The 72089-nt window shown below is 32.7% G+C and overlaps 2 protein-coding genes across 2 annotated transcripts; both read right to left on the bottom strand.

Annotated features, from left to right (window-relative positions):
- Nucleotides 1–18041: 18041 nt before the first annotated feature.
- Nucleotides 18042–25457, bottom strand: LOC127113357 (cytochrome P450 CYP736A12). The gene is made up of 3 exons (XM_051046486.1): nt 24735–25457; nt 23265–24083; nt 18042–18881 (listed from the first exon to the last, which is right to left on the bottom strand). The coding sequence occupies exons 1-3, from the start codon at nt 25428–25430 to the stop codon at nt 18042–18044; spliced, it is 2355 nt and encodes a 784-aa protein (XP_050902443.1). The 5' UTR covers nt 25431–25457.
- Nucleotides 25458–38080: 12623 nt separating this feature from the next.
- On the bottom strand, nt 38081–69093 carry LOC127113356 (cytochrome P450 CYP736A12-like; the record flags this gene model as incomplete). Its single annotated transcript, XM_051046485.1, has 2 exons — nt 38081–38450; nt 68454–69093. Coding segments are annotated over 2 exons (843 nt in total), but the record flags the coding sequence as incomplete, so codon positions are not given.
- Between the last annotated feature and the right edge of the window lie 2996 nt (nt 69094–72089).

Raw genomic sequence — 72089 nt, 5'->3', positions numbered from 1 at the left:
CGCGCTTGAGGAACTATGAGGCCGTTTCACAAAGCTTGAGAAAAAATATACGAGAAAGTTTCAATAGCAGGCATTGAATTCATTTTTATAGGGATTTGAAATATATCCTTAGGGCAATAAATTACCTCTTACTAGATATCCTAACAATTGAAAAGATCTCAGCGTCCTTAACATGGGAAGGATAAAACAAATTTGTCTTCCGATGTTTAAATAATCATTGAGTACATTTAATATTGTACATGCACCTCAACTGGCGTTAAGGTTTTTATCTCAAATGAATTTAATGGATTTAGTTCATTGATATTGGAGGTTGACTCCAGGCCACACTTGAGGGATTCACCTCTAGGTATGCCTAAGGGACTCTTCCCCAAAACACCTGAGGGACTTTCCCCCAAATGCACATCAGAGGCTCATCCAAATAAGAGGTGGTGATTAAACTAAATCACTTTTTCTTTTACAATCCCTCGTACTTGAGGAACCGTGTATTGGTATATTTGCAAAGGGCAATAGGAGACAGTGCAGGGGGTTCCTAAGGACAGACGCACACCTGTTTATACTGATATTGCTTGTTTCCTAGATTAACCACTCGTCTAGGAAATATGTGAAGTGATGTGTCCTTATACATAATATTATGGTAGAAGAGTCAAAAGGGGAAGTCAGGTTCTCCCGAGAAATAGGGCAAGTAACTACCTACTTCTCACGCTCCGGAAGGGGGAAGTATAGATATTCCCTTTTGGGTCCTAAAACTCAGTCCCAAGAGACTCCTACAAATATATCAACCAAGAGATTGACAGACACATTATATACTCTCTAAAACACCCTATATAGATCTTCTCACCTTCCCAGCATGAGCTTGCTTTAACATCACAACAACCTTCAAAACCTATGACATCCATTAACCATTAAAGAGTTGTTACTTATTGTACTTTTATCAAGTACGTGTTGCTATACTATTCTGATATGTGTGTAAATCAAGATAACAATGTTCTCTAGAAAATCTTATAAGTTATAAAGGTTGTAAGTTGAACCTGATGTAAACGTTAGGTACGAAAAATTGAGGGTTGTTCATTTGTGAAAATATCTATTGTAATGGATATTTTAAGAAGAAATTCTCAAGGATAAGAGCAGTCCACGTTGTTTTGGATTGAAGTGATATAATTCAGGAGTGTTCCTTCTTTTTCCTTTATCTTTTTTACTTTATTATCTTGTATCTTTTTGGTAGTATTCTCTTCTTTTATCCTTTCTTAAAATCAATTTAAATTTATTTGAGTTTCGAAAAATATTTTATCATAATTCATTTCCTTCTTATATTTTAAGTCAATTAGGTAACAACTGGCCAAACGTACAAATGTTTTGGTTAGAATACTAAATTACTTCCTCAAAAATCATTGTTAGTTGAATTTATTTTGTTCTTGATGTTTGATATGCATAGCACATTCCAATGGAGCATACAAGGGATTATTTCCCTAAAGAACATACTCAATAAGCTAAAATTACCAAAGAGAAGTGTGAGTTGATGAGAACCAAAATAGAGGTAATTGATGGAATGTATTTTGGGGGAAATGGTATGAGTTTTCTCATGCCAACAAACTCAAAGTTGGTGACAAGTTAATCTTCAAAGTTGAAGCAAACTTAAAGTTAGCGACAAGTTAATCTTCAATGTCGAAGATCCTCATATTTTTCTACCTTAATGTGAAGTTGATACTGTTATGATTGTAGATATGTCTCTCCTTATATAGAGGTTTGGTAAATAGTTTTCTTGATATTCATAAAAAATCATTTTGGTATTAAGGTTGATCATTCACTTAGAAAATAAGCAACATGTTAATTTTGAATATCAAGATAGAATTCTAAATTTTGTAGATTACAATGATAGAATTAGTATTATATTCTTGTGGGTATCAGATATCTTTATTACAATAGGATATTATTGATTGTATAATGTGGATGTGTGAGTTTTGAAAATATAAAAATGGTTAATGACAAAGTACATGATAGTTTTCAAGACAATCCATACTTTTTATTTGAGTTTTGAAAAGCTGGAATGTTTGGTTCTCATGAGAGGAGCAGAACTCTTTGATCTCACATTTCGATTATTCAATAGAAAGTTTAACTCTTGCTTTTTTATATTAGCTATTTGTTGGTCTCTTTGGACGAGTAGGAATATAATTCTTTTTGAGTCTGGTATGCTGAAAATTCAGGATATTGTTGGATCCTCTAATTTTTTGCTTGGGGGTGGTGGTCGGTTAGGAACCAAGAGCACTCTCACATCGATTGGCATGTATGGCAATCGAACTTGAGCGGTTTGTTTGTGATTGCATCCTAATATTTAATCCTATTTGCTTATAAAAAAACATTTTCTCAAATGTCCTCAATAGTTTGAAAAAGGTTCTCTAGTAAAGGCAACTTTTATAAATATTGTATAAATAGAATCATAAAAATGTTGTCTTAGGTAATAGATAACGCTAGCAGAATACATTTGAAAAGTGTTGCATATATTTCTCTTTTGTACAATCTTATTCATAATTATGATAACATATTTCAAGTGTTATTAAAGAGAATAAATATTATAATAAGAACTCAAATAATTTTATACACTCAGATGATAGACCATTAATATTTATAAAGATAAATTATATATTAACTTATTTATATAAACATAAATAATAGACCAACTATACTTAACATACTTCTCAGTAATCAACTTGTTGAATATCTTTAGATTTAGTCATGTTTGACATCAACCATACGATGTGTGTCGTAGAGAGAATAAGCATTATATAACAACGGAAGCTCTAGTAGGATTGGATGAAGGAGATTTGTGTTGAGGAAGAGATCAAGTAATTTGGATTCGAGGAATTCTAGTAGAATGGTTCTATTATTGGAGTTAATGGACTTACTGTAGAAAAGAAGCAAACATAGAGTTTAGGAGCAGTGTAAACCTTACATTACAATCATCGTAATGGAATGAACTTTAGATAAGGAGACTATGGAGTCATAAGGATTTTATTGAGGCTAAGATAGGGGTGTATGGTTGATGATCGTTCACATAAGGAGATTTATAGAGGAGGGAGTGTAGTGGAAAAAGTTAAACCTTGATATTAAGAGAAGTATGTGATAGAGGCATTATGGTCACAAGTGTGTGTAATGCATTCCTTGTCTTGAGATGGATGCGAAGTAATACACACTTTATTGATTAAAGAGTCTTGTGTTTCGAGAAATTGAGTTTATGATAGACAACGAAAGACAAGCCAAGCTTGAGTATGGGGACTAAGTGTAGGATGTGAAATATGTTATGTTGTAAGAGCTTATGGGGAGACAATGAGGATTATCCGTAGCAAGTCATCTAGACAAGTAACCCCAGTATGATGAAGTGTGTAGTAGGTATTGGTTTAGAAGAAAATTCCAGTCATAAGTGTGTGGCAATGTTAAGGTTCATCTTAAGTGCATCTTGTTTGAATTGCAAGAGTAATAATGGCTTATTGGGAGTCCAATTGTTATTTATCTTCTTGAGTAGTGTTTGGTTGGTTGATCACAGAGTATAAACATTCACACATTGTTAGAGCTAAGGGTGTCCTAAATCTCATTGGTGTACCGTTGTGGATGTACAAATTGAGGATGGAGTTACAAGTCACCACAAGTCATATTCATAGTTTTGAAATTGGGATTTTTGAAGGTGTAATGCGTAGTTGGTCATCTGTAGAGATATCATAGAAGTTAGATGTTTGGGGAACCAACTGTCATACCCTAAATTTTACCCTGAGTTTTCACTTGCATCCTTATAGTAAAATTGATCCATTTTTTGTCGTGCATTTCATAAGTTAAAAGCATTTATCAGAGTTTAGATGAAAAGTCATGAATTCTGGCATTTTATCTAATCTTGATGATATTCATTTAGTCATCTGTTGATTGAGAAGTCGAAAGACTTGATTTCTCGATCTCAGTGCATCATTTATTCTATTGCATCTTGTTTCAGAGATTTGGAAGGTGATAATCAAGAGAGTTGTCTTCGTCTGAATATGTATAGGTTTTGTTTGTGCTTGAGAATGAGAAGCAAATGGTCCAAGGGTGATTCAATTACATCTGATTGTCTGTTCGCGGTTATTCAGTCAGCAATTCAACTCATTTATAAGACGTTTGCATTTTATACTTGTCACAACATACATTATTTTGCATTGTGCTTGAAATTTCAGCCAGGTTAATTTTTCTGATCTACAGACAGACCGGTCGCACAGTTTCTCAATTGTACATCGAATTAGCAGATGAAAAATTTCAAAATTAAGCTTGCAAACGTTAATTTTATTAATATATGGTTCATGTAATTTAACCTGGTGTGCTCATTTTATTTTTTGATTACTTTCTCTGTCGCATTTTTATCCGCCTGAGCCTTTTAACCTGTCGATTTTTATTTCAAAATTTGATCAAAGCCTGTATGTTTCCGGGAATTTTATTTCGCATTGATAATTTTGGTGCAGTCAGTTTAATTTTTCAAGCATCTTTTCGCCCGTTTTTTTTTTCATTTTTTATGTGATTATTTTCGTTTTTTAACCAAAATAATTGTTGGAATTAAATAGTTTTTTTCATGTTTTTATTTTTATTTTATTTTTGTATTTTCGATTTTTATTTTAATGGCTAACATTTTAATTTTTTTAGTTTATTTTAAAAATTAATAAAAAATAAAATAATATCATGAACCCTCCACTCAAAGTGGGACACGTATCCCCCATTTTACATTGTCCAAGTGCATCCATGTCTCACATTTTACACCACAAAAATATTTCACCACTCTCTCTTTCCACATATACATAAACTCTCTCTTCACTCTGCTACTAGAGATCCATACACCATTTTTCTTCAAAGACCACATACTTCATTCTTCCATTAAACAACATCTTTGTCAAGAAGAATCAATAACTTCATAATTAAACTCGCTTCAACACACCATTAATCTCCTTCACATGTCCACCATAGCCACACACCAACACACTTGAGATTTTGGTTTCATGTTCATGTAATTTATCTCTCTATTTCCAAACTCACATAACCATCATTCACCAACAAACAACCATCTAAGTAATAGCCAAAATCATTTTCCGCCAGATCCAAACGCAATAGTACTACCGGTAACCATATATTTCTCACCAACTCAACTTTACAACCCCTGCTTATTGCATCTTCTCCTCACTATATTTCCATAAAACAAATCAATACCTCATGCACATGAGCTATTCCGCACCAATGCCACCAAATGACACATCCCTCACCACCATGAACTTCCGCATTTCATCCCGTAGCCGCCACGATGTCCGGTAGCTTTTCTTTTTTTCTTTCTTATTACCATTTGTTTTGCTCGGATTGTTTGTTTTGAATGTGTTTGGTATTTATGATTGTGTTATATTGAATTTTCCTTGTGTTTATAAACATGGGATTTGGATACTGAACATGACTAGAGAGAATGTGTTGCTTTTCTTCTTTTCTTGTTTATGTTTACTGCATAATTAATGTGAGAGAGGAAGGTAATAGTTATTGTATATTATTAATTCTTTTTTATGTTAAAAGAAATACAATATGTCATGATGCTATTGGTAGATTTGTATGGTGGAAAAGTCAGCAAACATTTTCTATTATCCTCATTTTAACGTTCCATGCAATGAGAATATAGTAGAAACAAACACTTGGTTTTATTTAATTTTTATATTCGCTTGCCATGTGTCTTGGAATTATTGGATATGGTTCAAATTTTGAAGAAAAAAAAACTCCATCTTCTGCAAGTGTCTACTGCCCCATGTGCTTGTTCTTTCTATTTACTTTTCTTTTTTTAATTATTATTATTATTATTATTATTATTATTATTATTATTATTATTATTATTATTATTATTATTATTATTATTATTATCACTAAGTTAGGTTAGTTTATTAGGACATTCGGCCTTAGATTTTTTTAATTACACCCACATGTTCATATTTATACCTCTGTAGTATTTTATTCATCTAGCTATTTTATTAATTTTTATCTTTTAATCTTATTATTTATTCTATTATATTTTTTGATTAAATTATTTAGAGTAATAATTATTTAATTGATTAATTGATTGTCATTTAATTAATTGATGTTGTAGTTAAGTGGATTTTACTTGATCGATTATTTTACTTGATCTCAATGTATGATGTCGGACGGTTAAATAATTCATATATTGTATCCCCATTTGATAAATTGTACCCACATTCCCGTAAATGTGTAATAAATTTACCGATTTCATTTACTTTACCGTGTCTGTTGATTGTTAACAAAAGATTAAAATCAACCATTTCAGAAAAGAGAAAAAAAAATACTTGATCCAACGTCGAGTGCCGTTTCCCTAATCAATCCAAAATACCTAATCATACTTAAACATTGTTTCAAAAAAGGGTGAAAAGGGAGATGATCTCGAGCCTTCAATTCCTCTCCTCAATTACTTGGATACGAGTAGCCTTACTCGGTCATTCAAGCAATTGTCAGCCATTAAAAACCTTTTAACCCCCGCCACATCCAAATTATTTTTCATAAGTCAACTTCTGACACTTGATCCAATGTCAAGTCGTCCCCCTGTTTTTAAAAGCTTTTCACAATAAAAATGGAAGAAACTGATTAAGTTTAGACTTTCTCTGTTTCGAATGTTAGGATACTGCTGTAGAGCTCAATGTTCAAACATTCGTCTTCCATATTAACATACAGTAATTACCAGAATTAGGTCATTTCTCTTATAGAAGAAAAAGATTGATTGGGTATCGACCTTCTCTTTCCCGATTATTTGGACACTGCTGTAGAGCTCTCTGTCTGACTAATCGTCTTCCGTTAATGAACTTTAACCTAATTTTCCACACATTTTCATAATAAACTTTTGGATGAAAAGAGAGTGATTGGGCCTAGGCCTCTTCCTTTTCGGGCATTCGAGTACTGCAGTAGAGCTCCCTACTTGGATGCTTGTCTCCGCTTAAAATCAACTCAAAACTCATCAAACTTGTTTTCTGCCCTTGTGCGACTCCGAAAACATTTTCAGAAAAGAGTATGCAACATCCATTTTGATGCGAAACAAACAAAGACTTCAGCCTCCAAGAGTGAGCAGCAAGTAAAGGTTTAATCGCTCAAATATGATCCAAGCATCGCTCTCTTTAAAAGCAATCCATCCAGTAGTTCTCTTTGGGTAGAACTACGTATGCCTTGAGTTTTTCATAGCACCTTGAGATACGTAGGAGCAGGATTGCGAAATCTTGTCAGGCACATTAATATTAAAAAACCTTAAGTCCTCCCTTTCTTTCTTTCTCTTTTCTCACTCTATAAGTAGAAGTTCGCAAACGATATCACATTAACACTCTAACACGAAACTAACTAAATGGGTCCCATCGAGTACGATGGATGTGAGGGGTGCTAATACCTTCCCCTTGCATAACCGACTCCCGAACCCGATTTGGTTGCGATGACCATTTCTTTTTGTTTTTCATGGGTTTTATCGATATTTTCCCTTTCCCTCTTTGGGAATAAATAAAGTTCGGTGGCGACTCTATTTTGTGTATATTTCGAGCGTTCCTTACGCTTGGGTATTTTTCGCGCCGCGACACCAACCTGGTGAACCATGCTCAGTTTAAGTAAGTCTTGGAAGTACCATTGTTATGACTACGAATAACTATAAGGAACAGAGTTGGAAGAGACTTACCGAGTGGTGATCTTGAGGAGGTTAGTTATGTATTTTACATATGCATTAGTAAGATGTAAATTGGTTAGTCAGAATATGGCATTCGATAATTTCTTGGATTCATGGCTTCAGATGTGGACCCCAGGAGAGTAGTATTTTTGTATACAATGATACTCTACCCTATTGGAAGGATTCATGAGTTATACTTCCGAGGAGGAACAAGAATCAAATATTCCTGAAGTTAACCATGTAACTCACGCTGTATATTAGTAAGAGCTTAAACTATGATTCTTGAAGATAAATCAGGACGTTAAGATGAAGGGTTCTAAATAAGAAGTGAATTGTTATTTCTAAAGGTGTGAAGCGTTGTGTGACTTTGAGACTAGTATGGAGACTCACAGTTGCCTTCTAGATTGCTTAAGGTTTCTTGGAAGTGGTGTCTCGTTGATGACTCGAAGATCCTTGATAGTGTTATTTTGTTATTGGTCGAGATCATGTGTCGACACCAACCTTGAAGGAATTAGAACCCTATAAGAGGATTTGATATGGAGTATAGTAACAAGAATCAGATATTGTCAAACTAATTTGGATTAGTTCATTCAAGCACATGATAAATCTGAATGTCGTACACCTTTATGGTTATAATCACGTGGCTCCTGTAACACCCTTCTAAAATACCCCAAATATTTAATTAAAATAACAATATGTCAATCAGAGTAATATGCAATCAAGGGTGTCACACAGTTACTTCACACCAATCACCAATATAACGGTCATGCTCTTTTATTAATTCAAAACATAAGCATTTGCATAAAACGCAGCGGATAGAAATCTCATCAATCATGTAAAACATGTAACATATTACATGTGAAATTATTCAAAAATTAAAAACATCCCGTCCCGATGTTACATCTATCAGAGCACGACCCACTAAGGAGACTACACTAGACTCCAAGCATTAGCTTCTACTCAACTCATTGCTCGTTACCTGAAAAATAGTTGTAAGGGTGAGTTCCTCAATCGATATAATAAGTATTATAAATTATCATGTCATGTTAAGTAAATAACACATTTCATCACCCAAATCAGATTACACATTCAGCAACGGCAATATCAACTCAATCGTACTCATACCCAATGCCAACACAACCACACGTATAATATTGGAATACATCCATTCATATTATACGCCATACATACATTATGCAATGAGACTCCACACATGCGGTACCGACTATTCTTGAACATATAGTTCAAGCTCACCGATCAAATCCAGATACGGCTACTAAGCTCACTAGTCCCACTCATTTGAGATCTAGTGACTCACTCACTAATTCCTCACCATGGGAATTAGCTACAGCCCCAAAGGCTATGCTATGCACACTAATCACCTAGCATGCAAACATCAACAACGAATCCACAATGATTCACTCACTAATTCCTCACCATGGGAATTAGCTACAACCCCAAGGGCTATGCTATGCACGCTAATCATCTAGCAATGCAACACCAACAACAATCCACAATGGACATATGCTCACACTCTAAGCCATACAACAGTCCATTCACAAATACATGCATAATATATACATTCACAACATTATGCATATCATCGTACATCATCAACACATGTATCAAACACCATATCATGTCAAATAATTAATCACAGTATTAGCACACTCTACTAATACCCTTACTACTCAAAACAACAGGAACTAATCCCTATTACATCATCCGCCAACATATGCCAACCATCAATTAAGTACACAACATTTAAAACACCAATTTTCCACTCTGCAACAATGTTAACCGGTTAACGCCCTGGGTTAACCGGTTAACGCAGCACAAACACGCTTCCTGCCCAAAACTTAACAGTGTTAACCGGTTAACGCCCTGGGTTAACCGGTTAACGCAGACAGAACAGCAATATCTCAGCAATCCCAACAGTGTTAACCGGTTAACACCCTGGGTTAACCGGTTAACGCAGACAAAACAGCAATTTTACACAATACAACACAGTGTTAACCGGTTAACACCCTGGGTTAACCGGTTAACGCAAGACAGAAAGCTGTTCCTGCGCTAACACAAGGCAGAATGCAGAATTCTCCGCATTTTCCGCCGTTGGAGGACTTCCGGACCTCCGATTCCAATTCCGTAACAAGCTATACGTCCAGTAAATTACGACTCACACGACTATCGATTCAATTACAGTTTTTAACACAGTTTATCCAACGTAATTTTCAGCATTCACAATCCCAATTAGGGTCAATTCAACGGTTTATCACTACCCATTACATGCTAATCCATAATACCCATTAAACGACGATAACCCCCCTTACCTGAGTTAATCCGGCAATCTCTAAGCTCCAAGCTCTTCTCTTCTCCAATCTTCTTCCTCTTGCTCTGCCTCTTTGCCCTTTCTCCTCTTTCTCAATCGCTTCTCTGTTTCACGTGAAAACCTTTTCTTTACCAATTGGGCTATTTTTCTTTATTTCACACTTATATATTTTCCAATTTATTTTATTATCCCAATAAAAATAATAATTCAATAATTCCAAAATAATAATAATAATAATAATCCAATTATCTAATTAAATTAATAAATATATTATTAACTTAATTTAAATAATTACCATATTATTATCGGGGTGTTACAGCTCCTGGATGTCTATCTTATGGAGGGTGTTGGTCATATTCTAAACCTTTGTGTGCCAACAAGAAATTTATTCTACTAATGAATGTCAGTGAGGTCTTAGTATTGTTTTGGGTGGTGGGCACTCTAGAGGATATGTGTGATCTTCTATGTAGACTGTTAGCTAACCAGTAGTGCCTAGGAATCCCAGGTGTTTCACTGTTGGAATCAGAGTAGCATAATGAAAGGTGATGGATGAAAGAGCTCAATCATGATGATGGGGATTAGAGAGTTAGTTATTCATAAGAATGGGAGTAAGATAATCTCGTGTTAAGGATGTTATCTTATTGTTGTAGTATGAGAGAAGTGAAACAGTAGGAGTAAAGGCTTGCATCATATAGTATCAAATCAAGTGAAATTGATGAGATTATCGATAGATGGATTCCAAAGTTTGTGGAAATTGTTGAAGGAATAATAAGAGGAAAGTAGTCAATATTGTTTGTGGTCAAGGAATCAATAAGTTTTCTTATGAAAATTTAATGAGTATTGATTATCCAAATCAAGATAAGATGTCATGGGTATGTTTTGTGTGACTCAATACAAAAAGGGTAGTCGTGGTTTTCGGGAGGAAAGTGACCAAATGATTTAGAGCGGTGTATCAGATGAATTAAGCGAGAGTAAGGTTAAACATTAATCCAATATTAGAATAAAAATATGGTTAAGACCATGAAGTATTGAGAGTTCATACAAGAAAGAAGTTTGCCAAGGAAAATAAGTTGGAAGAATGAACATGTCGGAGGTTTGAAATCGAAGAGAAGTCAAGTGTTAGTCTAAGACGTTGATGCAAGAATTGTTTATTAGTTGAGTGGAGGAAATTCGGGGGGAGGGGGGATTTCAATTTAATAGGGGGAGAATGTAATATCTCATATCCCCTTAAATGCTCAATTAGTTGTCAGTTGAGACCAATTGAGTTCCTATGTACTATATCTTTTGTCAGTTGGAACAGTTAGAGCTCCTATGTGCTCTAAATGTTGTCAGTTGGAACCAATAGAGTAACCAGTGAACTCTGAAGAGATTAATTATTAATAAAAGAGACAAAACAATATTAATGAGTACAAGAGAGAGCATTTTGGTAATATTAATAATTGAACAATTAGTACTAGAAGATAAAATATCAATTGAGATATTTTGTATTACTATCTAATATTACAATATATATTAATTATATGTTATATATATTTGTGTGGTATAGAAAGAAAGAAGGAAAATAATAGATAAGAAGAAGTACAAAGAGATAAGAATGAAAGAGAGAGTTATCAGAAAGAGAAAAAAAAAGAGAAAGAAAGGAAGGGAAGAAAGAAAGAGGAAAAGAGAATGGTGGATACCTAAGTGGGTTAAAGGAAGGCCCATACGGCGAAAGATATCCTAAGTGGGTTAGAGGCCCATATGGGTGACGGTCGCTTGAACTGGGGTATTAAGTCTCATAGAGGATCCAATATCCACCATGAAAGTCGAATCATACGAGCATGCATGAACCGAGCCTGACTTAGACGTAAGTCCGTTCGGTGATTGATGTTTCGTGAATCCAAATAGTTATTTGTTGAGTGAATGCACTTAAGTGACATGTTTCCGTACATTGCGATTATCCCTTAGTTACTCAAGTCCTAGTTACAAGGTGCGAGTGATGCACAAGTAACAGAAGGTGAATACTTGAGTTAGAATCGAGTAGAAACCCTGTAGAGCCGAGTGGATCCATAGGATAAGAGAATTCACTGAGATTATTATCTCATCCCATTATTGTTGTTATTTTTCAAGTATTCCTTGCAGGTTGAATTCAAGAGAAGTTGTCTATTGATGTTTCAAGGGATGTAGTTATTCTGATCTTCCGCTGTGGAGTTGTGTATAATGAAGATATTGTACAAAGTTCTTAGATTTTTATTTTTAGGCACTATTGTATAACATGTCACATTGGTGTTTTAAGTTGGACACATGTATATAATGATACCATTAGACACTTATGTTGTATCAGTACCAATTAATAACACTTGTATGATATTATTCTAGATATATATTATATGGGTTGCTACAGTTTCAATTACTAATGACTTTCTAACTTCTTTTTTCAACAAAAAAATTTATTTTAACTTGTTATGAATGATATTAAAAAATATTTATGTGATATTATTGTTGATGTTAGTAAAAATATGAGAATAATTATTTAGAAAATACTATATTTGTTTTTATTATACTCACTATGTTTTTTATTATAAAAATGAACAATCTATAAACTTTATATCCTTATATGTGAAAAATCAAATATTTGTTGTTTATATTTAGTTTATTTGTTTGACATGATATGGAGAAGGTAGAATAGAAATAATTTAAAGCTATTTTAGAGACATTATATTGAAATGATACATCAAAATTTCCTTTCTTTCATTTTAAGAGTGCACGTTTTTTATTTAATATATTATAATATATATTTTATAAATTGTATGAAAATAATATATATCAAATTTTTCAAGTATTTAACAGGATAATATGTTTTGTATGTTATAATCAAAAAAAGAATTATATTAATTTGTTATTAATGATATTGTAAAAATTTTAGGTGATTTTAGTGATGATAGTAGTTTAAAAACGAGAGTTCTTATTTTTAGCATTATTACCTCTATTTTTTATTGTACTCCTTAGGATCACCGTAAGAAAAAATAGGTAAACTATAAATCAAATTTTACAAACTTTATATCTTATATGTGAAAAAAATCAAAAATATTATTATTAATCTTTAATTTATTTTTCTGATATATGATATGAAAAATATAGAATAGAAATAATCTAAAATTATTTTAGAGAGATAATATTAAATTATTTTCTATAATTTTAATAATTAAAACATAATTGAAAGAAAATAGAATTAATGTTTTATAATAGTTATGAAAATAATGTTGATCAAAATATATAAGAAATTATTAAATGAATATATTTTTTGTATTTCTCAGGATTCGAGCTTGTGACCTTTAACACTATGTGATTTTGTATTTTAAAAAGTGAAAATGGATTTTAGAAGATGTCGCATAGAAATATGAGTGATGCGACACAAATGACGTTGAAATATTTATATTAGAGTGCACATTTCTGATTTAATATATTATAATAGAATGTAATTTATGGCATTATCACATTTGACATCCTTCCCATGAAACTACTACTCATATAAATAGAAATGTCCCTTATAATAGTTTACTAAGCATATTATATCCTAGAATTCTTGTTTTTTTTTTTGCCAAAAAATCTTACCTTTTTCTACTAGTAATTTTCATTCAATAATTGTTTTGACCTAATCCACATGGATATATGGGGTTCCTACTCCACTCTATCCAGGTTAGGTTACAAGTATTTTCTAACTGTGGTATATGATCATAGCATAATTTGTTGGATCTATCTTGTCGTAGCCCGAAAAATGAGAACGACCTCGCGAAGAGCAATCGTACGCTCGCGGGATGGACTTAACAGAGTCGCCATCGATCTTTATTTATTCTCATAGAGAGAAAGGGAAAATATCGAATAAAACCCCTAAAGTAGGACACGGATAAGGTCATCGCAATCAATATCAGGGTTCGGGAGTCGGTTACACATGGGGAAGGTATTAGCACCCCTCATGTCCGTTGTATTCAACGGGAACCATTTGGTTAGTTGTACGTGTTAGTGTTTGTTTATAATTTAGGCTTCTCGAGTTATTAAAAGGGTAAGAAGAGGACAAAAGGTTTATTTTTTATTAGTGGGTCTGACAAGATTTCGCAATCCTACTCCTACGTATCTTAAAAGAGAAGTCAAGACACACGTAGTTCTGGATAAAAAGTTTGTTTGTTGGTCAATTTTAGAGAAATCTATCTTGTATTAATCGACAGAAAACATTGTTTTACCCAAAACAAGTAAGAAGCAGACATTTGCGCCACATTGAATGGATTTACAAATCACATTCATGCCACTTATCTTAACTCAACAGTTGTGGATGAAACATTGTTTTTCATCTACTTAAGACAAAATGTCTTTCGTTTCTGAAAAGGTTTTTGGTTGTGCCGAAAGGCAAAAAAAAGTTTGAATTAGTTTGATGTATTTTTGGCGATGGCGAGAGCTTGGATCCCAGTCTCAAGAGCTCGTGGTATTCACCCCGTTCCATTTCCATCTTTATTAAGAAAGTGTTTTGAATATTTTTATGTATTTTGAAGTTTTATTGGGAAAATGCACTAGATGTTGATCGAGGTTTGTTTATGGTTATGAAAAAAATTGAAGTGGTTTTATGGTTTGAAAAATGATTTGAATGCGGATGGTTGATAAATTGAGATAGTGGAAACGATTTGAAAAGAAAAGTCAAATTGATTGGTTTTGAAATGATTTTGAAAATAACTTGACGTTGGATCAAGCTTTTGACTTGCCTTGCAAAATAGTTTTAAAAATGATTTGGGTAAGTGATTAGAAATTAATTGAAATCGATGGTTAAATATGATGGATACAAATGGTAACGCGAATGGTGCAAATTGGATCGCAAATGGGTGCGAATTCATAGTGGCATGAACTTAAGCACAAGGCGTAAATCAAACGCCACGAGATACGAACGTACATATAAACATTCGACAATGATAAGATTGAAAATATACAAGAGCATACACCATATTTATATCACGCATCCATAACAAATGAATTGAGGAAAAAAAGTGAAAAGAAAAGTGCACAAATTAAAATTATGACGCAAAAACACGAATCAAAGTCGCGTACGCGAAGACGTGGAAGGCTACCAAAAAAAGTTAAATTAAATTAAATATAATTAAATTCGATGTAAACATAAAGATGTTGGATCATTGTTCTTAACATACTTTGAAGAAAGAGAAGAAAAAAAAAGGCAAATTGCTACCGCGTAAGCAGTCATCACAAGTCGAATAAAGAATCAACAATATAATAAAATCAAATTAAAGCACAAGGTTGCAAATGGAAACGCAAATTGGTAAGCGAACAAAAAGCGGATTACCACTATGCTAAACTATCAGATGCATGCACAAAATTGGAACGCAACGAAAAAAACACACATGAACCGATAAAATTAACCAAAAGCTTGCTACGCTAAACGTGATCATCCCAATATGGATCAAAATCGCACGGATCTAAAATTATCAATATAAAATGTGAAGCGAAAATGAAATAAAACATGTTAAAACAAAAAAATCAAACAATATTGCTAACGCAAGAATGCGATCATCGCAATCGGATCGAACTAACACAAATGTCACGCATCGTGCACACAAATATGCATACAACGTATCGACATGATTCAATCCAAACAACATGACCCAAACGTAAATAAAACAACAACAACGCACACCATTTATTTTTTATTATTCACCAGTGTTATAATATTTCCGATCAATGTAATCGAAACAACATAACACACTCTATCCAATAAAATTCGGCATTGTTTCAGAAATAAAACAAAATTGAAAAATTAAAAAAACATTAACAATCTCTCTCTCTCTCTCTCTTCTCTCTCTCTCTCTCTCTCTCTCTCTCTCTCTCTCTCTCTCTCTCTCTCTCTCTCTCTCTCTCTCTCTCTCTCTCTCTCTCTCTCTCTCTCTCTCTCTCTCTCTCTCTCTCTCTCTCTCTCTCTCTCTCTCTCTCTCTCTCTCTCTCTCTCTCTCTCTCTCTCTCTCTCTCTCTCTCTCTCTCTCTCTCTCTCTCTCTCTCTCTCTCTCTCTCTCTCTCTCTCTCTCTCTCTCTCTCTCTCTCTCTCTCTCTCTCTCTCTCTCTTGGTGCCTTTTTGGATTTGTCCTCTCACTCTCAGTATCACCAATATATATATATATATATATATATATATATATATATATATATATATATATATATATATATATATATATATATATATATATATATATATATATAAGTCAGATTAGTTTTTTTTAAAATAATTTTGAAAATCCACATATGTCCTTGGTGCTCATTTTAGAAACAAAATTAAATAGTATTAACTAAAACTAAATAAAATTAAATATTAAAAAATAACTAAAATAAAAATATTAAAAAAACACCAATAATTCCATTTAATTTTTCTAAACACTCTCGAAAAAATGAAAAAATAAAAGCCTCTAAATAAAAAAAAATCGGGTGCAAAAATGCCCGAAAAAATAAATTGACCGCATCAAAATGATTAGCGTGAAATAAACTTCTTGAAAATATACAACATTTGATTTAATCTTGAAATAATCTTTTATTGGTTAACAGGCTCAGACTGATCAAAATGCGACCAAAACAAGTCAAAAAATAAAACGAGAATGTCAGGTTAAACTACGTGAAATATAGATTAATATAATTGACATTTGTAAGCTCGATTTTGAAATTTTTTGTCCACTGATTTTACGCACAGTTGACATTCAGTTTAACCGATCTGTCTCTAAATCTGAGAAATTATTCTAACTGACAATTTGGACATTATGCATGTTATGATATGCATATGATGTTAATGATTCGATGAATGCATTGATTCAGCAATTGAGGCTCAAAATTGGAGTATCACATATCTTATAAAACTTAAATTTGAAACTGCTACTCTTATTAAAGCCTTCATTGCTCTAGTTCAAACTCAATTTAAACCACTATAAAAACAACTAGTTCTAATAATAGCCTGGAATTTTTCTTAAAATGTTTTTTTTATGCAACATGGTATCCGTCATCTAGATTAACACTTTTTAAGTGATGTTAGATCTCTTATTTTTCAATCGAATCTACCTAAATTATTTTGGACCCATAGCTTCTCACATGTTGTTTTCTTAACTAATAGGCTGCCTTCCAAATTTTTAAAGCACAACACTCCTTTTTCATAATGTACAACAAACAACCCAATTACACTAATTTATAACTTTTCAGATGTTTGATTTATGCTATTAGCTCTAAAAACCTAGAACCTAGAAGTAGAAAATGTATTTTTCTATGACACAAATTGGATGTCAAAAATGGTATATTATTTGGTTTACATAGTAAAAATCTTTTCACTTTTAGAGATATTGTGTTTTTTGAGATTGTTTTCCCTTACAATACTAACTATGCTAAACCCAATTACCTCCTCCTCATCTAAATTATCATACTTTCCCAGAAGTTACTTTGTATTACAAAAGGATCTTCATAATTAAATTTTTAGCCAACGAGTTTATTCAACGGTACAAATTTTGTGTAGTAGCTAAAAGATTCAATCAAAGAGAAGATCTTGTTTATCTTAAAATCTTTATTTCTATAGTTAAATGACTAACATTCACCTTATTTTACTTGTGACGTCCTCTTATAACAACGGGCAATTTAAATAAATAGATTTATATGAAATTTTCCCTTGCCCTTAAAGTCACTTATAAAAATATTGTTGGTAAATTGAATATATCCATCTATGCCTTAAAACAAGTTAGCTGACAATAGAACTATAAACTTACCAAAACATAATTTGCCTTAGGGTACAAATAATTTTAGTCTAGTTATTCCTTGTTTATCAAATACAATCAAAACCGTTGTACATTTATATTGTTTTGGGAAGTTTTATTCATAGTATAACATTTTTCAATTTTCAAGTATTGTTAGAGATAATAAATAGTATGATATATTACTCAATAATATTTTAATAAACTCAAACATCAAAAATAGATCAACTATATTTATTATATTGATTAGTCACAAACTTGTTGAATATACATAGATTTATTCGTGTTTGACATCAACCAAACGATAATGCGGTATTGCATGCAAATGTTGGACTCTTGGTGTTGCGAGTCCAAATTTTTCCTCCATGTTCAAGTTGGAAGGGTTAATATTATATGGAAGTTCCCAATTAAAACAATGCACCAATTGAGCAACAACCAACTTAATAGTAATTACGCCCAATTGAGTTCCAGGACAACCCCTACGACCAAAACCAAATGGGAGAGATTCAAACTCGTGTCCTTGATAATTCATTTTTTTGTTAATAAATCTCTCTGGATAAAATTCTTCAGCATTTTCGGACCAAATATTAGGATCTCTCCCTATTGTCCATATATTAATCATAACTCGAGTATTTTTCTCTATTAAATAACCATCAATTATGACGCTTTCTCTAGATTCACGAGGAATTAGAAAAGGTGCAGTAGGACGAAGTCTTAAGGTTTCATCAACTACGATATCTAGGTACTTTAACTTTTTCAAATCCTTCTCTTCAACCATTCTCTTATTTCCTACTTCATCTTGTATCTCATTTTGAAGATTTTTCATCACTCTTGGATGCCTTAATAGTTCAGATAAAGTCCACTCAATTGATATAGCAGAGGTATCAGTTGATGCCGCTATCATGTCGAGTAAAATAGCCTTGATGTTTGTTCGATCAATGACATGATTTTGCTCACTATCGTGATCAATGGTTTGGTGGATAATCGAAAGAAGTATGTCTACAAAGTCTTCACGGCGAGTTTTATCTACATTAGTAATTTGTTCATGCTCTGATATTATCATCTCTAGCATCTCATCCAATGTTTTACTGATTTTCTTGAAACCTCGTGTTAATCCCTATAAAGGAGTTAACTAGATATATATAATAACGTTTATAAAATTAATACTTTTAGTAAACATAATAAAACCATAAAACCATATGGAAAATTAAAGATTTGACTTTTAAAAATAATGTGGATTTTTCTCATCTCATTATTTACCTTGATCTAATGGGTTTTGTTTTTCTTTTTCTTACTTAATTGTAACAAATAAACATGGTCATATAAAAATATATCTAATTTGTGTTTGAGTTGAGATAGAGAAGAAAAATAAAAACAATTCAAAAGTATATGCAATTTTTAGATGAAAGGTAAAAATCGATATTATTAGATGTGACGTTATAACTTAATCTTACAATCGTATGTGTGTTTGTTTTTGTTGATAAATACCACTACGTTTAATGATGAAGAAAGTAATATTTATGATAAAAAAATATCGTTTTAATTCACATATTTAATTTTCTCATTTTAAAAATGATTGTCCAACTTAAAAAAATGACATAAGAATTTGTTTTTTAATATTTTTATTGTATTATTACCATAAAAATACCATGAAGAAGTGATAGAAAACAACAACAAAATCATATATCATTCTCAAATTTCGAATTTTTCTTAAATAAAAAATAATGATTTTTGTCTAACTCAGAAAAAGTGCAAGCCTTCATGAGTGTGTCATTTCTTCTTTGTTTGGTTATAAACATAGGGCCAGTTTGTTTTAGCTTTAAAATAATGGATTTTTTCTTTGTATTTTTGAAAATGGATTTTTCAAAAATATTTTTCAAAATATTATAAGTTTTTCGAAATTTATTTTTTATAAATTAAAAGATTGAATTGTTTATTGTATAACATAAATATACATTATTGAAGATCACAACATAGTCAAAATCACAATTTTTTAAAAAAATTGCATCTCAAAAATGATTTTTAGAAAAAGCTATTTGAAATAGCTTCAAAATTAAGTGATTTTTTGAAATTTTGATATCCAAAAAAAGTTTCGATAAAATGATAAAATACCTAAAATAACATTTTAAAAATAATTATTCAAACAAAATTTTCATTTGAAGCTTTTATGAAAAGTTTCTTTTTAAATTTTTTTTACACTAAAATATATAACACTATAAAAATCATTTTTAAAAAAGGCCAAAATAAACGGGCCCATAATCATATCAATATTTTGGAGAACTGACCCTACATAAATATGAGTTAAAAAGCCTTTACACTCTGTATTTTATTTTTTGGCATGTCATCTAAAACTAAGTGAACAAAAATTTAATTCTCAAATTTATTCTTTTGGCGTTTTCTTGTATAATTTTTTATTACAAATTGGATGCAGCAATTAGAAAACTTGGATATAAATTTAAAATAAGAAATTCCTACTCACTCAAATAATGGTAATGAACATAATACCCTTCTCTATATGGATATTTTGAAAATATTCCTATACAAGAACTCATATTTATGTGAACACTAATATATATATATATATGAGTTCTTGTATAAGAATATTTTCAACATAACATTTGAAGTAGATATCTTAAGCTTTCCAATGCATTTGATCCCATCTCAAAATCATAAAAAAATAATGAGTTATGTCCTTGGGAAGTTGACCCAAAATTAGGGTTTCAGTCAAAATGACCTATAATGTCTTGGAACGGGAGATGATCTTCCATCTTCAAATTAATTTTTGATGAACATGAAAGTTGTTCATATTGTCCTTAAGAACATTTTTGCTTTTGGGATCATCTCCATTTGACCAACACATAACAAGTTAGGTCTCAGTGCATTTCAAAATAGTCAGATGAATTGACTGATCAACTTCTCAAGTCCATGACTCATATCTTGATGAATTGATGATTGAGGATACTCAAATAATTTCAAATATGCATGAAATGATGAATTAAAGAACTTCCCTTGATTGTATTTGATCATGGGCTGAGGTTGCTTCAAGAGCAAGGCATTGTGGATGATCAGATGAACTAGGGTTTCCTTGGGGAACAAACTTCAAACCCTTTGACTAACTTTGATCAAAATGATGAATTGAGATGCTAGGGAGGCATATTTGATGGATGAGAGCTTTGGGAACCATTACCATGCTTGCTTTCATCTCCTCTTGGCTATATCTTTGTACCAATGATCTCCTTGAAGCTTTGGACCTTGTGATTGCTCAAGCTACAAACAAAAGATGTTAGTGACATATTTTTGTGCTTTTGGTTAGTAAAAATAAGAAAAGAAATGATATACAAATCAAGCATGCTTGGTGATCTCAAACTACTCATAAGAGGTCCCACCAAAAGGTAAGGGGAACCAAGATGCTTATGATCCTTGAGGCTATGCAAATGCAATGTTATGATGCCATGAGGGATCTTAGGGACAAAATTGGGGTCTTACAACCCCAGGCCACACTTGAGGGATTCACCACTAGGTATGCCTAAGGGACTCTTCCCCAAAACACCTGAGGGACTTTCCCCCAAATGCATATCAGAGGCTCATCCAAATAAGAGGTGGTGATTAAACTAAATCACTTCGTCTTTTACAATCCCTCGTACTTGAGGAACCGTGTATTGGTATATTTGCAAAGGGAAATAGGAGACAGTGCAAGGGGTTCCTAAGGACAGACGACACAATACTTTGCCCCCATCAAACTTCCCAGCCGCCCGTTTTCAGGAACGCACACCTGTTTTATATTGATATTGCTTGTTTCCTAGATTAACCGCTCGTCTATGGAAATATGTGAAGTGATGTTTCCCTATACATAACATTATGGTAGGGGAGTCAAAAGGGGAAGTCAGGTTTTCCTCAGAAATAAGGCAAGTAACTACCTACTTCTCACGCTCTCGAAAGGGGGAAGTATAAATATTGCCTTTTGGGTCCTAAGACTCAGTCCCAAGAGACTCCTATAAATATATCAATCATGAGATTGACAGGCATATTATATACTCTCTAGAAACACCCTATATAGATCTTCTCACCTTTCCATCATGAGCTTGCTTTAACATCACAACAACCTTCAAAACCTATGACATCCATTAACCATTAAAGAGTTGTTACGTATTGTACTTTTAGCAAGTACATGTTGGTATACTATTCTGATATGTGATTGTAAATCAAGATAATAATGTTCTCTTGAAAATCTTATAAGTTATAAAGGTTGTAAGTTGAACTTGATGTAAACGTTCGATATGAAAAGGTTGAGTGTATTTCATTTGTGAACATATGTGTTGTAATAAATATTTCCTTTATCTTTTTCCAGAGATAAGAGTAGTCCACGTTGTTTTGGATTGAAGTGGTATAATTCATGTGTGTTGCTTCTTTTTCCTTTATCTTTTTTACTTTATTATCTTATATCTTTTTGGTAGTATTCTCTTCTTCTACCCATTTTTTAAAATCAATTTAAATTTATTTGAGTTTCGAAAAATCTTTTTATCATAATTCATTTCCTTATTACATTTTAAGTCAATTGGGTGACAACTGGCTAAACGTGCAAATGTTTTGGTTAGAATACTAAATTACTTTCTCAAAAATCATTGTTAGTTGAATTTTATTTTGTTCTTGATGTTTGATATGTATAGCACATTCCAATGGAGCATACAAGGAATTATTTCCCTAAAGAACATACTCAATAAACTAAAATTACCAAAGTCAAGTGCGAGCTGATGAGAACAAAAATAGAGATGTATTTTGGGGAAAATGCTATGAGTTTGCTCATGCTAGCAAACACAAAGTTGGTGACAAGTTAATCTTCAAAGTCGAAGCAAACTTAAAGTTGGCCACAAGTTAATCTTTAATGTCGAAGATCCTCATGCCTGTCTACCTTAAAGTGAAATTGATACTGTTATGATTGTAGATATGTCTCTCCATGAGAAGAGGTTTGGTAAATAGTTTTCTTGATATTCATAAAAAATTCTTTTGGTATTAAGGTTGATCACTGATATAGAAAATAAGCAACATGTTAATTTTAAATATCAAAATAGAATTCTAAATTTTGTAGATTACAATGATAGAATGAGTACTATATTCTTGTGGGTATCAGATATCTTTATTACAACATGATATTATTGATTGTACAATGTGGATGTGTCAGTTTTGAAAATATAAAAATGACAAAGTACATGATAGTTTTCGAGACACTCCATCCTTTTTATTTGAGTTTTGGAAAGCAAACATGTTTGGTTTCTCATGAGAGGAGCAGAACTCTTTGATCTCTCAGTTCCATTATCCAATAGAAAGTTTAACTCTTCATGCTTTTTTATACACTCAGATGATATACCATTAATATTTATAAAGATAAAGTATACATTAACTTATTTTATATAAACATAAATAATAGACCAACTATACTTAGCATACTTATTAGTAATCAACTTGTTGAATATCATTAGATTTATTCATGTTTGACATCAACCAAACGATAATGCGGTATTGCATGCAAATGTTGGACTCTTGGTGTTGCGATTCCAAAATTTTCCTCCATGTTCAAGTTGGAAGGATTAATATTATATGGAAGTTCCCAATCAAAACAATGCACCAATTGAGCAATAACCAACTTAATAGTAATTAAGGCCAATTGAGTTCCAGGACAACCCCTACGACCAGAACCAAATGGGAGAGATTCAAACTCGTGTCCTTGATAATTCAGTTTTTTGTCAATAAATCTCTCTGGATAAAACTCTTCAGCATTTTCGGACCAAATATTAGGATCTCTCCCTATTGTCCATATATTAATCATAACTCGAGTCTTTTTTTCTATTAAATAACCATCAATTATGACGCTTTCTCTAGATTCACGAGGAATTAGAAAAGGTGCAGTAGGACGAAGTCTTAAGGTTTCATCAACTACGATATCTAGGTACTTTAACTTTTTCAAATCCTTCTCTTCAACCATTCTCTTATTTCCTACTTCATCTTGTATCTCATTTTGAAGAATTTTCATCACTCTTGGATGTCTTAATAGTTCAGATAAAATCCACTCAATTGATATAGCAGAGGAATCAGTTGCTGCAACTATCATGTCGAGTAAAATAGCCTTGATGTTTGTTCGATCAATGACATGATTTTGCTCACTATCGTGATCAATGGTCTGGTGGATAATCGAAAGAAGTATGTCTACAAAGTCTTCACGGCGAGTTTTATCTACATTAGTAATTTGTTCATGCTCTGATATTATCATCTCTAGCATCTCATCCAATGTTTTACTGATTTTCTTGAAACCTCGTGTTAATCCCTATAAAGGAGTTAATTAGATATATATAATAACGTTTATAAAATAAATACCTTTAGTAAACATAATAAAACCATAAAACCATATGGAAAATTAAAGATTTGACTTTTAAAAAAAATGTGGATTTTTCTCATCTCATTATTTACCTTGATCTAATGGGTTTTGTTTTTCTTTTTCTTACTTAATTGTAACAAATAAACATGGTCATATAAAAATATATCTAATTTGTGTTTGAGTTGAGATAGAGAAGAAAAATAAAAACAATTCAAAAGTATATGCAATTTTTAGATGAAAGGTAAAAATCGATATTATTAAATGTGATGCTATAACTTAATCTTACAATCGTATTTGTGTTTGTTTTTGTTGATAAATACCACTTCGTTTAATGATGAAGAAAATAATATTCATGATAAAAAATATCGTTTTAATTCACATATTTAATTTTCTCATTTTAAAAATGATTGTCCAACTTAAAAAAATGACATAAGATTTTGTTTTTTTAATATTTTTGTTGTATTATTACCATAAAAATACCATGAAGAAGTGATAGAAAACAACAACAAAATCATATATCATTCTCAAATTTCGAATTTTTCTTAAATAAGAAATAATTATTTTTGTTTATAATCAAGAACACAAGGAGAAGGTATATACCTGAAGATCAAATACTCCTAACCAAGGAATATAATCAGCCAGATTAAAAGCTCCAAATAAAACCATTATTTCTCTAACAAGCCTCTTCAAGTCAAATTGCTCATACTTACTCCTACCTAATATCATCTTAAATATAATATCTTCAACAAGATTTTCTACAGCATCACTAATATTCACAACCTCACCCACCAAAGCAGCTTTCTCCAATGATTTAATCAAAACACTCAACTCTTGTTTTCTAATAGGAGCAAACATCTCAACTTTAGAAGCACTAAGAAGTTCCAAAGTGCAAAGTTTCCTTACACTACGCCAATAAGGACCATACTCAGAAAAGGTCAACCCTTTGGAACCATAAGACATGAGCTCAGATCCTTGAATCTTTGGTCGGCTTGCGAAAGCTAGGTCGTGTGTTTTGAGGAATAGTTCTGCTGCTTTTGAAGATGAAATGACAACAGCTGGTACTTGACCAAGTTGTAAGGACATGATTGGACCATATTTTTTGGAGAGTGAATGAAGTGTTCGATGTGGAAGTTTGCCTAACATGTGAAGGTTTCCGATTATCGGTAGAGTTGGTGGACCTGGTGGCTTTTTGTTGTTACTGTTTTTCTGTTTTGGATGAAAAAAGGTTGTGAATAATAGGTATATGAAAGTGAAGATAAGGAGAGAAATTATTGCTAGTGCAGTTGGAGAAGACATGTTACGATGTGTTTGGTTTTGGTGAAGTCACAAGGTTGAGGATTTCACGATTCCAAGTCAGTCTTATATACTAGTACATGTTTGTTTGTTTGTGGATTATCTCTAAACGCTACACCATATGACACCATTCACCCTACTTTGCTAATTAAGTGCCAATACTTTTCAACTCTTGTTTTTTTATATATTTTTGTTTATGACTTTTTACCGATATGACAAACCAAGATGACAAACCAAGAGAAAAATATTTACAAGAAATACTTTCAAATCTTTGAATTATATTTTAGTATCTTTTATTTTATTTTATTTCATTTTTCTTATTTATGATCTATTACCTCGATTGAGGTGACACTCTAGGAGAAAAGTATTTTATTTTATATTTTATTTTTTATTTATGATATATACATTGACTGAGCTAACAAATAAGGGAATTTTTTTTATCCAATATACGACCAACTCATCAATACTCAATGAAACATCAATAATCCGTGTGAAACTATCACCAATCAATAAGAACGTGAATATCTTAACTATCAATTTTGGATCCAAAATGCTGAAATGCAAATTTAATATAATGAAAACAATGATAATGAAAGGAACACAATAAAGTATAACATTATTCTATGAGATTGATTGCAAAAGTAGGAAAAAATTTCAAGGTTGATTCCTTAATGTAATTTCTTCTCTTGTAATTGCTTGCTAGAAATGTTTAATGTTAATTAGGAGAGCATAAATGTAACTTAACAATCTTAATTTTTATTGTGTTATGTAAAATGTTTAATGTTATTGTTGTTGTTGTTGTTGAGATTAAATATTTAATGATTTTGTTTATTTTATTTATTTATTGTTCTTGTTGTTGGTGTTGTTTTTGAAACTTAATGTTCAAAGATTTTATGGATCTTGTTGTTGTTGTTGAAATTTAATGCTAACGATTCTATATATGTATTTGTTGTTGATGATAATGGTGGTGATGATGATGACGGAGATTCAAACTTTTTCAATAAATTTGATGTTTTTAGATTGAAAAGAAAAAATAGGTTACAACAAAAATTATGTAAACAAGCTATTTTACCTCAGGTATCATTTCCAGCAAAGGTAAAAAGTAGCGTAGTTTTGATAATCTAAAAAATGTTGTTACTGGGGATCAAACTCATGACCAGTATAATTTGACTTTGAGGAACCTCTCTTTACATGCTAAAATCACCTGAAAATATTTTTAACGTCTAGCTAATCGATTAGGGAATCGTTTAATAAGTTTGGAGCCAATTTACAACTAGATAATCATTTAGCCCTAATCCTCTAATCGATTATTTTACTTTGTAACACTCAGAATCAATTGGAACAAGGCTCTCAATAATCAGTAACGACTAAATATTAAAACATATCAATTATGGCTTGAAAAATTGATTATTTGGGTGTAATAATCGATTGATCTAATTGATCATCACATTAATTCGGCCCATAGATTGTTTCCTTTTGAGCCAAATTTTTTCAAATATAAAGGAAGACTCTCCTCAACTGAAATCACATCAGAATTCAGAGTTTTCCTATTTCTCTCTATTTTATTACTCTCCTCTTTTCTCAATGATATTTATTCTTCGCTAAAAAGTTTCCTTAGTGCACTGTGAGGGTAAACTACTTTTGAGAAAAGATTCGTATTGATATATCATTATTAGTTTATTTCAAGAGTATCATTCTCTATAAAGTATTTTTTTTATTTTCGAGATAAATCAGTGAAAATATTTATTTGGGTCTAGAACTTAGCCTAGTAAGAATTTAGTTTCATTATTTAGATTAGCCAGTAAAATCAATACTTATTTCTTTAGCTTAACCTAAGGAAAAGCTCTTGTTAAGTTGGGGGGAGGGGGAGATAAGCCAATGTAAAATCTTGTGGGGGAGGACGTTGGGTGCAAGTATGAATGGTTAAAGTCCCACATCGTCTATGAATGAGTTTAATATTAGATTTATGAGAGAGGAACCATTTAACTAATGCCTTAAGATTTTTGGTGGATATGTGGTGTCTCCATTTCTTGTGGTCATGGAGCATGTGTGTCTGTTGGTGCTCCCGACTTCCCTAGACTCCCCTTCACAATTTAAAAAAAACACAAATTTTGTGTTTTAAATAATATATTTTTTTAATTTATCATGAACTTTATATACCATAATTCACCCCTCTCTTGTACTTGGATTCACATGTTTAACAAGTAACATTAAATCTTAACTCCTCCTGTGAAATATTAACCATCCCAGGATGTAGGAAATGACTTCAATCGTTTCAAAATTCAAACTCCCATCCTTTAATGGAGAAGGGTATAGTTTATGGAAAGAGAGGATGAAGTTATTCATCGATGGGATGAATCGTAGTATTTAGAAGATTGTAAAGGAAGATGGATTTGTTCCTACGCACAAAGTTGATGGTGTTGTAGAGAACAAAATTAAAAAGGATTGGATGCAAGATGCTAAATAAAATGTGCAATACTATTTGAAGGTGAATACGATCATCATTATCCCTCTTGGGCTTGATGTTTTTTTTGTAAGTTTCTAACTTTGAGATAATCAGTAAAATGCAAACATGATTTACCCATAGCATGAGTCATATGAGAACTATGGTAAAAAAATTGCAAATGAGTAATCGGTTGTGAAAATTATTCAATCCCTAAAGCATAGTTGGCAACCTAAAGTCATTGTGATTTTTGAATCTAGGGATTTAGCACACACACACACATATTATTTTTGGTAAATTACAGGAACATGTGATGGAGATAGAAAGGCTTGCTATGGATAAGGAAGTAGAAAAGAAGAACAAAATTATAGCTCTAAAAGCCAAAGATTCTGACTCTGGTGGTGACATACCACTCATGGTATGAAACTTCAGAAAATTCTTACAGCATGAGAAACAATAACAAGAGGAGAAAAATGAAAGTGAAGAAAAACTTCATTTACTTTTACTTGATGTCAATGTGGAAAGAAATGACATATTAGAACAATATGTCCTCTATGGAAAAAGGCAAATAAGAATCAAAAGAAATCCAAGAAATCTTAGAAAAAGGGCAATAAGGCTCACATCATGTGGGATAACAATGACATGGAGTCCTCAAATGATGAAAAAGCTAACATATGCCTAACGAAACATAATCAAGATGACGAGGTAACCTCTCACTTTTATTATCAAGATTTATACCTCATTTGTAAGAAACTAACAAAAGAAATATCAAATTAGAACAAGTTGTCTCTACCTCAAGAATATTATTTCTTACCTTGAGTTATAAAATAAAAACTTGTTGGAAGTAATAGAAATTATTAGGGAGAGACAAAATGATCTAGTCCAAAACTCTTCTCCTTCTAACGAGAGTTAGATGAACTTGTCAAGTGCGATAAATGTGATTTTGAAAAACAAAATGTGTGATATTCAAAAAACATTTGGAATTTTTTATAAAGAAAGATACAATTTGAATCTTTTGCTAGGAAATCAAAGAGCTTCCTACAATAAAGACGGTCTTAGCTATTAACCCAAGAACAATAGTATGAAATTTAGTAATATTTGAAATGGTAAACCTACATCTCATTGAAAACCCTTAAAATGTATATATTGTAATAAATATGGTCATATTGCTCTATTTTATTTCATTAAAAAGAGTCATGATAGCAAACAAGGGCATCCTCATTAATACTTTAATATAAAGTATTGTGAGCGCAAAATTAAAAATATACCGGCCTCATTGCATCTTTATAATCTTATTATAAAATCCATTTGTGAAAGTATTTATGGAACTAATAGTAAAGGATCCAAAATGGTATGGGTACCTAAAGTTTAAGACGTGAGTTTTTATTGTAGGAACACTTTACAATTTCGAATGCAAAATGGAATCATGATAGAGACTTTTCGAAGCATATGATCGGTGATGAAGCTTTCTGTTCTCCTCCTTCACTACTAATAATGGATGCTTTGTCTCTTTTGGTGACAATAATAATGGAAAGATTTTAGGTTTTGGTACCGTCAGTAAGTCCCCAAATCCAATGATTTGAGAAATTCTTTTGGTTGAAAGATTAAAGCATAATTTACTTAGTATAAGTCAATTATGTGACGAAGGTAACATTATAACTTTTTATTATTCTAGATGCAAAGTCATAAAGTTTAAATCAAATTAAATTCTATTTACAAGCTCAATAAGTGGAAATACCTAATTAGGGAATTTAAATAAATTTCCATCAAGTGACGTATGTCTCCTGAGTAACAAGGATGAATCTTGGCTATAGAAAATGAGGATAACTCACATCCATGTGGACCACTTAAACAAGTTGGTTCACAAGGATCTCGTAATTGGTATTCTAGACTTATATTTCAAAAAGAACAGATTATGTAATAGGTTCTAAAAGAGTAAGCAATTAAGGGCTTCTTTTAAAGCGAAAAATATAACTTTCACAAACGGCCTTTAAAATGATTTCACATGGATCTTTTTGGTTCATCTAGAATTGTAAGTCTTGGTGGAAATCTCTACACCCTTATAATTGTGTATGACTACTCTCGATATACATGAACATTACTCTTATATCATAAATTAGATGTGTTTGCTACCTTTAGCAAACTAGCCAAGGTTATCCAAAAAAAAAAAGGATTAAGCATTGCATCCATCCGAAGAGGTCACTGTGGAGAATCCCAAAATGAGGAATTCAAAATATTTTTTAACGAGAAAAGTGTACAACATAATTTTTCCACTCCACAATCTCCCCAATAAAAATTTGGTACTAGAGAGAAAAAAACATATCTCTAAAAGAGCTTACGAGGGTGATGCTCGAGACAAATCTTCCAAAATAGTTTTGGCCTGATGCAATAAGCATTGCTTGCTATGTTATGAATTATGTCTTGATAATACCAATTCTGAAGCAGATGCCCTATAAGTTATATAAAGGAATAAAGTTAAATACTTCTTACTTACATGTCTTTGTGAGAAAGTTCTTTATCCTTAACAATGGGAAGGGTATTCTAAAAAAATTTGACGCAAAAGTTGGTGAAGGCATATTCATAGGATATTCCACTTTGAGCAAAGCTCTTAGAGTCATTAAAAAAAAGAACCATGACGACAAAAAAATCTTTTCACGTTAATTTTGATGAAACTAACCTAAATTATTAGAAGTAGAGGTTGTTGATTAAGCATCTATATAGGAAAAGACAACCTTAAAAGAAATGGATAATGATCGGGAAGTAGAACAAAGTCAAGATCAAGAATAAGTTCAAGATCTAAATGAGGAAACTTCTCTAGATCATCAAGATCTTCCAAGGGAGTGTTGGACAACCAATGACCATTACACTTAGAATGTCATGGGAGATATTTCCAAGGGAGTTACTACTCGCCACTCCCTTAACAAGGTATGTAATTTTGTGGTCGTTGTTTCGAAAATTGAGCCAAAAGGAATTTATGAGGCTATTATTGATGAACACTGGTCTCTTGCCATGCAAGGGGAGTTAAGTCAATTTTAACGAAATAAAGTTTAGGAACTTGTTCCAAAAACTTTTGCTAATCAAGTGATTGATACCCGTTGGATCTTTCATAATAATATCAACAAAGATGGAAATGTTTTAGGAAACAAAACTAGAATTTTTGTGAAGGGTTAGAATCAATAGGAAGGCATAAAATTCAATAAACCTATGCTCATGTAGCTCAATTAGAGGCCATAAGGATGTTTTAACTTTTTTCTCTATCATGAGTTTCAAACTCTTCCAAATAGATGTAAATAGTGCATTCTTAAGGGGGAGAAGTATAATCTCGACTCATGTCAGAGGGAGTTTAATCACTCGGAACTTTATATCTATGTTTTTTTCTTTTAACACCCCCTGAGAGATGAATTGTCATCATAAAAGGGATAGGGAATATGTATTTATATGCTTGCTGGTATGAAGCTAATGATCTGGATGTTATCGATTGTCTTGATGTTTTGATGACAACAACACAAATTCTTGTTGAAGTTGATGGTTATATCTTTCCAAATATCTGATGATGGTGTCTTACTTGAAGATATATAAAGCCTCATCAAGCAGAAGATTCAAGGTTCTAGTGAAGTGTTTATATGATCAGTGTATATGTAAAAGGAACTTAAAGCTTTGGAGTTGTTAAAGAGAGGAAGTGTCAAAGCTCTCCTAGTCATATTTGTCTGAGTTACCAGACTCTTGTGAAAGTAGGAGAGTAACTCCTAATATACTAAGGATAGTCACACGCACACACATACACATACGCACACACACATATACACACACACACACACACGCACACACACACACACACACCCACATACTTAAAGCCTTTCAGGGACCTCTTTTTACTTTCTAAAATCACCTAAAAATATTTTCCAGCTCTAGCCAAACGATTAGGGAATTGTCTGATAATTTGGAGCCGTTTTACAACTGGATAATCTATTAGCCATAATCCTCTAATTGACTATTTTGCTTTGTAACATTCATAACTGATTAGAAAAAGGATCTTAAGGATTAGGAACTGCTAAGTATCAAAAAACTTCTATTTGTGGCTTGAACAATTCATTATTTAGGTATAATAATCGATTGGACTAATTGGTTATCACATTAATTTGACTCATGGATTGATTCCTTTTATGAGCCAAATTCTCACCTATATAATCGAGACCTCTCCTCTGTTGAAATCACACAAGAATTCAAACTTTTCCTATTACTCTCTATTTTATTACTCTCCTCCATTCTTAGTGATATTTCTTTTTCACCAAAATGTTGTCTTAGTGCCTTGAGGGTAAAAACTACTTGTGAGGAAACTTTGATACTCGTGTCATGTCGTTGTTAGTTTATTTCAAAAGTGTTATTCTTTCGAGGTTCTTGTTTTTGTTTTAGAACTTAGCCCAAGATTAGTTTTGTTTGGTTCCTCGAATTAGCTAGTAAAATATTTACTTGGTTTGTGAGTTCAACACATGGAATTGAGACAATTATTTTAAAAAATGCCTTGCTTAATGGTTTATGAACAAACTGGATACTCTACGGAAGTAGGTAATTATTTGATTCATGAGAATGTCATATACTCTGAATAGAGATAAGAGAATTTATATCTATTTCAGTTTTGCAAAAATCAGCATTCTCATAGAAGAACAAAAAAAAGAGTTTTACTCGAGTAAATCACAAGTAGATAATCATGATCATAGGGATACTCTTTTATAAATTTTAAAATCAAACAAAAGTACCATCGATTTAGATAATCATGATCATAAGGATACTCTTTTATAAAATTTTAAATCAAACAAAAGTACCATCGATTTACGGAGTCGCCACCAAAGTTTTTATTTTTAAAGGGAAGCATCCATAAAACCCTTGAAGGATAAAAACATGGTTCTCGCAACCAGTTTAGGGTTCGGGAGTCGGTTAAGCGACGGAAAGGTATTAGCATCCCTCACATTTATTGTACTCAACAAGAATATTCTAATTAGCTTAGGGAATATAATGCTTAGCTTAAAGATGTTTTAAGTTCTCTGTTTATTAAAAGAACTTTTATATAAATGGGGGAAATTTTAGTTTTTTGTTAATGGGCCTGACGAGATGTTGAGTCTCGCTCCTACGTATCCCCATGTGTGATGGAGAACTCAAGGTTGTGTAGTTATTTGGTATAAAATATTTGTGTGTTGGTTGTTTTTAGAGAATGGTGTTTAAGTCACATTCAAGCGGTTAGAACATTTTCTTGAATGCTCGCACTATGGAGGCTGAAGCACTATCCTTTTGTGAAAAAAGTTCATTTTGATTGCACAAGGAAAAAGAAATTAATTTGATGAGTTGAGGATATTTTTAAATATGAAGGATGAATAACCGATTCAGGCAAAACATACGCTAAGCCTTAGATTGTTTGAGAAACAAATCCATTTCTCTTTTAATACTAAGTTTATTGTGAAAATCGTTTGTGGGAGAGAAATGATTGTTCAGACGATGTGTGCGCTAAGTCCTCGACTATTTGATAAACATGTGAATATGCATTCACTCATTCCTCCCTATTTAATTAGAGGTATGTTAAATAGGAATTTAATTTAAGACGAAATAAAACTACCTTTGTATTTTTGAAACCTTATTTTTATTTTTGGAAATTTAATATTTGTTTTTATTTGTATTTTTTCTAACAATAATTAAATTAAAATAAAATAAATGAAAAAGAATTAAATTAATTAATTAAACTAAACCAAATAAAAAATGAATAAAAAATAGAGGGGTGCAAAAGAAATGGGGGAGTTGTGAATAAAGGAAATCATGGCCCAAACTAAGGGGGGGGGGGGGTTTAAAACAGAAAAAAAAAATCCAGGGTAAAGCGGGGTCATCAAATTGGTCTAATGGATTTAATTTATTATGGGAAAAATGTGTTAAACCATCTGATCAGGAATCAAAGGACATTATTAAGACGTTCTAGTGGGAAGGCATACAAGAGATTACGCGGGAATGGTGATCTAAGGGCTCTGAAAAAAGAGACACACACACGTCTTGATCCCAGAGCATGGAGAGAGAGTATATAAACTCCTCCTCCCGAAATCAATGCTCATTTCCTATTTCTCTTTCTCTTCAAACTCACTAACCTCTCTCTAACTCATCCCTCATCGGAAAGCCAAAACCAGTCCTCTTAACATCTGTAGCACCACCTAAGTCCACCACCAACTTCAAACCTTGTTCTTCATGTTCATATGAACATGAAGAACAACATCGTCTCCACCCGTTCATCCGTTGTGACAAAGCCTGAACCACCATCAAACTTCATCCTTAAACCCAGAACCTTCAAACCTTCATCATGTTCATCATGAGCATGATGAATCTTCACCCCTAACCTTCGAACCCTAACCAAAATTTCCAAAAATACCCCAAAACAAACCCAAATTCAACGATTCGAACACCAAAACATAGATCGATACATCCTAAACAAAGGTCAACTAACCAAATAATGAAATCAAAACAAAAAACCACAACCCCAAAATCAAAACCCTACCCTCTGTTGGACCTAAACCAACATCAAACCGACCCCAAATTAAAGCTAAACACACATACAAAAACAAACCAAACAAAATAGCACAAATTTATGCATCAAAACCAGAAACCCTAAAAATTAACTTATCCCAAAACTCTAGCATATACAACCATGATTAGGAAGTAATAAAAAAGGCAAAGAATCTACCAACCGACCCTGCAGTGAACTCCTAGGTAATGCACTCCTTCTTTCACTTTTCCTTCTCTCTGTTTTGTGTACTTTCTCAGCTCTCTCTCCTGCTCCTTTTCTAACTTCTTTTTCTCTTTGGTGTGAGGTTCAGATGGGGTTTGCAAAGGAGCAACGGAGGCTAGAGCCTTTTGACATAGTTTGTCTTCAATGTGGAGGCTAGGATTTTTTTCCGTGTCCCCTCTGTGTAAAATCCTTAGGGTTTTTATAAGTAGGAATTATGCTAAAGGATTCAATGTGATTGTTCAAGTTTTAGGAAATTTTTATTGAGCTTGATTCTAATGTGATTCCGATGTTTACTTAGGGCTTAAGTTTGTACGAATAAGGAAAAAATTATGGGCCTTATGTTTCGAATATGATGTAATAAAAATTTGAATTTTTGGTGTGATTTGATCCAGTTGAAGCAAGTTTAGATTTTTTTTTATGTTTTACGGTTTCACAAACTAGACAAAAACAAAATAATAAAAATAAAAAAAATAAAAATAAAATGACAATAATATAAATAAATGACTGACCTAATAATAAAAAAATTGATAAAAAATGAATGAAAAGTAATTGATAAAATAAAAATGCATAAATAATAAAATAATGAATTAATTAAAATAAACAAGTAAAGAAAAGGATAAAAAGTCAAAATGGTTCCACTTTGACTTTTTAATCAACTTGTTTGACCTTTGACTCTAACACATGCAACTCATTCAGATAAACAAAAGACTCAGATGTATCAAAATGACTCGGTCAAGGACTAAAGACTCAGACAAAATGCAAAATACATAATAAAGGGCTCAATGCCTCAGATAACACAATTGACTCTGACAAACTCTAGTGACACAACAAATGACCCAAAATAGAAAGAACAGATAAAATTGTGGGCAAATTTTAGGGTGTGACATTATGTGAATTTGGTGGGGCGGTATGAGGTGGGGTAGAATTTACATGAATTATCAAGATTTTCCATTAATTAAAAATAAAAGAAATTGAGTAAAATATGAAATAGTGGGATATGGGAGTTGAAATAGATTATTGAGGAAATTAGTGTGGTAAAGAGTGAGAACCCAAAAGTTGAGGGGAGAAATAAAAATATTAGTAATTGGAATTAAGTTTTTTAAAAATAAGTACATGATAACTTGGAGAAATAAAAATAAGTAGAAACGTTTGGGAGAGAACAACTGAGTACATGCTAATTTGGGCAAAAAGGCAAGAGTGGAAAAGAGACAAACCTAGGTTGGAGAAGAAGCCATAAGCAAAAGCTTAGATCCTTGTTGGAAATTGAGGTAAGGGGGATTACTCTAATATGAGTGTCAATTGCATGAAGGATAAATAAGAGTCATCACCCTCTTCTAGATTTTCTCATTTTTACCACCATTGTTGATACTTATGTGATTTAGAGAAAATGTTGTGTAGGTTATGTTATGATTATTGTGAAACATATGAAATTTGTGTTATGTGTTATGCTGGAAATTATACATGATGTGATGATATGAATCTAAATGTTCTTGTTCATGTGAATATGAATTGATATCATGAACATGGTGATGAAATTACATGATAAATTGGTGTTGATGTTTAAGTAGTGTTGATTTGATGAGATTCCTATTTAATATAATTTGGGTGATATGTTTCTATTTAATTTGGGGTTGAAATAGGAGTTTTAAGAATGCTCGAATGAAAAATAATGTATATTTTACAATCTGCTCAACGGTGACGGACGTTACTAGTGTGACGGGATAACCATCATTCAATTGGGAGAGCTCACAGATGTTAGTATGGTGATGGGGTCACCGTCATGGTCCCTGAGACGGGTTTCTGGTCCAGGCGTCAGCAAAGTGACGATTTTATGTGTGTGTGTGTGTGTGTGTGTGTGTGTGTGTGTGTGTGTGTGTGTGTGTGTGTGTGTGTGTGTGTGTGTGTGTGTGTGTGTGTGTGTGTGTGTGTGTGTGTGTGTGTGAGAGAGAGAGAGAGAGAGAGAGAGAGAGAGAGAGTGAGTGACGACCATCAGCCTGGTGACGGGTTGACCGCCAGTCCTTGTAGTTGACCGATTATGATTGGTTGATTTGATATTTCATGTTTTTTTCGAGAGCGGTGAATGTTTATGTTTTTTAATACTGTTTGGTGAGTTTGGGTGGAGTGTCGCGTTGAAATCAATTGTCGATGATGTATTGTTGCATATTAATATGTTTATATGTATATTGGTGATGTTAACATATGGTGTTGCATTATGGTGATTAATGAGGTTCAGATAAGAACCATTGGTGATGATTTTCATATTACATTGTTCTCGCATTGTCATGCATCATGAATATCGAAGAAAGTGATTGATGATGATTGGTGATGAGATTGTTCACTAACATAACTCTAACATCCAATTGTGAGTAGCTTGGTACCACATTCATTTGATGATAAGAAGATGAGTAAATTGCATACACATCTGTACTTATGATTTGGTGACGATTGTGATTGTTTTATAATGATGTTGATTATTTGTGAGAGTTGTGAATGACATGTTCGCGTTGATGTTTTGTTGTACTGCCATTTGTTACTTTTGCACCGTTAGCATATTTTGAGCTTATTCTCACCCCTATTTTCTTTGTTGTGGCGTTCTGTATTCTCTTGGGATATAGATAATCAGGTAGAGGAGCAATTGCTTTTAAGCTGGAGGATGACGTTTGATGCCTCTTCATTTTTTTTATTGTTTTGTCGATCCGTTTAGTTTTCGCTAAAGCTCTGATATATAACAATGAGACATATTGCTTTGTTACTTGTGTTGTTTTTGGAGATGTTTTGAATTGCTCCATTATCTTTTGGTATGGAGACTTATTATGTTAAATGGCATTTTTATTGCGCTTATAAATTTGATATTTTATTGAATAAAGTGTTTGGTGAAGAATGTGTAATGCCTTATTTGTAAAATTTAATGAAATCATTTTATAAATAGAGAGTTGGGATATTAGGGTGTTACATCATGTTTTTTTTAATTGATAAGAGTCTCATAAAAAAAGTTAATATATATTTTTATTGACATTTAAATTATAGCTACTAAATTGACAAATTAAACTCTTTATGAAACACATTTTATTTTTGACAAAATGTGTGATACCACAGCTACTAATTAGTATGCATGATGATAAGTTATAGCAGAACATGATGAAACACAAGTTTACTTAAACTTAGAAATCATTCAAAAGCACATCGTGAAAATAAATAGATTCTAAGACCCGAGACACATTAGTTATACAATGTTATTTCATGAAATTACTATGTAGGAAAACAAGAATGACTAAATATGTGATGACTGGTATACCTACGGATTTAATTGCTGGTTTACAAGCAGATATTTTTTTTTGCAGGTTTACCTGCAAATTTACCATAAGATCTACCTACCATAATAATTATCTACAAAAGTTTTAGTTGAGGACCGTTATCAATAAGAGAATCTATGTGAAATATGTTTCCTACGAAAAATTGGCTAAAGTCCACATGAATATAAAATTATTTAGCCAAAATACAATCAACCTTTGATTGTTGCAGCACAAAGAACAAACAGTATTCATTAATTTATTGTAAAACAATCTATAGTATTACACAATTTCTCTCATGATGATATATGATTGTCCTCCTTAAAACTATTCAAATTTGTCATCACATGCTAGACGATAACTCGGTATTGCGTGCAAGTGTTGAGCTCTAGGTATAGTGAGTCCAAATTTCTCTTCCATGTTCAAATTTGAAGGAGTAATACTATGTGGAAGTTTCCAACTAAAACAGTGCACCAATTGAGCTAAAATCAATTTTACCGTAATCAAACCCAAATGAATCCCAGGACAACGTCTCCGACCAGAACCAAATGATATACACTCCATCTCTTGTCCATGAAAATTCATTTTCTTTTTGATAAATCTTTCGGGATAAAACTCTTCAGCATTTTGTGACCAAACATCATGATCTCTCCCTATTGCCCATGCATTTACTATAACTCGTGTCTTTTCCTTTATAAAATAACCATCAATTATTATATTCTCTCTACATTCACGAGGGATTAGTAAGGGTCCAACCAGATAAAGTCTTAATATCTCATCAACAACCATATCTAAGTAACTTAAATTCTTCAAATCTTTCTCTTCAACCATTCTCATATGTCCTATCTCATTTTGTATCTCATCTTGAAGTTTTTTCATTATTCTTGGATTCCTTAAAAGTTCAGATAACGCCCACTCAATTACAGATGCAGATGTATCGATTCCCGCTGCTATCATGTCTGTTATATTGTTTTTGTTATAGTTGAAGGTTATTTTTGTAATGGGTTTTGCTGTTTTTTAGTTTTTCTTATAATTTGGCATATAGGTTTGCTTTTAATGTTTGTACCAAGAAAGTATTTCTAATAGGATTAGCGAATCTAGGTCTTATACATTGTAAAAGTTTATGAGGAAAATTTTGGGGACAAGTTTACTACTGAGAAAATTAAGTCACTTGGTGAGGAATGTGATAAGTTTTTCTCAAATTTATGTGATGGAAATTTTATTGATCCTATGTTGGATTGTCTTAAGAAGTGGAATGGTGATCCTCTACCTATATGCTAGGATTGTTTTACCTTGTAAGTTTTATTTTTTTATCCTTTTTCATTTACTATATTTTAATGAAGATATTTTGATGTGTTTTATGCTAAACAAAATGTATAGTTTGATTAATAACCTTATAAGATTTTATTTTTTAATGTATATAGTGTACACCTGTTTACCGTGAAAATTGATAAATAACCGTTGATCTTCCAAATTATTAAATTTGGTTACTTACAGGATGGATCAGATTGATCTTAAGACATGTGCTAATTGTTTAAAGTAAATTCTAGTAAATATGAACACTTCGACAGTGTTTGCGGTAATGGTGATTAATGAAAAAACTCAGACAGTAAAAGACTAACACAAATTAAAGAGAGAGATTGTAAAAGAAATGAAGATAACTTGCAATAAAGATGAATATTTGAAATAAAGAAGTATTTCTAAAAAATAGAGAAAAATTATATTACTAAAGTAACTGACAATGGTGTAGAATGAACGTACATTTCTTGACTTACCGTTTCTCTCCACACGGGTACTTGATAAATTTTACAGACTCTGTACACAATTTGACACCCTGATCCTAACACTAAGACCCTCTATTTATACTCAATCAAAATAATTGTTTCTAACGGCCCCTCAATCACGTCGAGACACATGACACTTTGCATGGGGGCAACTATCCATTAGGCTCCACATGTACCTTCAATAGTTTCAAATAAGAACAAAGTTCCCTCCTTTATTTGAATTTTGAATCTCCATTCGAAATCGTCTTCAAAACATTTAAAGAAATATTTCTAAGTCCTAACTGCACGCTGGCCCTTCTCACCCAAGGACTTTCGATTGGATCTTCCCAATATCAGATTCGGTCGAAAACATCTTCATTGGTCAAAAACATCTTCACATGGGATTTCCATTTTGGTAACTCTAAAATGGGTGTCGAAATTATGAGCTAACAAATTGCCCCCTAAAAATGTTATTTTCGACATATAGGAGAAAAGGACATTTTTTGAGAACATGCTACGATGCCTTGGACAACTCTGACACATTTCCAAATGTTCCAATGTTGCAAAACTTTTCAGTTTCTCCCAGCTGTTTGATGACGTCAGAGTCATCATTACCTTTTTCCTAATCACGTCTCTTCAGCCCAAAACTGAATATTTTCAATCATCATGTTTCCTAGACTCTAGGAAATCGTGGGTTTAGACATTAATTACCACCTCTCCATCACACTATCCAAGGAAGACACGTGTCCCACTAACTTGTCAATCATCAATGTTGATTTGAAGCGTTTTTTCTCCCAAGTCTTCTTATAAAAGTCATAAACTTACCAATTTTATATTTTATGTTTTCTTAACTTTCAAACGCTCTAGCTATTCATCCTCAAACCATCTTTAACAAAAACCCAGATTATCTTTTTCTCTTCCAACTTTCGACAGAGATGACAACTTCAAGCAAAACCCCTAAAGAAGTGAGCATAACTATTAAGACCACAACTGTCAAATCAAAAGCTCCCAAGAAGATTTTGGAGTTTCCTCCTTTCACCACATTGCCTAATCCAGTAACGGTGGGTAATCAACAATACATCCCAGAACCGAAAATGGAGGAACAACGCAGGATCTACGCTTCCCAGGTGCTTATCCCTGTTTCCATTTCTGGAAAAACTCATGCATTATCTGAGCCTTTAACTGATTTAAACACATATTTTAGCAAACTTAAAGAATATTTCCCCTCTTACCATAAATGCAAGCCCATAGGGCAAGCGAAAAAATCTAGGGTTGAACTAACCGCTGTTGAAAACCAAAACACTAGTGAAACCATAGATTTGAGGTTCATGAACAACGAATTTAGAGTTTTTCGCGCTACCCCTTCATTCAAAGACTGAACAGATTATTTTGAATGGTTAAAGAAAATAGAGAAATCCAAAGCCTAAAATTGGAAAGACATGGGAATTTACAACCTGATCATGTTGTCGAAGGTAGGATTAGAGTATAGTGCATCCATGTTGGTTTCTTCATTGTATTTCTAGGATAGTACACATTATACTTTCCACCTCCCGTGCGGCATGGCTACACCAACACTTTTCAATTTAGCCTCTATCACAGGGCTAAAACCCACTGGACACACGTATGACCCTGAGATTGATTCTTAAGATACCATAACCTTTTCGACCTCTCGAGCAGCGTATTCGACTGACATCGCACATTATCATGACAAAGACATCGACACCGTCTCTGATGTGGAACACATATCTTTCTTAGCTCTGTGGTTGTCTCATTTTATATTCTGCTCGAAGTCTCTACGAGTTGCCAAAAAATATTTCACCCCGGCAAACCAACTACATGTTGGACATAGCGTTTGCCTAAGTGAAATGATACTGGCAAGCCTCTATGAATCATTGAGTGATGGAGTCACTCAATTGAAGAACTTGGGTGAAAAAGGGAATCTCCTTGTCTCTAGTCCCTTTTGGTTATTATAACTCTGGCTTAATGCCATGTTCGAGGCAAGTCTACCGAATAAAGGCCTCGTTGATGAAGAGGCTGAGGAAGTAAAACACAAAAGGATTGAAGGCATTCGACTGGCCCAACTGACTCCCAATGACGAAGGACAAGCCCTTCGACCAACTTTCATGGGCTATGTAATGATGTTCGCCAAGCGCCATGTTTTTACTTCGAGCATGACCCCATTTGCTGCTAGAAAGTATGGTCGATAATGGTTTACAAGGCCTTTCCCATCTCCTTCCAAAAAACGAGAGACAAAATCTCTACTGATTTGGGAAGCCTTTTTGACCCCTATGATCTTAACCGTTCGATTAAACCCCTCGAAGTTACAAGTTACTTTGATCGCTTATCAACCCAACCTTGTTGCTCGACAGTTTGGGCTAATCCAAGCTCTCCCAAAGTGCCTGTATGATAAAAAGGGTAGCCTCCTTCTCTACAACACGGTCCATAATGAAACCACCGCCCTTAAGCAGATAACTAGATATACTGGCAGGACCCAACTCACTCCTCTCTCATTCGAGCCTAACTTTCTTTGCACTCGAGATTCGGGAGATGGTGGAACAAATACTATACTAAAGACTTCTATGATGTCTCTTCCTTTATCCAACATTTTAACAAAGCTTTTCTTCTTGTGCAGGAAAAGACCAGAAAAGGTACATACACACTTATCAAACAAATACAAAGCTTTTCAAAATTACTTATCAAACAAATCACGAAGCTTTTCTTCCTGATGAGAAACGCTACGAAATGGCTTTCAAATTGTTTCCTCCAAAATTTCCTCCACTGCCTAATGCTGACTTTGGAGTGGCCCTTGCCCCTCCATTTCCAGACTGGTTTATCTGTGGGCACTCCATTAAGATACTTCGACATCAGTCCCAGAAAAAAGCCCAGCGGGTGGTTATGACTAAGCATCCTTTAGACAGTTTCAAAGGGCATCTTCATATAGGGATCGAAGATGTTCGCATCGAATCGAACATATATGAAGGTGTGACACGAAAGGTTTTCCTCGAAGCATACCCCTCTTTTAGGCTATTTACCCTTAACTTACACTAATTGCTTTATGTTATTTTCTTTTAGCTACTAGGGTCCCACCCAAGAAAACAATAATCAGAAGGCCAGTCGAATCAAAGACTGAGGGAGGTAGCAAGCCCACAAAGGTATATCTTTGTCTTGCCCCTTTTTACTCTTTGTTATGTTTAATGGTAATGACACTCTGTAAGACCCTAATTTTGACCCTAAGATCCCTCATGGCATCATGTTATTGCACAAGTGCATTGCCTCAAGGATCATAGCATGTTTGGCTCCTTAACCCTAGGGTTGGGAGTTGTTTGAGTGTTTTGAGATCACCAAGCACGCTTGTATTATATGTTATTGCTTTTATTATTTGATTACTAACCAATAGCACAAAAATATGTCACTAACTCTTTTTGTTTTGAAGCTCAAGTGATCATGTGCTCCACAATGCTCATAGGAGGCTCCTAAGCCCAATGTAATGGCTAGATGAAGAAGAGAAAAAGCATGAAAATGGTCCACAAAGTTCCTAATCATCATATATGTCTCCCAAGTATCTCAATTTGCCAATTTGATCAAGATAACCCAAAGGGATTGAAGATTGTTTCCCAAGGAAACCCTAATTTCACAATGCTTTGATTGTGCCTTGCCCATGAAGCAATCTCAACCTCTAATCAAATTTAATCAAGGGAAGTTCTTTCATTTATCATTTTATTCATACATGAGCCTATTTGAGGCCCCTCAATCATTTATTCATCAATATTGGAAGTTTGAGTTTGAAAAGTTGATCAGTCAAGTCATATGACTAAGCTGAGATTCAATGAGCTATACTTTTTTATGTGTTTGTTAAATGAAGATGACCCCAAAATAAAACATGTTCCTAATAATCATATGAACAACTTTCATGTTCATAAAAAATCCATTTGAAACTTGGAAGGTCATCATTCATTTCAAAACATTATAGGTCATTTTGACTGAAACCATAATTTTGGGTCAACTTGCCAAGGGAATAACTTCCTTAATTTTTATGATTTTGGGGTGATACAAAAGTAATTGGAAAGCTTGAGATGTCTACTTCAAATGTTATGTTGGACAAAACTTCATAATCCTAAAGGAAATACATGTGATAATGCAAAACATTATAGGTCATCTTGGACCTAATTCATTGAATTTGAAAATGTACCCAACTTCAAATGCCCATAACTTTTTCATAGAAAATCCAAATGATACAAACTTTGAGTCTAGATTTACCATCTTGAAAATACATACAACTTTGATGTTGGAGATGTTTTCATTTGAAGCGTGTATCATGTGGAAAGAGGGGTTTAACCAAGCTTACTTTTGGGTTAATTTTTCAAAGTGATTAGAATATGTTTTATACTTGAATTTTCCAAGCCAGTTTTGATCAATTTGCACATGCCAAATGATTTTTTTCCCATCATGACTTTTGTTCCTTATTTCAATAGCTTTCCAACCATTACTCACAATAGTCCTTGGGGTCTACCATTTTTGAGTTTCGAATTTCTTTTCATTTATGTGCATTCTTGATATTTTATGTTGAAACTTGAAATGCAAGTCCTTTCCATCCAATGTACATGACCACATGCCTTCTATGTGAACTCAGCAAGCTCCTTCAGCCATCCATGGGCCTTTCACACGTCCACAAAGGCCCATGCACTCAAATTTTCAAATCCCATGCACATGAGCAAAGTGTGAACTCAAATGCATTCACCTATAAATAAGGGCCTCATGAGCTTCATTTCATAACCTTTTGGAGATCCCATATGCTGCAGAACTGAAACCATAACCCTCACCAAAGGAATCACTCATAATTTTTTAGATTTTCGAGCTTGAAATTCAGCAACATTAGTTGAATTTCAAAGCCAAATTCCTTAGCCTATCATCTCCCCTACATTCAGAGATCAAAGAGGAGCAAGAAGTTTGAAGAATTCGTGACCAGAAGCTCACCAATTTGAAGGTATAAACTCAAACTTTTTGGATCTGAAACTCCTAATTCAATGTAGTTTTCTTGTGTTTTGGTGGTTCTCTGAAGTCCTCATACCTGAGGCAAGCCTTTGGTGCATTCAATTTGCCATTTCATGAACAATCCGTGTGGATACCATGATTTTCTCCTTCATCTTTATCTTAATATAGGAAGATTGAAAGAAATCCAATGGTACAATGATGATCTACATCACAAGAGCTTTATTTCCATGTCCTTGTTTTCCATTTTCGTTGAGGTTTATTTTCCTGCAATTCTAGCCGGAGTTTGTGTGGTTGGCCGGAGAAGACAGTGGTTTCCACCGCCACCGCCATGTGTGATGCTCATGGCCCTTGGATCTCCCTTTTACGATCTAATCTTGATCATCCGTTTTAATTACTTGCTTTAATCCATTGTGTTGCGCGTTTGACTTGAGCCTACCATGCATCATCAGATCCATGTCGTGCAGTGTGCCACGTCAATTAATGAGTTTGGATCCGGTGGCTCAACATTTTTGGTTTTATTTCATTTTCCTTTTATTTTCTTTAATTCATTCCATTTTCAATAATTCATTAAAAATTCATTTGAGGTCAGAAAAATATGAGACCAACTCTAAAAAATTTCTTGGAAAAACTAGTTTCATATTATGATTTTTAATTATTTTTGTGACTTCATTTGATATTTTTAATTATTCCATGTGCTGAGCAAACAAACCGATTAGAGATTTTCTAGGCAGATCTCAATAAACAAACATAGATTTTCCAAGCTACGTTTTAAAAACTAATAGTGATTTTAAGACTGATTAATCTGAAGAACCAAACTCTATTTCTCAAAAGTATCGCACGCTTGAAAGTAATAAACATGGAAGGACACCAGTACATCTTCTTCCTCGTAAGTACTTCTCACTCACAAGTCACTAAAGAAACTTTGGTGAAAAGAAAATGTTAGAAGTAGGGAAATTTAGAACTTTGATGTATAATGAAGAGGAGATGTTCCTCCTTTATATAGGAGAAAAGTTGTATAAAAAAAGGAAAATATCCATATCCTATTAATTAATCAAATCAATTAGGTTATTATCCTAATCGATTAGATACTTCAAATTTTCGATTATTTGAGCCTACTTTGGAAAATTTGAGTAGAGAGTCGCTACCCATCATTAAGACATTTCCATAATCGACTGTGTATTCATTTTTACTTCATCTAATCAATCATCTTTAGGGTCTAATCAATTAGATAGTTCAATTTTTTTTAATGAAGTTGGCAGTTTCTAATTCAATTGGCTAAGGCATAAAAATATTTTTAGGTGTTTTGTTAGTTAAAAGGAGGTTTTCAAAAATATTTTAAGTGTGTGTGTGTGTGTGTGTGTGTGTGTGTGTGTGTGTGAGAGAGAGAGAGAGAGAGAGAGAGAGAGAGAGAGATGCATTAGTATTTTATGAGTTACTCCCACTTTTACAAGATTCTGGTCACTCAGACAGACACGACCATGCGAGCTTTCACACTACCTCTCTTTCACAACTCTGAGGCTTTCAAGTTACTTAATAATTAAGGTAGTACACTAAATAAAGATTGAATAACCAAAAAAACTTTGATTAACTGTTTAATAAAGTGCTTTTATTATTCTCTTATCAATTTAAAATTATTTTTACTAATAAAATAAATAAGCTTTTATTACTTGTCAAGAAAGGGGTGCTAACAAATTGAGCAAGGATACCAAAAAATCAACCAAAGTCCCAAAATATCCAAAAAAAACCTTAAAATGCATTAAATAGTCTATTAAGGTCAGGACCTAATCAATTAGATGACTTCAAATTTCAAATTTCAAATTTTGGTGCACCAAATAATCGATAAGGGTGTGAGCTAATATATTAAAGCCTTGAAAACAAGCACGTCAACTAGTTCCGACGTCCACCTGTATGCATTGATTAACCTAGTCGATTATAACCCCCTTCTATTCGATTAACCAATGAGTATAAATATGTATGTCTTCTCTTCAATTCTTATCTCATTCCACCATCTCCTGTGTGCATTGCCTTAGTGTTGTTAGATTTTTTTTTCCTCTTCGCATCTTCATCATCACCACAATGGCATCCAGAAGAGCTCGCACCACCCAAACATCATCATCCTACCACTTCAAAATATTTTCAACACAAGAACAAGAAACCAACTACAACTAATACTACGCCAATAGAGATATATTTGAATATCTCTACTTTGATAAGAACCTTTTCAAAGAGTGCAACTTTGTTGAAGCCTACACGGTGTCTGATTTTAGGAACTTTGTCTTTGAAGCGCCTCAAGAAAGATTCCCCTTCTTGGTTAATATATTTTACTCTAATATCAAGTACTCAAATCGTTATATCAGCTCTAAAGTGAAGAACCATCACATTCAACTAAGCCTTGAAGAGTTCGCAAAAGTTTTCAACGTTCTTTACAAAAATCAAGTGTATATTGAAACTGAATTAAGTAATAACTTTCGCTTTGATCTTGTTGCTAATTCCTTTTTTGCTGATCAAACCTCCATCATTCTCACTCCCTTCATTGTTGGCTTGATATGCCCGAACATTCGAGTAATTCACTATAAGGTGAATCATATTCTTTTTTTGAATAAAAATCAACTACGGCCATACACACATATATGACATACCTCTGGTTTGGTGTTTGGTAAACAAAGTTGAGAAAAATTGGGCAGATCCAGTGATCTAGCATATGATGGATCGCAGAAAGAAGAATACACTATTACCGAATATCAAACTTATCAAAAAGATCCTAGAGTACTCTGGATATGATTTGGAGGAGGAGGAATCAAAGATCAAACGATCAAAAATAGGAAAAGGTACCTTGAGTCAAATGAGGTTTGCAATTGAAAGCAAGGAAATTCTCTTACTACCTCCAAAGTCACCACCAAGAGCGTGACAACAAGCACAAAATGTTGACCTCCTTCCTTCTTCCTCAAACATACTCAACAAGCTCCTTGAGAATCAATAGGTGATGATAAGGATGCATAGGAGGAAAAATTCAAGGATTTGTCACATCATCGATAAACTTTAAAAATACCATATCATATCTCCAATTATGTCCAATGAGGATGATGAAGAAGCAAATTAGTATTTTTCTTAAGTGTTCTTGCTATGTTGTTTTGACGTTTTTCTCTTTATTCCATCAATTTCCTGTTTTCTTGTACTTTGAATTCCAGCATCTATGAATTAATAAAATAGTTCATTTTTCGTCTGAGTAATATGTTTGACTATGTGATCATTGTGCTTGCATTTTAAAAATTTAGCCTTGCATCTTTACCTGCCTTTTTTATTATGAAAAAGGGGGACAAGTATACTCTCAAGGGGGAGTAGAGTATACTCTCTACTCATGTGACAGGAAGTTTAAGCACTCCAAATTCGATTCACTTATTTTTTTCCCACCTCATTGACAGATGCATTGTCATCATTAAAAAGGGGGATAATATGGAACTATGTGTTTGCAGGTATAATTAGGAAGTGATCAAAGCTCACAAATAAGCAAGATATGCTTAGCCCTGATAATGCCATAGTTTTAATGATGATAACACTTAAATTTGTAACAACTCTTGAAGTGGTTTTGATGACAACAACGCAAGCAATTACTAAAGCTAGTTCAAGCGGTCAAAGATGCACAAAGTTATTCATCAAGCTATTCTTCCAAATTAAGCTAAAGAATTGGAGTTTTTGATCACCGTGATATCCTTACAAATCTCTGATGATGTTAAATGACTTGAAGATATCTCAAGCCTCATTCACAAGAAGATGCAAGAGAAGTTCTTATATGATTTGTATACCCGACAAAAGGACTTGAAGCTTTAGAGTGTGAAAGAGAGAAAGTGTGAAAGCTCTTCTTATTGTGTCTATCTGAGTGATCAGTGTATTGTAAATACAAAAGAGATTTTTTGTAAGTAACATGGCAAAAAAACACACACATTTAAAATTACTTTTAAAGTCTATCTTTTATTCAAATAAAATCACCGAAAATATTTTTGGAGCCTAGCCAAGTGTTTTGGAAACTACTAGATTGATTAAGACAAGTTTTGAACCGTCTAATCAATTAAAAAAAATAACTAATTGATTAGATGAGGATAAATCAAGTTAATAACTAATTATGGAAATGTTTTAATAAATGGTAATGACAATCTATCAAAACCTTTCAATTTGGGCAACAATAATCGATTATTAGAAGTACTTAATTGATTAGTTAATCCATTAGGTCATTTATTTTCCCATGGATTGTTTCCTTAAATCAATCATTTTTGGCATATAAATAAAGGGCATCCCTTTCATTTCAAACCATCCTAAAAAGCATGAATATCACACTTTTCCCCTTTCTTTCAATCTATCTAAATCATTTATTTTCTCTCACATTTTTAGCCAAAATGTTTTGAGAGAACTCTTCAGTTTAGTGAGGAAATTGTTCGTGGTGAAGACTTTATTGTAAATTTACCAAGAGTTATTTTTCCTCTTGAGTAAATTATTCTTTCTTTATGGAAGTAGTTATTTTAGTTTGCAGTTAAGCCAGTGTAAAAGGTCTTTGTTTGGTTGTGAGCTCTTCCATTGAAGAAAATATCTCCTTTTGGTTTCGTGATGAATACCTAAAGAAAAATCTTCATGACAGATGGTTCTTGATCTAAGCTCATTTAAAAGATTATTTGGTTCGCTATTAGCTTGGTATAAAATCTCATTCAATTTCAGAGTTCAACATGTGTAAAAGATAAGTAGGTTCGAGATAAGTCCGATAAAAATATCGGTCTAGTTCTTGGCCAACCCATATAAAACATTGGCTTGATTCAGAGGGTAGAAAATTCAAAACTAAGACTTTGTTTGAGATCAACCTTTGGGAATTATTAATTTGGCTTAAAGACTAACCGCTCGAAGTTGTGTTTAATGTTTTGCATAAAGATAACCCACTTAATTCCTCTATTTGGATTTTGGTTGGAAGTTAGCCTGAAACTTCATTTTCCTTGTATATCGGGGTTCGTGGGCTTAACCTTCTAAAAATTCTCAAACATTATTGGATACTCTCAATATCAATTATTGGAGATAGGGGTGATTCACTTCTTTAAGACTGAACCTCTATAAATTCCTAGTGCTATCTCTCTTCCCTTAACTCTTTTATTTTTCGCTTAACTTTGGTTGCATGTCTTCAAACTCTATTTTAGAAGATAATTTTATTTTAAACTATCATTTTTCAAACCTCCACAATTCAGTCATCCCACTCTTGTGTATGGAGTCACATGTTCATTAAGAACTATTAGTGCTCTCATAACTCCCAAAATAATCTAAAACTAAGAGTCTATAGTTAACAGAGTCATTCCCCCGTTCAGCATTCCTCACGCATTACAAGGTACATTTTAGACTACTATCTAATGTTAGAGGGATCCACCATCCTACGGTTCTCATCTAAATCCCTACTTATCGCCACAAAGGGAAAAAAAGAGAAGAAAAGGTGACAAATGTGTATTTGAAAATGAGGATTAATGGCTTGAGTCTGAGAATATGGGAAAACGAGTATGTCACGCGCTTGAGGAACTATGAGGCCGTTTCACAAAGCTTGAGAAAAAATATACGAGAAAGTTTCAATAGCAGGCATTGAATTCATTTTTATAGGGATTTGAAATATATCCTTAGGGGCAATAAATTACCTCTTACTAGATATCCTAACAATTGAAAAGATCTCAGCGTCCTTAACATGGATAAGGATAAAACAAATTTGTCTTCCCGATGTTTAAATAATCATTGAGTACATTTAATATTGTACATGCACCTCAACTGGCGTTAAGGTTTTTATCTCAAATGAATTTAATGGATTTAGTTCATTGATATTTGGAGGTTGACTCCAGGCCACACTTGAGGGATTCACCTCTAGGTATGCCTAAGGGACTCTTCCCCAAAACACCTGAGGGACTTTCCCCCAAATGCACATCAGAGGCTCATCCAAATAAGAGGTGGTGATTAAACTAAATCACTTTTTCTTTTACAATCCCTCGTACTTGAGGAACCGTGTATTGGTATATTTGCAAAGGGCAATAGGAGACAGTGCAGGGGGTTCCTAAGGACAGACGCACACCTGTTTTATACTGATATTGCTTGTTTCCTAGATTAACCACTCGTCTATGGAAATATGTGAAGTGATGTGTCCTTATACATAATATTATGGTAGAAGAGTCAAAAGGGGAAGTCAGGTTCTCCCGAGAAATAGGGCAAGTAACTACCTACTTCTCACGCTCCCGGAAGGGGGAAGTATAGATATTCCCTTTTGGGTCCTAAAACTCAGTCCCAAGAGACTCCTACAAATATATCAACCAAGAGATTGACAGACACATTATATACTCTCTAAAACACCCTATATAGATCTTCTCACCTTCCCAGCATGAGCTTGCTTTAACATCACAACAACCTTCAAAACCTATGACATCCATTAACCATTAAAGAGTTGTTACTTATTGTACTTTTATCAAGTACGTGTTGCTATACTATTCTGATATGTGTGTAAATCAAGATAACAATGTTCTCTAGAAAATCTTATAAGTTATAAAGGTTGTAAGTTGAACCTGATGTAAACGTTAGGTACGAAAATATTGAGGGTTGTTCATTTGTGAAAATATCTATTGTAATGGATATTTTAAGAAGAAATTCTCAAGGATAAGAGCAGTCCACGTTGTTTTGGATTGAAGTGATATAATTCAGGAGTGTTCCTTCTTTTTCCTTTATCTTTTTTACTTTATTATCTTGTATCTTTTTGGTAGTATTCTCTTCTTTTATCCTTTCTTAAAATCAATTTAAATTTATTTGAGTTTCGAAAAATATTTTTATCATAATTCATTTCCTTCTTATATTTTAAGTCAATTAGGTAACAACTGGCCAAACGTACAAATGTTTTGGTTAGAATACTAAATTACTTCCTCAAAAATCATTGTTAGTTGAATTTTATTTTGTTCTTGATGTTTGATATGCATAGCACATTCCAATGGAGCATACAAGGGATTATTTCCCTAAAGAACATACTCAATAAGCTAAAATTACCAAAGAGAAGTGTGAGTTGATGAGAACCAAAATAGAGGTAATTGATGGAATGTATTTTGGGGGAAATGGTATGAGTTTTCTCATGCCAACAAACTCAAAGTTGGTGACAAGTTAATCTTCAAAGTTGAAGCAAACTTAAAGTTAGCGACAAGTTAATCTTCAATGTCGAAGATCCTCATATTTTTCTACCTTAATGTGAAGTTGATACTGTTATGATTGTAGATATGTCTCTCCTTATATAGAGGTTTGGTAAATAGTTTTCTTGATATTCATAAAAAATCATTTTGGTATTAAGGTTGATCATTCACTTAGAAAATAAGCAACATGTTAATTTTGAATATCAAGATAGAATTCTAAATTTTGTAGATTACAATGATAGAATTAGTATTATATTCTTGTGGGTATCAGATATCTTTATTACAATAGGATATTATTGATTGTATAATGTGGATGTGTGAGTTTTGAAAATATAAAAATGGTTAATGACAAAGTACATGATAGTTTTCAAGACAATCCATACTTTTTATTTGAGTTTTGAAAAGCTGGAATGTTTGGTTTCTCATGAGAGGAGCAGAACTCTTTGATCTCACATTTCGATTATTCAATAGAAAGTTTAACTCTTGCTTTTTTTATATTAGCTATTTGTTGGTCTCTTTGGACGAGTAGGAATATAATTCTTTTTGAGTCTGGTATGCTGAAAATTCAGGATATTGTTGGATCCTCTAATTTTTTTGCTTGGGGGTGGTGGTCGGTTAGGAACCAAGAGCACTCTCACATCGATTGGCATGTATGGCAATCGAACTTGAGCGGTTGTTTGTGATTGCATCCTAATATTTAATCCTATTTGCTTATAAAAAAACATTTTCTCAAATGTCCTCAATAGTTTTGAAAAAGGTTCTCTAGTAAAGGCAACTTTTATAAATATTGTATAAATAGAATCATAAAAATGTTGTCTTAGGTAATAGATAACGCTAGCAGAATACATTTGAAAAGTGTTGCATATTATTTCTCTTTTGTACAATCTTATTCATAATTATGATAACATATTTCAAGTGTTATTAAAGAGAATAAATATTATAATAAGAACTCAAATAATTTTATACACTCAGATGATAGACCATTAATATTTATAAAGATAAATTATATATTAACTTATTTTATATAAACATAAATAATAGACCAACTATACTTAACATACTTCTCAGTAATCAACTTGTTGAATATCTTTAGATTTAGTCATGTTTGACATCAACCATACGATGTGTGTCGTAGAGAGAATAAGCATTATATAACAACGGAAGCTCTAGTAGGATTGGATGAAGGAGATTTGTGTTGAGGAAGAGATCAAGTAATTTGGATTCGAGGAATTCTAGTAGAATGGTTCTATTATTGGAGTTAATGGACTTACTGTAGAAAAGAAGCAAACATAGAGTTTAGGAGCAGTGTAAACCTTACATTACAATCATCGTAATGGAATGAACTTTAGATAAGGAGACTATGGAGTCATAAGGATTTTATTGAGGCTAAGATAGGGGTGTATGGTTGATGATCGTTCACATAAGGAGATTTATAGAGGAGGGAGTGTAGTGGAAAAAGTTAAACCTTGATATTAAGAGAAGTATGTGATAGAGGCATTATGGTCACAAGTGTGTGTAATGCATTCCTTGTCTTGAGATGGATGCGAAGTAATACACACTTTATTGATTAAAGAGTCTTGTGTTTCGAGAAATTGAGTTTATGATAGACAACGAAAGACAAGCCAAGCTTGAGTATGGGGACTAAGTGTAGGATGTGAAATATGTTATGTTGTAAGAGCTTATGGGGAGACAATGAGGATTATCCGTAGCAAGTCATCTAGACAAGTAACCCCAGTATGATGAAGTGTGTAGTAGGTATTGGTTTAGAAGAAAATTCCAGTCATAAGTGTGTGGCAATGTTAAGGTTCATCTTAAGTGCATCTTGTTTGAATTGCAAGAGTAATAATGGCTTATTGGGAGTCCAATTGTTATTTATCTTCTTGAGTAGTGTTTGGTTGGTTGATCACAGAGTATAAACATTCACACATTGTTAGAGCTAAGGGTGTCCTAAATCTCATTGGTGTACCGTTGTGGATGTACAAATTGAGGATGGAGTTACAAGTCACCACAAGTCATATTCATAGTTTTGAAATTGGGATTTTTGAAGGTGTAATGCGTAGTTGGTCATCTGTAGAGATATCATAGAAGTTAGATGTTTGGGGAACCAACTGTCATACCCTAAATTTTACCCTGAGTTTTCACTTGCATCCTTATAGTAAAATTGATCCATTTTTTGTCGTGCATTTCATAAGTTAAAAGCATTTATCAGAGTTTAGATGAAAAGTCATGAATTCTGGCATTTTATCTAATCTTGATGATATTCATTTAGTCATCTGTTGATTGAGAAGTCGAAAGACTTGATTTCTCGATCTCAGTGCATCATTTATTCTATTGCATCTTGTTTCAGAGATTTGGAAGGTGATAATCAAGAGAGTTGTCTTCGTCTGAATATGTATAGGTTTTGTTTGTGCTTGAGAATGAGAAGCAAATGGTCCAAGGGTGATTCAATTACATCTGATTGTCTGTTCGCGGTTATTCAGTCAGCAATTCAACTCATTTATAAGACGTTTGCATTTTATACTTGTCACAACATACATTTTATTTTGCATTGTGCTTGAAATTTCAGCCAGGTTAATTTTTCTGATCTACAGACAGACCGGTCGCACAGTTTCTCAATTGTACATCGAATTAGCAGATGAAAAATTTCAAAATTAAGCTTGCAAACGTTAATTTTATTAATATATGGTTCATGTAATTTAACCTGGTGTGCTCATTTTTATTTTTTGATTACTTTCTCTGTCGCATTTTTATCCGCCTGAGCCTTTTAACCTGTCGATTTTTATTTCAAAATTTGATCAAAGCCTGTATGTTTCCGGGAATTTTATTTCGCATTGATAATTTTGGTGCAGTCAGTTTAATTTTTCAAGCATCTTTTCGCCCGTTTTTTTTTCATTTTTTATGTGATTATTTTCGTTTTTTAACCAAAATAATTGTTGGAATTAAATAGTTTTTTTCATGTTTTTATTTTTATTTTATTTTTGTATTTTCGATTTTTATTTTAATGGCTAACATTTTAATTTTTTTAGTTTATTTTAAAAATTAATAAAAAATAAAATAATATCATGAACCCTCCACTCAAAGTGGGACACGTATCCCCCATTTTACATTGTCCAAGTGCATCCATGTCTCACATTTTACACCACAAAAATATTTCACCACTCTCTCTTTCCACATATACATAAACTCTCTCTTCACTCTGCTACTAGAGATCCATACACCATTTTTCTTCAAAGACCACATACTTCATTCTTCCATTAAACAACATCTTTGTCAAGAAGAATCAATAACTTCATAATTAAACTCGCTTCAACACACCATTAATCTCCTTCACATGTCCACCATAGCCACACACCAACACACTTGAGATTTTGGTTTCATGTTCATGTAATTTATCTCTCTATTTCCAAACTCACATAACCATCATTCACCAACAAACAACCATCTAAGTAATAGCCAAAATCATTTTCCGCCAGATCCAAACGCAATAGTACTACCGGTAACCATATATTTCTCACCAACTCAACTTTACAACCCCTGCTTATTGCATCTTCTCCTCACTATATTTCCATAAAACAAATCAATACCTCATGCACATGAGCTATTCCGCACCAATGCCACCAAATGACACATCCCTCACCACCATGAACTTCCGCATTTCATCCCGTAGCCGCCACGATGTCCGGTAGCTTTTCTTTTTTTCTTTTCTTATTACCATTTGTTTTGCTCGGATTGTTTGTTTTGAATGTGTTTGGTATTTATGATTGTGTTATATTGAATTTTCCTTGTGTTTATAAACATGGGATTTGGATACTGAACATGACTAGAGAGAATGTGTTGCTTTTCTTCTTTTCTTGTTTATGTTTACTGCATAATTAATGTGAGAGAGGAAGGTAATAGTTATTGTATATTATTAATTCTTTTTTATGTTAAAAGAAATACAATATGTCATGATGCTATTGGTAGATTTGTATGGTGGAAAAGTCAGCAAACATTTTCTATTATCCTCATTTTAACGTTCCATGCAATGAGAATATAGTAGAAACAAACACTTGGTTTTATTTAATTTTTATATTCGCTTGCCATGTGTCTTGGAATTATTGGATATGGTTCAAATTTTGAAGAAAAAAAAACTCCATCTTCTGCAAGTGTCTACTGCCCCATGTGCTTGTTCTTTCTATTTACTTTTCTTTTTTTAATTATTATTATTATTATTATTATTATTATTATTATTATTATTATTATTATTATTATTATTATTATTATTATTATCACTAAGTTAGGTTAGTTTATTAGGACATTCGGCCTTAGATTTTTTTAATTACACCCACATGTTCATATTTATACCTCTGTAGTATTTTATTCATCTAGCTATTTTATTAATTTTTATCTTTTAATCTTATTATTTATTCTATTATATTTTTTGATTAAATTATTTAGAGTAATAATTATTTAATTGATTAATTGATTGTCATTTAATTAATTGATGTTGTAGTTAAGTGGATTTTACTTGATCGATTATTTTACTTGATCTCAATGTATGATGTCGGACGGTTAAATAATTCATATATTGTATCCCCATTTGATAAATTGTACCCACATTCCCGTAAATGTGTAATAAATTTACCGATTTCATTTACTTTACCGTGTCTGTTGATTGTTAACAAAAGATTAAAATCAACCATTTCAGAAAAGAGAAAAAAAAATACTTGATCCAACGTCGAGTGCCGTTTCCCTAATCAATCCAAAATACCTAATCATACTTAAACATTGTTTCAAAAAAGGGTGAAAAGGGAGATGATCTCGAGCCTTCAATTCCTCTCCTCAATTACTTGGATACGAGTAGCCTTACTCGGTCATTCAAGCAATTGTCAGCCATTAAAAACCTTTTAACCCCCGCCACATCCAAATTATTTTTCATAAGTCAACTTCTGACACTTGATCCAATGTCAAGTCGTCCCCCTGTTTTTAAAAGCTTTTCACAATAAAAATGGAAGAAACTGATTAAGTTTAGACTTTCTCTGTTTCGAATGTTAGGATACTGCTGTAGAGCTCAATGTTCAAACATTCGTCTTCCATATTAACATACAGTAATTACCAGAATTAGGTCATTTCTCTTATAGAAGAAAAAGATTGATTGGGTATCGACCTTCTCTTTCCCGATTATTTGGACACTGCTGTAGAGCTCTCTGTCTGACTAATCGTCTTCCGTTAATGAACTTTAACCTAATTTTCCACACATTTTCATAATAAACTTTTGGATGAAAAGAGAGTGATTGGGCCTAGGCCTCTTCCTTTTCGGGCATTCGAGTACTGCAGTAGAGCTCCCTACTTGGATGCTTGTCTCCGCTTAAAATCAACTCAAAACTCATCAAACTTGTTTTCTGCCCTTGTGCGACTCCGAAAACATTTTCAGAAAAGAGTATGCAACATCCATTTTGATGCGAAACAAACAAAGACTTCAGCCTCCAAGAGTGAGCAGCAAGTAAAGGTTTAATCGCTCAAATATGATCCAAGCATCGCTCTCTTTAAAAGCAATCCATCCAGTAGTTCTCTTTGGGTAGAACTACGTATGCCTTGAGTTTTTCATAGCACCTTGAGATACGTAGGAGCAGGATTGCGAAATCTTGTCAGGCACATTAATATTAAAAAACCTTAAGTCCTCCCTTTCTTTCTTTCTCTTTTCTCACTCTATAAGTAGAAGTTCGCAAACGATATCACATTAACACTCTAACACGAAACTAACTAAATGGGTCCCATCGAGTACGATGGATGTGAGGGGTGCTAATACCTTCCCCTTGCATAACCGACTCCCGAACCCGATTTGGTTGCGATGACCATTTCTTTTTGTTTTTCATGGGTTTTATCGATATTTTCCCTTTCCCTCTTTGGGAATAAATAAAGTTCGGTGGCGACTCTATTTTGTGTATATTTCGAGCGTTCCTTACGCTTGGGTATTTTTCGCGCCGCGACACCAACCTGGTGAACCATGCTCAGTTTAAGTAAGTCTTGGAAGTACCATTGTTATGACTACGAATAACTATAAGGAACAGAGTTGGAAGAGACTTACCGAGTGGTGATCTTGAGGAGGTTAGTTATGTATTTTACATATGCATTAGTAAGATGTAAATTGGTTAGTCAGAATATGGCATTCGATAATTTCTTGGATTCATGGCTTCAGATGTGGACCCCAGGAGAGTAGTATTTTTGTATACAATGATACTCTACCCTATTGGAAGGATTCATGAGTTATACTTCCGAGGAGGAACAAGAATCAAATATTCCTGAAGTTAACCATGTAACTCACGCTGTATATTAGTAAGAGCTTAAACTATGATTCTTGAAGATAAATCAGGACGTTAAGATGAAGGGTTCTAAATAAGAAGTGAATTGTTATTTCTAAAGGTGTGAAGCGTTGTGTGACTTTGAGACTAGTATGGAGACTCACAGTTGCCTTCTAGATTGCTTAAGGTTTCTTGGAAGTGGTGTCTCGTTGATGACTCGAAGATCCTTGATAGTGTTATTTTGTTATTGGTCGAGATCATGTGTCGACACCAACCTTGAAGGAATTAGAACCCTATAAGAGGATTTGATATGGAGTATAGTAACAAGAATCAGATATTGTCAAACTAATTTGGATTAGTTCATTCAAGCACATGATAAATCTGAATGTCGTACACCTTTATGGTTATAATCACGTGGCTCCTGTAACACCCTTCTAAAATACCCCAAATATTTAATTAAAATAACAATATGTCAATCAGAGTAATATGCAATCAAGGGTGTCACACAGTTACTTCACACCAATCACCAATATAACGGTCATGCTCTTTTATTAATTCAAAACATAAGCATTTGCATAAAACGCAGCGGATAGAAATCTCATCAATCATGTAAAACATGTAACATATTACATGTGAAATTATTCAAAAATTAAAAACATCCCGTCCCGATGTTACATCTATCAGAGCACGACCCACTAAGGAGACTACACTAGACTCCAAGCATTAGCTTCTACTCAACTCATTGCTCGTTACCTGAAAAATAGTTGTAAGGGTGAGTTCCTCAATCGATATAATAAGTATTATAAATTATCATGTCATGTTAAGTAAATAACACATTTCATCACCCAAATCAGATTACACATTCAGCAACGGCAATATCAACTCAATCGTACTCATACCCAATGCCAACACAACCACACGTATAATATTGGAATACATCCATTCATATTATACGCCATACATACATTATGCAATGAGACTCCACACATGCGGTACCGACTATTCTTGAACATATAGTTCAAGCTCACCGATCAAATCCAGATACGGCTACTAAGCTCACTAGTCCCACTCATTTGAGATCTAGTGACTCACTCACTAATTCCTCACCATGGGAATTAGCTACAGCCCCAAAGGCTATGCTATGCACACTAATCACCTAGCATGCAAACATCAACAACGAATCCACAATGATTCACTCACTAATTCCTCACCATGGGAATTAGCTACAACCCCAAGGGCTATGCTATGCACGCTAATCATCTAGCAATGCAACACCAACAACAATCCACAATGGACATATGCTCACACTCTAAGCCATACAACAGTCCATTCACAAATACATGCATAATATATACATTCACAACATTATGCATATCATCGTACATCATCAACACATGTATCAAACACCATATCATGTCAAATAATTAATCACAGTATTAGCACACTCTACTAATACCCTTACTACTCAAAACAACAGGAACTAATCCCTATTACATCATCCGCCAACATATGCCAACCATCAATTAAGTACACAACATTTAAAACACCAATTTTCCACTCTGCAACAATGTTAACCGGTTAACGCCCTGGGTTAACCGGTTAACGCAGCACAAACACGCTTCCTGCCCAAAACTTAACAGTGTTAACCGGTTAACGCCCTGGGTTAACCGGTTAACGCAGACAGAACAGCAATATCTCAGCAATCCCAACAGTGTTAACCGGTTAACACCCTGGGTTAACCGGTTAACGCAGACAAAACAGCAATTTTACACAATACAACACAGTGTTAACCGGTTAACACCCTGGGTTAACCGGTTAACGCAAGACAGAAAGCTGTTCCTGCGCTAACACAAGGCAGAATGCAGAATTCTCCGCATTTTCCGCCGTTGGAGGACTTCCGGACCTCCGATTCCAATTCCGTAACAAGCTATACGTCCAGTAAATTACGACTCACACGACTATCGATTCAATTACAGTTTTTAACACAGTTTATCCAACGTAATTTTCAGCATTCACAATCCCAATTAGGGTCAATTCAACGGTTTATCACTACCCATTACATGCTAATCCATAATACCCATTAAACGACGATAACCCCCCTTACCTGAGTTAATCCGGCAATCTCTAAGCTCCAAGCTCTTCTCTTCTCCAATCTTCTTCCTCTTGCTCTGCCTCTTTGCCCTTTCTCCTCTTTCTCAATCGCTTCTCTGTTTCACGTGAAAACCTTTTCTTTACCAATTGGGCTATTTTTCTTTATTTCACACTTATATATTTTCCAATTTATTTTATTATCCCAATAAAAATAATAATTCAATAATTCCAAAATAATAATAATAATAATAATCCAATTATCTAATTAAATTAATAAATATATTATTAACTTAATTTAAATAATTACCATATTATTATCGGGGTGTTACAGCTCCTGGATGTCTATCTTATGGAGGGTGTTGGTCATATTCTAAACCTTTGTGTGCCAACAAGAAATTTATTCTACTAATGAATGTCAGTGAGGTCTTAGTATTGTTTTGGGTGGTGGGCACTCTAGAGGATATGTGTGATCTTCTATGTAGACTGTTAGCTAACCAGTAGTGCCTAGGAATCCCAGGTGTTTCACTGTTGGAATCAGAGTAGCATAATGAAAGGTGATGGATGAAAGAGCTCAATCATGATGATGGGGATTAGAGAGTTAGTTATTCATAAGAATGGGAGTAAGATAATCTCGTGTTAAGGATGTTATCTTATTGTTGTAGTATGAGAGAAGTGAAACAGTAGGAGTAAAGGCTTGCATCATATAGTATCAAATCAAGTGAAATTGATGAGATTATCGATAGATGGATTCCAAAGTTTGTGGAAATTGTTGAAGGAATAATAAGAGGAAAGTAGTCAATATTGTTTGTGGTCAAGGAATCAATAAGTTTTCTTATGAAAATTTAATGAGTATTGATTATCCAAATCAAGATAAGATGTCATGGGTATGTTTTGTGTGACTCAATACAAAAAGGGTAGTCGTGGTTTTCGGGAGGAAAGTGACCAAATGATTTAGAGCGGTGTATCAGATGAATTAAGCGAGAGTAAGGTTAAACATTAATCCAATATTAGAATAAAAATATGGTTAAGACCATGAAGTATTGAGAGTTCATACAAGAAAGAAGTTTGCCAAGGAAAATAAGTTGGAAGAATGAACATGTCGGAGGTTTGAAATCGAAGAGAAGTCAAGTGTTAGTCTAAGACGTTGATGCAAGAATTGTTTATTAGTTGAGTGGAGGAAATTCGGGGGGAGGGGGGATTTCAATTTAATAGGGGGAGAATGTAATATCTCATATCCCCTTAAATGCTCAATTAGTTGTCAGTTGAGACCAATTGAGTTCCTATGTACTATATCTTTTGTCAGTTGGAACAGTTAGAGCTCCTATGTGCTCTAAATGTTGTCAGTTGGAACCAATAGAGTAACCAGTGAACTCTGAAGAGATTAATTATTAATAAAAGAGACAAAACAATATTAATGAGTACAAGAGAGAGCATTTTGGTAATATTAATAATTGAACAATTAGTACTAGAAGATAAAATATCAATTGAGATATTTTGTATTACTATCTAATATTACAATATATATTAATTATATGTTATATATATTTGTGTGGTATAGAAAGAAAGAAGGAAAATAATAGATAAGAAGAAGTACAAAGAGATAAGAATGAAAGAGAGAGTTATCAGAAAGAGAAAAAAAAAGAGAAAGAAAGGAAGGGAAGAAAGAAAGAGGAAAAGAGAATGGTGGATACCTAAGTGGGTTAAAGGAAGGCCCATACGGCGAAAGATATCCTAAGTGGGTTAGAGGCCCATATGGGTGACGGTCGCTTGAACTGGGGTATTAAGTCTCATAGAGGATCCAATATCCACCATGAAAGTCGAATCATACGAGCATGCATGAACCGAGCCTGACTTAGACGTAAGTCCGTTCGGTGATTGATGTTTCGTGAATCCAAATAGTTATTTGTTGAGTGAATGCACTTAAGTGACATGTTTCCGTACATTGCGATTATCCCTTAGTTACTCAAGTCCTAGTTACAAGGTGCGAGTGATGCACAAGTAACAGAAGGTGAATACTTGAGTTAGAATCGAGTAGAAACCCTGTAGAGCCGAGTGGATCCATAGGATAAGAGAATTCACTGAGATTATTATCTCATCCCATTATTGTTGTTATTTTTCAAGTATTCCTTGCAGGTTGAATTCAAGAGAAGTTGTCTATTGATGTTTCAAGGGATGTAGTTATTCTGATCTTCCGCTGTGGAGTTGTGTATAATGAAGATATTGTACAAAGTTCTTAGATTTTTATTTTTAGGCACTATTGTATAACATGTCACATTGGTGTTTTAAGTTGGACACATGTATATAATGATACCATTAGACACTTATGTTGTATCAGTACCAATTAATAACACTTGTATGATATTATTCTAGATATATATTATATGGGTTGCTACAGTTTCAATTACTAATGACTTTCTAACTTCTTTTTTCAACAAAAAAATTTATTTTAACTTGTTATGAATGATATTAAAAAATATTTATGTGATATTATTGTTGATGTTAGTAAAAATATGAGAATAATTATTTAGAAAATACTATATTTGTTTTTATTATACTCACTATGTTTTTTATTATAAAAATGAACAATCTATAAACTTTATATCCTTATATGTGAAAAATCAAAATATTTGTTGTTTATATTTAGTTTATTTGTTTGACATGATATGGAGAAGGTAGAATAGAAATAATTTAAAGCTATTTTAGAGACATTATATTGAAATGATACATCAAAATTTCCTTTCTTTCATTTTAAGAGTGCACGTTTTTTATTTAATATATTATAATATATATTTTATAAATTGTATGAAAATAATATATATCAAATTTTTCAAGTATTTAACAGGATAATATGTTTTGTATGTTATAATCAAAAAAAGAATTATATTAATTTGTTATTAATGATATTGTAAAAATTTTAGGTGATTTTAGTGATGATAGTAGTTTAAAAACGAGAGTTCTTATTTTTAGCATTATTACCTCTATTTTTTATTGTACTCCTTAGGATCACCGTAAGAAAAAATAGGTAAACTATAAATCAAATTTTACAAACTTTATATCTTATATGTGAAAAAAATCAAAAATATTATTATTAATCTTTAATTTATTTTTCTGATATATGATATGAAAAATATAGAATAGAAATAATCTAAAATTATTTTAGAGAGATAATATTAAATTATTTTCTATAATTTTAATAATTAAAACATAATTGAAAGAAAATAGAATTAATGTTTTATAATAGTTATGAAAATAATGTTGATCAAAATATATAAGAAATTATTAAATGAATATATTTTTTGTATTTCTCAGGATTCGAGCTTGTGACCTTTAACACTATGTGATTTTGTATTTTAAAAAGTGAAAATGGATTTTAGAAGATGTCGCATAGAAATATGAGTGATGCGACACAAATGACGTTGAAATATTTATATTAGAGTGCACATTTCTGATTTAATATATTATAATAGAATGTAATTTATGGCATTATCACATTTGACATCCTTCCCATGAAACTACTACTCATATAAATAGAAATGTCCCTTATAATAGTTTACTAAGCATATTATATCCTAGAATTCTTGTTTTTTTTTTTGCCAAAAAATCTTACCTTTTTCTACTAGTAATTTTCATTCAATAATTGTTTTGACCTAATCCACATGGATATATGGGGTTCCTACTCCACTCTATCCAGGTTAGGTTACAAGTATTTTCTAACTGTGGTATATGATCATAGCATAATTTGTTGGATCTATCTTGTCGTAGCCCGAAAAATGAGAACGACCTCGCGAAGAGCAATCGTACGCTCGCGGGATGGACTTAACAGAGTCGCCATCGATCTTTATTTATTCTCATAGAGAGAAAGGGAAAATATCGAATAAAACCCCTAAAGTAGGACACGGATAAGGTCATCGCAATCAATATCAGGGTTCGGGAGTCGGTTACACATGGGGAAGGTATTAGCACCCCTCATGTCCGTTGTATTCAACGGGAACCATTTGGTTAGTTGTACGTGTTAGTGTTTGTTTATAATTTAGGCTTCTCGAGTTATTAAAAGGGTAAGAAGAGGACAAAAGGTTTATTTTTTATTAGTGGGTCTGACAAGATTTCGCAATCCTACTCCTACGTATCTTAAAAGAGAAGTCAAGACACACGTAGTTCTGGATAAAAAGTTTGTTTGTTGGTCAATTTTAGAGAAATCTATCTTGTATTAATCGACAGAAAACATTGTTTTACCCAAAACAAGTAAGAAGCAGACATTTGCGCCACATTGAATGGATTTACAAATCACATTCATGCCACTTATCTTAACTCAACAGTTGTGGATGAAACATTGTTTTTCATCTACTTAAGACAAAATGTCTTTCGTTTCTGAAAAGGTTTTTGGTTGTGCCGAAAGGCAAAAAAAAGTTTGAATTAGTTTGATGTATTTTTGGCGATGGCGAGAGCTTGGATCCCAGTCTCAAGAGCTCGTGGTATTCACCCCGTTCCATTTCCATCTTTATTAAGAAAGTGTTTTGAATATTTTTATGTATTTTGAAGTTTTATTGGGAAAATGCACTAGATGTTGATCGAGGTTTGTTTATGGTTATGAAAAAAATTGAAGTGGTTTTATGGTTTGAAAAATGATTTGAATGCGGATGGTTGATAAATTGAGATAGTGGAAACGATTTGAAAAGAAAAGTCAAATTGATTGGTTTTGAAATGATTTTGAAAATAACTTGACGTTGGATCAAGCTTTTGACTTGCCTTGCAAAATAGTTTTAAAAATGATTTGGGTAAGTGATTAGAAATTAATTGAAATCGATGGTTAAATATGATGGATACAAATGGTAACGCGAATGGTGCAAATTGGATCGCAAATGGGTGCGAATTCATAGTGGCATGAACTTAAGCACAAGGCGTAAATCAAACGCCACGAGATACGAACGTACATATAAACATTCGACAATGATAAGATTGAAAATATACAAGAGCATACACCATATTTATATCACGCATCCATAACAAATGAATTGAGGAAAAAAAGTGAAAAGAAAAGTGCACAAATTAAAATTATGACGCAAAAACACGAATCAAAGTCGCGTACGCGAAGACGTGGAAGGCTACCAAAAAAAGTTAAATTAAATTAAATATAATTAAATTCGATGTAAACATAAAGATGTTGGATCATTGTTCTTAACATACTTTGAAGAAAGAGAAGAAAAAAAAAGGCAAATTGCTACCGCGTAAGCAGTCATCACAAGTCGAATAAAGAATCAACAATATAATAAAATCAAATTAAAGCACAAGGTTGCAAATGGAAACGCAAATTGGTAAGCGAACAAAAAGCGGATTACCACTATGCTAAACTATCAGATGCATGCACAAAATTGGAACGCAACGAAAAAAACACACATGAACCGATAAAATTAACCAAAAGCTTGCTACGCTAAACGTGATCATCCCAATATGGATCAAAATCGCACGGATCTAAAATTATCAATATAAAATGTGAAGCGAAAATGAAATAAAACATGTTAAAACAAAAAAATCAAACAATATTGCTAACGCAAGAATGCGATCATCGCAATCGGATCGAACTAACACAAATGTCACGCATCGTGCACACAAATATGCATACAACGTATCGACATGATTCAATCCAAACAACATGACCCAAACGTAAATAAAACAACAACAACGCACACCATTTATTTTTTATTATTCACCAGTGTTATAATATTTCCGATCAATGTAATCGAAACAACATAACACACTCTATCCAATAAAATTCGGCATTGTTTCAGAAATAAAACAAAATTGAAAAATTAAAAAAACATTAACAATCTCTCTCTCTCTTTCTCTTTCTCTCTCTCTCTCTCTCTCTCTCTCTCTCTCTCTCTCTCTCTCTCTCTCTCCTCTCTCTCTCTCTCTCTCTCTCTCTCTCTCTCTCTCTCTCTCTCTCTCTCTCTCTCTCTCTCTCTCTCTCTCTCTCTCTCTCTCTCTCTCTCTCTCTCTCTCTCTCTCTCTCTCTCTCTCTCTCTCTCTCTCTCTCTCTCTCTCTCTCTCTCTCTCTCTCTCTCTCTCTCTCTCGTTCTTTTTGGATTGTCCTCTCACTCTCAGTATCACCAATATATATATATATATATATATATATATATATATATATATATATATATATATATATATATATATATATATATATATATATATATATATATATATAAGTCAGATTAGTTTTTTTTAAAATAATTTTGAAAATCCACATATGTCCTTGGTGCTCATTTTAGAAACAAAATTAAATAGTATTAACTAAAACTAAATAAAATTAAATATTAAAAAATAACTAAAATAAAAATATTAAAAAAACACCAATAATTCCATTTAATTTTTCTAAACACTCTCGAAAAAATGAAAAAATAAAAGCCTCTAAATAAAAAAAATCGGGTGCAAAAATGCCCGAAAAAATAAATTGACCGCATCAAAATGATTAGCGTGAAATAAACTTCTTGAAAATATACAACATTTGATTTAATCTTGAAATAATCTTTTATTGGTTAACAGGCTCAGACTGATCAAAATGCGACCAAAACAAGTCAAAAAATAAAACGAGAATGTCAGGTTAAACTACGTGAAATATAGATTAATATAATTGACATTTGTAAGCTCGATTTTGAAATTTTTTGTCCACTGATTTTACGCACAGTTGACATTCAGTTTAACCGATCTGTCTCTAAATCTGAGAAATTATTCTAACTGACAATTTGGACATTATGCATGTTATGATATGCATATGATGTTAATGATTCGATGAATGCATTGATTCAGCAATTGAGGCTCAAAATTGGAGTATCACATATCTTATAAAACTTAAATTTGAAACTGCTACTCTTATTAAAGCCTTCATTGCTCTAGTTCAAACTCAATTTAAACCACTATAAAAACAATAGTTCTAATAATAGCCTGGAATTTTTCTTAAATGTTTTTTTTATGCAACATGGTATCCGTCATCTAGATTAACACTTTTTAAGTGATGTTAGATCTCTTATTTTTCAATCGAATCTACCTAAATTATTTTGGACCCATAGCTTCTCACATGTTGTTTTCTTAACTAATAGGCTGCCTTCCAAATTTTTAAAGCACAACACTCCTTTTTCATAATGTACAACAAACAACCCAATTACACTAATTATAACTTTTCAGATGTTTGATTTATGCTATTAGCTCTAAAAACCTAGAACCTAGAAGTAGAAAATGTATTTTTCTATGACACAAATTGGATGTCAAAAATGGTATATTATTTGGTTTACATAGTAAAATCTTTTCACTTTTAGAGATATTGTGTTTTTTGAGATTGTTTTCCCTTACAATACTAACTATGCTAAACCCAATTACCTCCTCCTCATCTAAATTATCATACTTTCCCAGAAGTTACTTTGTATTACAAAAGGATCTTCATAATTAAATTTTTAGCCAACGAGTTTATTCAACGGTACAAATTTTGTGTAGTAGCTAAAAGATTCAATCAAAGAGAAGATCTTGTTTATCTTAAAATCTTTATTTCTATAGTTAAATGACTAACATTCACCTTATTTTACTTGTGACGTCCTCTTATAACAACGGGCAATTTAAATAAATAGATTTATATGAAATTTTCCCTTGCCCTTAAAGTCACTTATAAAAATATTGTTGGTAAATTGAATATATCCATCTATGCCTTAAAACAAGTTAGCTGACAATAGAACTATAAACTTACCAAAACATAATTTGCCTTAGGGTACAAATAATTTTAGTCTAGTTATTCCTTGTTTATCAAATACAATCAAAACCGTTGTACATTTATATTGTTTTGGGAAGTTTTATTCATAGTATAACATTTTTCAATTTTCAAGTATTGTTAGAGATAATAAATAGTATGATATATTACTCAATAATATTTTAATAAACTCAAACATCAAAAATAGATCAACTATATTTATTATATTGATTAGTCACAAACTTGTTGAATATACATAGATTTATTCGTGTTTGACATCAACCAAACGATAATGCGGTTGCAATTATTATTGTTTATTCTTTTATTTTTTTTTATTGCATGCAAATGTTGGACTCTTGGTGTTGCGAGTCCAAATTTTTCCTCCATGTTCAAGTTGGAAGGGTTAATATTATATGGAAGTTCCCAATTAAAACAATGCACCAATTGAGCAACAACCAACTTAATAGTAATTACGCCCAATTGAGTTCCAGGACAACCCTACGACCAAAACCAAATGGGAGAGATTCAAACTCGTGTCCTTGATAATTCATTTTTTTGTTAATAAATCTCTCTGGATAAAATTCTTCAGCATTTTCGGACCAAATATTAGGATCTCTCCCTATTGTCCATATATTAATCATAACTCGAGTATTTTTCTCTATTAAATAACCATCAATTATGACGCTTTCTCTAGATTCACGAGGAATTAGAAAAGGTGCAGTAGGACGAAGTCTTAAGGTTTCATCAACTACGATATCTAGGTACTTTAACTTTTTCAAATCCTTCTCTTCAACCATTCTCTTATTTCCTACTTCATCTTGTATCTCATTTTGAAGATTTTTCATCACTCTTGGATGCCTTAATAGTTCAGATAAAGTCCACTCAATTGATATAGCAGAGGTATCAGTTGATGCCGCTATCATGTCGAGTAAAATAGCCTTGATGTTTGTTCGATCAATGACATGATTTTGCTCACTATCGTGATCAATGGTTTGGTGGATAATCGAAAGAAGTATGTCTACAAAGTCTTCACGGCGAGTTTTATCTACATTAGTAATTTGTTCATGCTCTGATATTATCATCTCTAGCATCTCATCCAATGTTTTACTGATTTTCTTGAAACCTCGTGTTAATCCCTATAAAGGAGTTAACTAGATATATATAATAACGTTTATAAAATTAATACTTTTAGTAAACATAATAAAACCATAAAACCATATGGAAAATTAAAGATTTGACTTTTAAAATAATGTGGATTTTTCTCATCTCATTATTTACCTTGATCTAATGGTTTTGTTTTTCTTTTTCTTACTTAATTGTAACAAATAAACATGGTCATATAAAAATATATCTAATTTGTGTTTGAGTTGAGATAGAGAAGAAAAATAAAAACAATTCAAAAGTATATGCAATTTTTAGATGAAAGGTAAAAATCGATATTATTAGATGTGACGTTATAACTTAATCTTACAATCGTATGTGTGTTTGTTTTTGTTGATAAATACCACTACGTTTAATGATGAAGAAAGTAATATTTATGATAAAAAAATATCGTTTTAATTCACATATTTAATTTTCTCATTTTAAAAATGATTGTCCAACTTAAAAAAATGACATAAGAATTTGTTTTTTAATATTTTATTGTATTATTACCATAAAAATACCATGAAGAAGTGATAGAAAACAACAACAAAATCATATATCATTCTCAAATTTCGAATTTTTCTTAAATAAAAATAATGATTTTGTCTAACTCAGAAAAAGTGCAAGCCTTCATGAGTGTGTCATTTCTTCTTGTTTGGTTATAAACATAGGGCCAGTTTGTTTTAGCTTTAAAATAATGGATTTTTTCTTTGTATTTTTGAAAATGGATTTTTCAAAAATATTTTTCAAATATTATAAGTTTTTCGAAATTTATTTTTTTTTATAAATAAAAGATTGAATTGTTTATTGTATAACATAAATATACATTATTGAAGATCACAACATAGTCAAAATCACAATTTTTTAAAAAAAATTGCATCTCAAAAATGATTTTTAGAAAAAGCTATTTGAAATAGCTTCAAAATTAAGTGATTTTTTGAAATTTTGATATCCAAAAAAGTTTCGATAAAATGATAAAATACCTAAAAAACATTTTAAATAATTATTCAAACAAAATTTTCATTTGAAGCTTTTATGAAAAGTTTCTTTTTAAATTTTTTTACACTAAAATAATAACACTATAAAAATCATTTTTAAAAAAGGCCAAAATAAACGGGCCCATAATCATATCAATATTTGGAGAACTGACCCTACATAAATATGATTTAAAAAGCCTTTACACTCTGTATTTTATTTTTTGGCATGTCATCTAAAACTAAGTGAACAAAAATTTAATTCTCAAATTATTCTTTTGGCGTTTCTTGTATAATTTTTATTACAAATTGGATGCAGCAATTAGAAACTGGATATAAATTTAAAATAAGAAATTCCTACTCACTCAAATAATGGTAATGAACAAATACCCTTCTCTATATGGATATTTTGAAAATATTCCTATACAAGAACTCATTTATGTGAACACTAATAATATATATATATGAGTTCTTGTATAAGAATATTTTCAACATAACATTTGAAGTAGATATCTTAAGCTTTCCAATGCATTTGATCCCATCTCAAAATCATAAAAAAATAATGAGTTATGTCCTTGGGAAGTTGACCCAAAATTAGGGTTTCAGTCAAAATGACCTATAATGTCTTGGAACGGGAGATGATCTTCCATCTTCAAATTAATTTTGATGAACATGAAAGTTGTTCATATTGTCCTTAAGAACATTTTTGCTTTTGGGATCATCTCCATTTGACCAACAAAACAAGTTAGGTCTCAGTGCATTTCAAAATAGTCAGATGAATTGACTGATCAACTTCTCAAGTCCATGACTCATATCTTGATGAATTGATGATTGAGGATACTCAAATAATTTCAAATATGCATGAAATGATGAATTAAAGAACTTCCCTTGATTGTATTTGATCATGGGCTGAGGTTGCTTCAAGAGCAAGGCATTGTGGATGATCAGATGAACTAGGGTTCCTTGGGGAACAAACTTCAACCCTTTGACTAACTTTGATCAAATGATGAATTGAGATGCTAGGGAGGTATTTGATGGATGAGAGCTTGGGAACCATTACCATGCTTGCTTTCATCTCCTCTTGGCTATATCTTTGTACCAATGATCTCCTTGAAGCTTTGGACCTTGTGATTGCTCAAGCTACAAACAAAAGATGTTAGTGACATATTTTTGTGCTTTTTTAGTAAAAATAAGAAAAGAAATGATATACAAATCAAGCATGCTTGGTGATCTCAAACTACTCATAAGAGGTCCCACCAAAAGGTAAGGGGAACCAAGATGCTTATGATCCTTGAGGCTATGCAAATGCAATGTTATGATGCCATGAGGGATCTTAGGGACAAAATTGGGGTCTTACAACCCCAGGCCACACTTGAGGGATTCACCACTAGGTATGCCTAAGGGACTCTTCCCCAAAAACCTGAGGGACTTTCCCCCAAATGCATATCAGAGGCTCATCCAAATAAGAGGGGTGATTAAACTAAATCACTTCGTCTTTTACAATCCCTCGTACTTGAGGAACCGTGTATGGTATATTTGCAAAGGGAAATAGGAGACAGTGCAAGGGGTTCCTAAGGACAGACGACACAATACTTTGCCCCCATCAAACTTCCAGCCGCCCGTTTTCAGGAACGCACACCTGTTTTATATTGATATTGCTTGTTTCCTAGATTAACCGCTCGTCTATGGAAATATGTGAAGTGATGTTTCCCTATACATAACATTATGGTAGGGGAGTCAAAAGGGAAGTCAGGTTTCCTCAGAAATAAGGCAAGTAACTACCTACTTCTCACGCTCTCGAAAGGGGGAAGTATAAATATTGCCTTTTGGGTCCTAAGACTCAGTCCCAGAGACTCCTATAAATATATCAATCATGAGATTGACAGGCATTTATATACTCTCTAGAAACACCCTATATAGATCTTCTCACCTTTCCATCATGAGCTTGCTTTAACATCACAACAACCTTCAAAACCTATGACATCCATTAACCATTAAAGAGTGTACGTATTGTA

The sequence above is a fragment of the Lathyrus oleraceus genome, unplaced genomic scaffold (assembly GCF_024323335.1).
Source record: "Lathyrus oleraceus cultivar Zhongwan6 unplaced genomic scaffold, CAAS_Psat_ZW6_1.0 chrUn0276, whole genome shotgun sequence".
Taxonomy (NCBI): Eukaryota; Viridiplantae; Streptophyta; class Magnoliopsida; order Fabales; family Fabaceae; genus Lathyrus; species Lathyrus oleraceus.
Note: the sequence above shows the minus strand (reverse complement) of the source record. Positions and strands in the feature narration are given on the sequence as shown.

Coding starts and splice junctions, on each gene's coding strand:
- LOC127113357 (XM_051046486.1), bottom strand. CDS start 25,430: ATGTCTTCTCCAACTGCACTAGCAATAATTTCTCTCCTTATCTTCACT. Junction 24,084..24,734: donor TAGGAGTATTTGATCTTCAG/GTATATACCTTC, acceptor ACTCCTTTATAG/GGATTAACACGAGGTTTCAA. Junction 18,882..23,264: donor CAATACCGCATTATCGTTTG/GTTGATGTCAAA, acceptor ACTCCTTTATAG/GGATTAACACGAGGTTTCAA.